The sequence below is a fragment of the Aegilops tauschii genome, chromosome 7 (assembly GCF_002575655.3).
Source record: "Aegilops tauschii subsp. strangulata cultivar AL8/78 chromosome 7, Aet v6.0, whole genome shotgun sequence".
NCBI classification, from domain to species: Eukaryota; Viridiplantae; Streptophyta; class Magnoliopsida; order Poales; family Poaceae; genus Aegilops; species Aegilops tauschii.
Window position 1 is genome coordinate 240,013,327 of NC_053041.3, and position 72,089 is coordinate 240,085,415.

The 72,089-nt window shown below is 46.0% G+C and overlaps 4 protein-coding genes across 5 annotated transcripts; 3 read left to right on the plus strand and 1 right to left on the minus strand.

Moving 5' to 3' along the window:
- Positions 1–19,388: 19,388 nt before the first annotated feature.
- On the plus strand, positions 19,389–20,533 carry LOC123495040 (uncharacterized). Its single transcript, XM_045231691.2, has 3 exons — positions 19,389–19,645; positions 19,739–19,956; positions 20,253–20,533. The coding sequence occupies exons 1-3, from the start codon at positions 19,587–19,589 to the stop codon at positions 20,516–20,518; spliced, it is 543 nt and encodes a 180-aa protein (XP_045087626.1). The 5' UTR covers positions 19,389–19,586; the 3' UTR covers positions 20,519–20,533.
- A 140-nt stretch (positions 20,534–20,673) lies between these two features.
- On the plus strand, positions 20,674–23,090 carry LOC109731956 (protein FAR1-RELATED SEQUENCE 5). The gene is made up of 4 exons (XM_020291137.4): positions 20,674–20,930; positions 21,050–21,731; positions 21,915–22,707; positions 22,798–23,090. Exons 1-3 carry the CDS (start codon positions 20,904–20,906, stop codon positions 22,382–22,384), a joined length of 1,179 nt encoding a protein of 392 aa, XP_020146726.1. The 5' UTR covers positions 20,674–20,903; the 3' UTR covers positions 22,385–22,707; positions 22,798–23,090.
- A 3,339-nt stretch (positions 23,091–26,429) lies between these two features.
- Positions 26,430–29,280, plus strand: LOC109731957 (uncharacterized). The gene is made up of 2 exons (XM_020291138.3): positions 26,430–27,123; positions 27,689–29,280. The coding sequence occupies exon 2, from the start codon at positions 27,695–27,697 to the stop codon at positions 28,799–28,801; it is 1,107 nt and encodes a 368-aa protein (XP_020146727.3). The 5' UTR covers positions 26,430–27,123; positions 27,689–27,694; the 3' UTR covers positions 28,802–29,280.
- A 16,848-nt stretch (positions 29,281–46,128) lies between these two features.
- On the minus strand, positions 46,129–48,700 carry LOC109731964 (transcription factor bHLH62). Of its 2 annotated transcripts, none has more exons than XM_020291149.4 (8): positions 47,959–48,700; positions 47,641–47,868; positions 47,475–47,540; positions 47,196–47,264; positions 47,017–47,088; positions 46,706–46,924; positions 46,509–46,599; positions 46,129–46,425 (listed from the first exon to the last, which is right to left on the minus strand). In XM_020291149.4, the coding sequence occupies exons 1-8, from the start codon at positions 48,334–48,336 to the stop codon at positions 46,388–46,390; spliced, it is 1,161 nt and encodes a 386-aa protein (XP_020146738.1). In that variant the 5' UTR covers positions 48,337–48,700; the 3' UTR covers positions 46,129–46,387. The 2 variants fall into 2 exon arrangements, with proteins under 2 accessions (XP_020146738.1, XP_020146737.1); XM_020291148.4 differs by having other exon boundaries at positions 46,509–46,602; positions 47,959–48,628.
- Positions 48,701–72,089: the final 23,389 nt, after the last annotated feature.

Here is a 72,089-nt window from a genome sequence, read left to right on the forward strand (position 1 = left end):
TTGTTGCATGCTAGAGAACAACAACTATCGCGTTGGTGATTTCCCTGATATTTGGTTCTATAACTGTGTCATATGAACCAATGAAAGCAAAGATATTCCGGAGATAATAACTATATGGGCTACTCCAAATGGTCTGACAATGGAACCAACACCTTTTATAGGCCTTCAAGTACCTGTGGTAGTCTACCATGCAATCATTATCCGACGATGACACTCTGCTTTTTCGTACATACCCTCTAAAGACCACGACCAGACTAAGAAGATGCCTAAATAAGCTGTGAGGCGGCCTATATATAAGTGTATTTCTAAGTCATCCTATTATTTGTAAACAAATTGAAGTCATTCTACTATATGCAATACAATCCACATTGTACTATCTTTTCATCTACATCTCTTACTTACTCACTACTAACATTGCTTCTAACTTGCTTTTTGCGCCATTGGCGCAACCAGGTCATCTAGTGCATATAAAACATCCTAGATGGATAATATAATAGCATGGAACAATCAAAAATTATAGATACGTTGGAGACGTATCAAATATTATCAAGCAATTTGGTGGCTTCACCCAAAGTAATTTCCATAAAAGTACCACCCGCGGCGGAATCTAAAAGATTACGAGAAACAAAATTCAATCCCGCATAAAAATTTTGTATGATCATCCAAAGATTTAACCCATGAGTTGGGCAATTCCTTAGCATCATTTTCATCCTTTCCCACGATTGTGCAACATGCTCATGTTCACGTTGCTTGAAATTCATGATCTAGGTTCTAAGGGAAATAATTTTTGCGGGCAAAAAATACTTAGTGACAAAAGCATCTGTGCACTTATTCCAAGAATTGATACTATTGCGAGGCAAAGAAGAAAACCAATTTTTTGCAGAATCATGCAAAGAGAACGGAAATAATTTCATCTTGACAATATCATTGTCCACATCTTTTTTCTTTTGCATGTCGTAATAATTCCAGGAAGGTATCAAGATGGGACGCGGCATCCTCATTAGGAGTACCGAAAATTGACCTTTCATGACAAGATTCAGCAAAGCAGTATTAATATCACAAGACTCCGCACTAGTGGCGGGAGGAGCAATCGGAGTGCCAATAAAATCATTGTTGTTGGTATTTGAGAAATCACATAACTTGGTGTTCTCTTGAGTCATGATGACTACACAACAAGATTGCACACAAAAACAGATCCGGCAAGAAAACGACGAATGGAAAACAGAGGCGAATAAAACGGCAAATTTTTGTGAAGTGGGGGAGAGGAAAACGAGAGGCAAATGCCAAATAATATAAATTGCGAGGAGATGCGATTTTTGATTAGGAACCCGGTATATGTTGAAGATCCTCCCCAGCAACGGCGCCAGAAATTCCTTTTGATGTCGCTTGAAACTACATCGGTATTTCCCCAAAGAGGAAGGGATGATGCAGCACAGCGGCGGTAGGTATTTCCCTCAGATGAGACCAAGGTTATCGAACCAGTATGAGAACCAGGCGACACAACGTAAACAACACCTGCACACAAATAACAACTTCCCGCAACCCGACGTGTAAAAAGGGTTGTCAATCCCTTCCGGGTACGGCACCTCAAGATAGGCAAACGGATGTGAGGTAAATTTGTAGTAGATTGATAGATCGAGCGCCAAATAAAATAAATAAGAAATAATTGCAGCAAGGTATTTTTGTATTTTTGGTTTAATAGATCTGAAAATAAATGCAAAATAAAATTAGATCGCAAAGGCAAATATATGAGAAAGAAGACCCGGGGGCCGTAGGTTTCACTAGTGGCTTCTCTCGATAAAAATAGCAAACAGCGGGTGAACAAATTACTGTTGGGCAATTGACAAAACTTCAAATAATCATGACGATATCCAGGCAATGATCATTACATAGGCATCACGTCCAAGATTAGTAGACCGACTCCTGCCTGCATCCACTACTATTACTCCACACATCGACCGCTATCCAGCATGCATCTAGTGTATTAAGTGTTGGGGATCGTTGCAGAATTTTAAAATTTTCTACGCATCACCAAGATCCATCTATGGAGTTTACTAGCAACGAGGGGAAAGGAGTGCATCTACATACCCTTGTAGATCGCGAGCGGAAGCGTTCAAGTGAACGGGGTTGATGGAGTCGTACTCGTCGTGATCCAAATCACCGATGACCGAGTGCCGAACGGACGGCACCTTCGCGTTCAACACACGTACGGAGCAGCGACGTCTCCTCCTTCTTGATCCAGCAAGGGGGAAGGAGAGGTTGATGGAGATCCAGCAGCACGACGGCGTGGTGGTGGCAGTAGCGGGGATCCCGGCAGGGCTTCGCCAAGCGCAAGCGGGAGAGAGAAGTGTCACGGGAGGGAGAGGGAGGCGCCAGGGGCTAGGGTACAGCAGCCCTCCCTCCCCCCCTTTAAATAGGCCCCCTGGGGGGGGCGGCCCCTGGGATCCCATCTACAGGGGGGCGGCGGCCAAGGGGGGAAACTTCCCCCCCAAGTCAGGTGGGGCGCCCCCCACCCCCAGGGTTTCCAACCCTAGGCGCAGGGGGAGGCCCATGGGGGGCGCACCAGCCCACCAGGGGCTGGTTCCCCTCCCACTTCAGCCCATGGGGCCCTCCGGGATAGGTGGCCCCACCCGGTGGACCCCCGGGACCCTTCCGGTGGTCCCGGTACAATACCGATAACCCCCGAAACTTTCCCGATGGCCGAAACTGTACTTCCTATATATAATTCTTCACCTCCGGACCATTCCGGAACTCCTCGTGACGTCCGGGATCTCATCCGGGACTCCGAACAACTTTCGGGTTTCCGCATACTAATATCTCTACAACCCTAGCGTCACCGAACCTTAAGTTTGTAGACCCTACGGGTTCGGGAGACATGCAGACATGACTGAGACGCCTCTCCGGTCAATAACCAACAGCGGGATCTGGACACCCATGTTGGCTCCCACATGTTCCACGATGATCTCATCGGATGAACCATGATGTCGAGGATTCAATCAATCCCGTATACAATTCCCTTTGTCAATCGGTACGTTACTTGTCCGAGATTCGATCGCCGGTATCCCAATACCTTGTTCAATCTCGTTACCGGCAAGTCACTTTACTCGTACCGTAATGCATGATCCCGTGATTAACTCCTTAGTCACATTGAGCTCATTATGATGATGCATTACTGAGTGGGCCCAGAGATACCTCTCCGTCATACGGAGTGACAAATCCCAGTCTCGATCCGTGCCAACCCAACAGACACTTTCGGAGATACCCGTAGTGCACCTTTATAGTCACCCAGTTACGTTGTGACGTTTGGCACACCCAAAGCACTCCTACGGCATCCGGGAGTTGCACGATCTCATGGTCTAAGGAAATGATACTTGACATTGAAAAAGCTCTAGCAAACGAACTACACGATCTTTGTGCTATGCTTAGGATTGGGTCTTGTCCATCACATCATTCTCCTAATGATGTGATCCCGTTATCAATGACATCCAATGTCCATAGTCAGGAAACCATGACTATCCGTTGATCAACGAGCTAGTCAACTAGAGGCTCACTAGGGACATGTTGTGGTCTATGTATTCACACATGTATTACGATTTCCGGATAACACAATTATAGCATGAATAATAGACAATTATCATGAACAAGGAAATATAATAATAACCATTTTATTATTGCCTCTAGGGAATATTTCCAACAGTCTCCCACTTGCACTAGAGTCAATAATCTAGTTACATTGTGATGAATCGAACACCCATAGAGTTCTGGTGTTGACCGTGTTTTGCTCTAGGGAGAGGTTTAGTCAACGGATCTGCTACATTCAGGTCCGTATGTACTTTACAAATATCTATGTATCCATTCTGAACACTTTCACGAATGGAGTTGAAGCGACGCTTGATATGCCTGGTCTTCCTGTGAAACCTGGGCTCCTTGGCAAGGGAATAGCTCCAGTGTTGTCACAGAAGGGAGTCATCGGGCCCGACGCATTGAGAATCACCCCTAGGTCGGTAATGAACTCCTTCATCCAGATTGCTTCTTGCGCTGCCTCTGAGGCTGCCATGTACTCCGCTTCACTTGTAGATCCCGCCACGACGCTTTGCTTGCAACTGCACCAGCTTACTGCCCCTCCATTCAAAATATACACGTATCCGGTTTGTGACTTCGAGTCATCCAGATCTGTGTCGAAGCTAGCGTCGACGTAACCCTTTACGACGAGCTCTTCGTCACCTCCATAAACGAGAAACATATCCTTAGTCCTCTTCAGGTACTTCAGGATATTCTTGACCGCTGTCCAGTGTTCCATGCCGGGATTACTTTGGTACCTTCCTACCAAACTTACGGCAAGGTTTACATCAGGTCTGGTACACAGCATGGCATACATAATAGACCCTATGGCCGAGGCATAGGGGATGACACTCATCTTTTCTCTATCTTCTGCCGTGGTCGGGCATTGAGCCGTGCTCAATTGCACACCTTGCAATACAGGCAAGAACCCCTTCTTGGACTGATCCATATTGAACTTCTTCAATATCTTGTCAAGGTACGTATTCTGTGAAAGACCAATGAGGCGTCTTGATCTATCTCTATAGATCTTGATGCCTAATATATAAGCAGCTTCTCCAAGGTCCTTCATTGAAAAACACTTATTCAAGTAGGCCTTTATACTTTCCAAGAATTCTATATCATTTCCCATCAATAGTATGTCATCCACATATACTAAGAGAAATGCTACAGAGCTCCCACTCACTTTCTTGTAAACACAGGCTTCTCCATAAGTCTGTGTAAACCCAAACGCTTTGATCATCTCATCAAAGCGAATGTTCCAACTCCGAGATGCTTGCACCAGCCCATAGATGGAGCGCTGGAGCTTGCATACCTTGTTAGCATTCTTAGGATCGACAAAACCTTCCGGCTGCATCATATACAATTCTTCCTTAAGAAAGCCGTTAAGGAATGCCGTTTTGACGTCCATCTGCCATATCTCATAATCATAGAATGTGGCAATTGCTAACATGATTCGGACGGACTTCAGCTTCGCTACGGGTGAGAAAGTCTCATCGTAGTCAACCCTTTGAACTTGTCGATAACCCTTAGCGACAAGTTGAGCCTTATAGATGGTCACATTACCATCCGCGTCTGTCTTCTTCTTAAAGATCCATTTATTTTCTATGGCTCGCCGATCATCGGGCAAGTCAGTCAAAGTCCATACTTTGTTTTCATACATGGATCCTATCTCGGATTTCATGGCTTCTAGCCATTTGTCGGAATCCGGGCCCGCCATCGCTTCTTCATAGTTCGAAGGTTCACCGTTGTCTAACAACATGATTTCCAGGACAGGGTTGCCGTACCACTCTGGTGCGGAACGTGTCCTTGTGGACCTTCGAAGTTCAGCAGTAACTTGATCCGAAGCTTCATGATCATCATCATTAACTTCCTCCCCAGTCGGTGTAGGCACCACAGGAACATCTTCCCGCGTTGCGCTAATTTCCGGTTCGGAAGGGGCGACTATCACCTCATCAAGTTCCACTTTCCTCCCACTTAATTCTTTCGAGAGAAACTCTTTCTCCAGAAAGGACCCGTTCTTGGCAAAAAAGATCTTGCCTTCGGATCTGAGGTAGAAGGTATACCCAATGGTTTCCTTCTGGTATCCTATGAAGACGCATTTTTCCGACTTGGGTTCGAGCTTTTCAGGTTGAAGTTTCTTGACATAAGCATCGCATCCCCAAACTTTTAGAAACGATAGCTTAGGTTTCTTCCCAAACCATAATTCATACGGTGTCGTCTCAACGGATTTCGACGGAGCCCTATTTAAAGTGAATGTCGCAGTCTCTAAAGCATAGCCCCAAAATGAGAGCGGTAGATCGGTAAGAGACATCATAGATCGCACCATATCCAATAGAGTGCGATTACGACGTTCGGACACACCATTTCGCTGAAGTGTTCCAGGCGGCGTGAGTTGTGAAACGATTTCACATTTCCTTAAGTGTGTGCCAAATTCGTGACTTAAATATTCCCCTCCACGATCTGATCGCAGGAACTTTATTTTTCTGTCACGTTGATTCTCAACCTCACTCTGAAATTCCTTGAACTTTTCAAAGGTTTCAGACTTGTGTTTCATTAGGTAGACATACCCATATCTACTTAAATCATCAATGAGAGTGAGAACATAACGATAGCCACCGCGAGCCTCAACACTCGTTGGACCGCACACATCAGTATGTATGATTTCCAATAAGTTGGTTGCTCGCTCCATTGTTCCGGAGAACGGAGTCTTGGTCATATTACCCATGAGGCATGGTTCGCACGTGTCAAATGATTCGTAATCAAGAGACTCCAAAAGTCCATCTGCATGGAGCTTCTTCATGCGTTTGACACCAATGTGACCAAGGCGGCAGTGCCACAAGTATGTGGGACTATCGTTATCAACTTTACATCTTTTGGTATTCACACTATGAATATGTGTAACATCACGTTCGAGATTCATCAAGAATAAACCATTGACCAGCGGGGCATGTCCATAAAACATATCTCTCATATAAATAGAACAACCATTATTCTCGGATTTAAATGAGTAGCCATCTCGAATTAAACGAGACCCAGGTACAATGTTCATGCTCAAAGCTGGCACTAAATAACAATTATTGAGGTTTAAAACTAATCCCGTAGGTAAATGCAGAGGTAGCGTGCCGACGGCGATCACATCGACCTTGGAACCATTCCCGACGCGCATCGTCACCTCGTCCTTCGCCAGTCTCCGCTTATTCCGCAGCTCCTGTTTTGAGTTACAAATATGAGCAACCGCACCGGTATCAAATACCCAGGAGCTACTACGAGTACTGGTAAGGTACACATCAATTACATGTATATCACATATACCTTTGGTGTTGCCGGCCTTCTTGTCCGCTAAGTATTTGGGGCAGTTCCGCTTCCAGTGACCACTTCCCTTGCAATAAAAGCACTCAGTCTCAGGCTTGGGTCCATTCTTTGACTTCTTCCCGGCAACTGGCTTACCAGGCGCGGCAACTCCCTTGCCGTCCTTCTTGAAGTTCTTCTTGCCCTTGCCTTTCTTGAACTTAGTGGTTTTATTCACCATCAACACTTGATGTTCCTTTTTGATCTCCACCTCCGTTGATTTCAGCATTGAATATACCTCAGGAATGGTCTTTTCCATCCCCTGCATATTGAAGTTCATCACAAAGCTCTTGTAGCTTGGTGGAAGCGACTGAAGGATTCTGTCAATGACTGCGTCATCCGGGAGATTAACTCCCAGCTGAGACAAGCGGTTGTGTAACCCAGACATTCTGAGTATGTGCTCACTGACAGAACTATTTTCCTCCATTTTACAACTGAAGAACTTGTCGGAGACTTCATATCTCTCGACCCGGGCATGAGCTTGGAAAACCATTTTCAGCTCTTCGAACATCTCATATGCTCCATGTTTCTCAAAACGCTTTTGGAGCCCCGGTTCTAAGCTGTAAAGCATGCCGCACTGAACGAGGGAGTAATCATCAGCATGTGATTGCCAAGCGTTCATAACGTCTTGGTTCTCTGGGATGGGTGCTTCACCTAGCGGTGCTTCTAGGACATAATCTTTCTTGGCAGCTATGAGGATGATCCTCAGGTTCCGGACCCAGTCCGTATAGTTGCTGCCATCATCTTTCAGCTTGGTTTTCTCTAGGAACGCGTTGAAGTTGAGGGCAACGTGGGCCATTTGATGTACAAGACATATTGTAAAGATTTTAGACTAAGTTCATGATAATTAAGTTCATCTAATCAAATTATTCAATGAACTCCCACTCAGATAGACATCCCTCTAGTCATCTAAGTGAAACATGATCCGAGTTAACTAGGCCGTGTCCGATCATCATGTGAGACGGACTAGTCAAGATCGGTGAACATCTCCATGTTGATCGTATCTTCTATACGACTCATGCTCGACCTTTCGGTCTTCCGTGTTCCGAGGCCATGTCTGTACATGCTAGGCTCGTCAAATCAACCTAAGTGTATTGCGTGTATTCCGAGGCCATGTCTGTACATGCTAGGCTCGTCAACACCCGTTGTATGCGAACGTTAGAATCTATCACACCCGATCATCACGTGGTGCTTCGAAACAACGAACCTTCGCAACGGTGCACAGTTAGGGAGAACACTTTCTTGAAATTATTATAAGGGATCATCTTACTTACTACCGTCGTTCTAAGCAAATAAGATGCAAAACATGATAACATCACATGTAATCAAATAGTGACATGATATGGCCAATATCATTATGCTCCTTTGATCTCCATCTTCGGGGCGCCATGATCATCTTCGTCACCGGCATGACACCATGATCTCCATCATCATGATCTCCATCATTGTGTCTTCATGAAGTTGTCACGCCAACGATTACTTCTACTTCTATGGCTAACGCGTTTAGCAATAAAGTAAAGTAATTTACATGGCGTTATTCAATGACACGCAGGTCATACAAAAAATAAAGACAACTCCTATGGCTCCTTCCGGTTTTCATACTCATCAACATGCAAGTCGTGATTCCTATTACAAGAATATGATCAATCTCATACATCACATATATCATTCATCACATCTTCTGGCCATATCACATCACAAGGCACATGCTGCAAAAACAAGTTAGACGTCCTCTAATTGTTGTTGCAAGTTTTTACGTGGCTTCTATAGGTTTCTAGCAAGAACGTTTCTTACCTACGTAAAACCACAACGTGATATGCCAATTTCTATTTACCCTTCATAAGGACCCTTTTCATCGAATCCGTTCCGACTAAAGTGGGAGAGACAGACACCCGCTAGCCACCTTATGCAACTAGTGCATGTCAGTCGGTGGAACCTGTCTCACGTAAGCGTACGTGTAAGGTCGGTCTGGGCCGCTTCATCCCACAATACCGCCAAAACAAGATAAGACTAGTAGTGGCAAGAAAAATTGACAACATCTACGCCCACAACTGCTTTGTGTTCTACTCGTGCATAGTAACTACGCATAGGCCTGGCTCATGATGCCACTGTTGAGGATCGTTGCAGAATTTTAAAATTTTCTACGCATCACCAAGATCCATCTATGGAGTTTACTAGCAACGAGGGGAAAGGAGTGCATCTACATACCCTTGTAGATCGCGAGCGGAAGCGTTCAAGTGAACGGGGTTGATGGAGTCGTACTCGTCGTGATCCAAATCACTGATGACCGAGTGCCGAACGGACGGCACCTCCGCGTTCAACACACGTACGGAGCAGCGACGTCTCCTCCTTCTTGATCCAGCAAGGGGGGAGGAGAGGTTGATGGAGATCCAGCAGCACGACGACGTGGTGGTGGCAGTAGCGGGGATCCCGGCAGGGCTTCGCCAAGCGCAAGCGGGAGAGAGAGGTGTCACGGGAGGGAGAGGGAGGCGCCAGGGGCTAGGGTACAGCAGCCCTCCCTCCCCCTTTATATAGGCCCCCTGGGGGGCGCCGGCCCCTGGGATCCCATCTACGGGGGGGCGGCGGCCAAGGGGGGGAAACTCCCCCCCCCCAAGTCAGGTGGGGCGCCCCCCACCCCCAGGGTTTCCAACCCTAGGCGCAGGGGGAGGCCCATGGGGGGCGCACCAGCCCACCAGGGGCTGGTTCCCCTCCCACTTCAGCCATGGGGCCCTCCGGGATAGGTGGCCCCACCCGGTGGACCCCCGGGACCCTTCCGGTGGTCCCGGTACAATACCGATAACCCCTGAAACTTTCCCGGTGGCCGAAACTTGACTTCCTATATATAATTCTTCACCTCCGGACCATTCCGGAACTCCTCGTGACGTCCGGGATCTCATCCGGGACTCCGAACAACTTTCGGGTTTCCGCATACTAATATCTCTACAACCCTAGCGTCACCGAACCTTAAGTGTGTAGACCCTACAGGTTCGGGAGACATGCAGACATGACCGAGATGCCTCTCCGGTCAATAACCAACAGCGGGATCTGGATACCCATGTTGGCTCCCACATGTTGGATGAACCATGATGTCGAGGATTCAATCAATCCCGTATACAATTCCCTTTGTCAATCGGTACGTTACTTGTCTGAGATTCGATCGTCGGTATCCCAATACCTTGTTCAATCTCGTTACCGGCAAGTCACTTTACTCGTACCGTAATGCATGATCCCGTGACTAACTCCTTAGTCACATTGAGCTCATTATGATGATGCATTACCGAGTGGGCCCAGAGATACCTCTCCGTCATACGGAGTGACAAATCCCAGTCTCGATCCGTGCCAACCCAACAGACACTTTCGGAGATACCCGTAGTGCACCTTTATAGTCACCCAGTTACGTTGTGACGTTTGGCACACCCAAAGCACTCCTACGGCATCCGGGAGTTGCACGATCTCATGGTCTAAGGAAATGATACTTGACATTGAAAAAGCTCTAGCAAACGAACTACATGATATTTGTGCTATGCTTAGGATTGGGTCTTGTCCATCACATCATTCTCCTAATGATGTGATCCCGTTATCAATGACATCCAATGTCCATAGTCAGGAAACCATGACTATCCGTTGATCAACGAGCTAGTCAACTAGAGGCTCACTAGGGACATGTTGTGGTCTATGTATTCACACATGTATTACGATTTCCGGATAACACAATTATAGCATGAATAATAGACAATTATCATGAACAAGGAAATATAATAATAACCATTTTATTATTGCCTCTAGGGCATATTTCCAACATTAAGTTCATGAAAAAATGAAGTAATGCAATAAGAACGATGACATGATGTAGACAAGATCTATCTATGTAGAGATAGAACACATCGTTTTATCCTTAGTAGCAACGATACATACGTGTCGGTTCCCTTTCTGTCACTGGGATCAAGCACTGTAAGATCGAACCCACTACAAAGCACCTCTTCCCATTGCAAGATAAATAGATCAAGTTGGCAAAACAAAACCCAAATATCGGAGAAGAAATACGAGGCTATAAGTAATCATGCATAAAAGAGATCAAGGAAACTCAAATACTTTCATGGATATAAAAAGATAGAGCTGGTCATAAACTCAAAGTTCGTCGATCCCAACAAACACACCACAAAATAGTTAATCATATGGATCTCCAAGAGATCATTGTATTGAGAAATCAGCGAGAGAGAGAGAGAGGAAGCCGTCTAGCTACTAACTACGGACCCGAAGGTCTACAGAGAACTACTCACGCATCATCGGAGAGGCACCAATGGAGGTGGTGAACCCCATCCGAGATGGTGTCTAGATTGGATCTGGTGGTTCTGGACACTACGGCGGCTGGATGAATATTTCGTCGACTCCCCTAGGGTTTTGGGAATATTGGGGTATTTATAGAGCAAAGAGGCGGTCCGGGGGGCACCCGAGGTGGGCACAACCCACCAGGGCGCGCCTGGGCCTCCTGGCGCGCCCTGGTGGGTTGTGCTCTCCTCGGAGCACTCCCAGGCGCAACCAGGGCCCATTATGTTCCTTCTGGTCCAAAAAAAATCTCCGTAAAGTTTCGTTGCGTTTGGACTCCGTCTGATATTGATTTCCTGCGATGGAAAAAACATGCAGAAAACAGCAACTGGCACTTGGCACTATGTCAATAGGTTAGTACCAAAAATGATATAAAATGACTATAAAATGATTATAAAACATCCAAGATTGATAATATAACAGCATAGAACAATCAAAAATTATAGATACGTTGGAGACGTATCACTCATCTAGACAAAGTGAGGAGATTGTGTCTCTCGAGAAATAAAACTAAACAAGGGACATCGTCCAATTCCCTGGCAGTTTGGACCATGGTCAGCAAACCAAAATTATAGTGGGGCCTGGGTATCATTGACACCAAAATGCTTAATACTACCTTGTCGATGAAATTCTTGGACAAGTTTTATAACCACCATGATGTCCCGTGGGTAGAGCTAATCTGGAACACTTACTACAATGATGACATCCCCCATGCAGCAGGACCTTGTGGCCCTTTCTGGTGGTGAGAGCTCATTCAACTAATGCCAGCATACCACGGGATCGCCTCTGTCAATGTTGGAAGTGGAAAGTCGACATTATTCTGGAAGGACTTGTGGTGTGGCTAAATCTTCCCATAAAAATACCCAAGGGCCTTCTCCTTCGCCACTAATGAAGATGTTTTTGTCCGCGAATTTCTTCTGACCAGCTCTTTGAACGATGTCTTCTACTTACCACTGTCTACCCAAGCCCATCAGGAAGTGACCCAACTTCAGGCCATCACGGCGGATAGCTACATCAACACGGCGACTCGTGATGCATGGTCCTATAGCTGGGGCAACAAGTACACACCCACCAAGTTTTATCAGTTATGCTTCAGAGAAGTGGTGGTGCACGATTCTTATAAGTGGATCTGGAAATCGAGCTGTACGATGAAACTGGATGTTTGCATGGTTGTTACTCTCGGATCGGCTCAACACTAGAAACATGCTTCACCGCAGACATTTTGTGGTGGGCGATGCGGGGTTGCGCTCTGACGATTGCATCTTGTGCCGCAGCCAGGAGGAAGAAACACTTGACCACATGTTCTTCGTATGCCCCTTCGCGGCTCAATGTTGGAGCACTCTACAACTCTCCTGGGGTGCGGGGGATAACCGGTTTGAATGGCTCACTGACGCTAAAGCGAACTGGGCTAGGCCCATGTTCATGGAGATTTTTGTGGTTTCAGCTTGGTCAATTTGGAAGGAAAGAAATGGCCTCGTATTCAAAAAAATGACGTTCTCTCATGGATCTTGGTTGAGAAGGTTCAAGGAAGACTTCGAGATGCTCGAGCATAGAACAAAGCCCTCCCTTAGGGGGTTCATAGCCGACTTTGTTGGGGGCCTGCCCTAGTCGCTAGTTGCTCTCTCAATAAGACTCTTGCTAATTAGCATTGCTTTCTCACCTCCTCTTATAGTGAGACACTAGGTAGCTTGTGATGATAACTATGTAAATACAATGTAACTTTGTACCCCTGATCCTTGATTAATATAGCAACAAGACTGTAGGAAACTCTCCTACAGTCATTCACAGTTCAAAAAAAACAGAATCTATCAAAAATAGAACAGTCTGTAAAGATCTGAATTAACGCAATACTTCTATATCTCTGAAAAATCTGACAAACTGGGGAAACATGGGAAATTTGTATATCAATCATGCGAAAAAAAACTCAGAATTTTATCTCGCTCCAGTAATTGCAGAAAATTTTACTACTGGACCCAAAAGTTTCTGTTTTCTTACAGAATCAAAGCAACTATCAATGAAATCATCCCAAAGACTTTACTTGACACAAACATTAATTTAAACACAAAAACACAACCATAATAGTAGCATAATTGTGTGCACACCAAAAAACATAAAATAAACAAGAAAAATAAAGATTGTTAGTTTGTGTCTCAACAAGCGCTATTGTTTTACGCTCCTAGCTAGGCGTAATGCATAGTTTCAAGTGTTGTCATCCTTAGTTCTCTCATCTTTTGATGCGTGTTTATCAGGAGGCTATTCGAAAATAATATGGAACACATCATCAAACAAGATCTTAGCATTAGTAAGTCGGCTATCCTCAAATCCTTGTTGGTTCGCTTTTACAATCCAAGAATATTGTTGATTAATGCCATTGAGAACTTGTTGAAATTATGTTTAAAGGAGAAACTTCATTTGTGGTATTTTCATCAAAAGTGTGGTTATCACGAAACAAGTACCTCATTAAACAATCTTCATTGTATAAAATTTCATCTATCACAGGATGTTCATTGCTCATATTGTAAAATTCAAATATCTCTCTAGCCTCTTGTACTATGTAATCAAATTCATTCATAAGGACAAGAGTAGCTATCATTTTAGCTTTAGGGTTGTTTATAACAGGCAACTCAGAGAACAATCTTTGCAAATTGGGATGAGTGCGAATAAATCTTCTTTTAAGTTTAAGAACAAGTGCGGAAATAGCATCAACATAACTTTTGGTTCTTTTAAGAATAGGCATATCATCACAAACCAAAGTTCCCGTACAATTCAAGAATTCCTAAATAACCCTCTTTCCTATGATGTTCCTGAGGGACTCATGGATAACGGGGTCCTCGGGACACCGGCCCAAAGCCTATGGGGCAGAATAAAGAATTAATATGAAGCCTATGGAGTAGTACGGATCCATGAAGACCGAAGGTTTATGAAGACATGGAGTGCCCTCCAAGCCAAGATTATGCCAGTCTTTTCTTTCTTTGTAGCCGATCGCATGTAACCCTAACCCTATCGGTGCCTATATAAACCGAAGGGTTTTAGTCTTAGGGGCAGAGCTACACCCATCACCTCATCGACTTAGAGTTTAGTTCATCTAATCTCGAGGTAGACCTACTCCATAACCATAACATACATCAAACACAATCAAGCATGACGTAGGGTTTTACCTCTCCGAGAGGGCCCGAACCTGGGTAAACACCGTGTTCATCGTCCATTGTTCCCCATTGATCCTAGATCCACAGTTCGGGAGCCCCTACCCGAGATCCGCCGGTTTTGACACCTACAATTCCCACTCACCGTCACAAAAGTTTTAGTGTCCAAACTTAAGGGAATTTCAATCTTAGGGATTTTACCCTCTTCACCCTTTTTGATAACAAATTCAGACATGATAGCAACTTCAAGAAAGCAAAAAAGCAAAAAGGCAAACGGAAAATGTTTTTGTGTTTTAGTGAAAACGTTTTAGAAGTGGGGGAGATGAAAACGAGAGGCAAATGGCAAATGCAAGTAAATGCAAGGAGATGAAAGTTTATGCGATGGTACTTGATAGGTGTTGGTGATGTCTCCCCGGCAACGGCGCCAGAAATTCTTCCTGCTACTTGTGACTGGCGTTGGGATTTCCTTGAAGAGGAGAGAAGGATGCAGTATAGTAGATATAAGTATTTCCCTCAGTTAAGAACCAAGGTTATTAATCTAGTAGGAGAACCACGCAATACCTCATGAACAACACCTACACATAAAATAACAAATACTTGCACCCGACGCAAACAAGGGGTTGTCAATCCCTTGGCGGTTAATTGCAAGGATCAAAACTTGTACTGTTAGATAGATAAACAAAAACACAACATAAAATAATGCTAAATAAATTACAGCAAAGTATTTCTGGAGTTTAATATATGATAAATATAGACCTGGGGGCATAGTTTTCACTACAGGCTTCTCTCTTCAACATAGCATACGATGGGTAAACAAATTACTGTTGGGCAATTGATAGAAAAGCGCATAGTCATGACGATATCCAAGGCAATGGTCATGTATATAGGCATCATGTTCAAGGCAAGTAGACCGACTCTTGCCTACATATAGTACTATTACTCCGCACATCAACCGCTATCCAGCATGCATCAAGAGTATTAAGTTCATAAAGAACGGATTAATGCGTTAAGCAAGATGACATGATATGGACAAAGTAAACCCAATTAATATGAATAAACCCCATCCTTTTATCCTTAACGGCAACAATACAAATACGTGTCATGTCCCTTTCTGTCACTGGGATTGAGAACCGCGAGATCAAACCCATCACAAAGTGAAGGAAATATGCCCTAGAGGCAATAATAAAGTTGTTATTTTATATTTCCTTATATCATGATAAATGTTTATTATTCATGCTAGAATTGTATTAACCGGAAACTTGATACATATGTGGATACATAGACAAAACACCGTGTCCCTAGTAAGCCTCTAGTAGACTAGCTCGTTAATCAAAGATGGTTAAGTTTGCTAACCATAGACATGTGTTGTCATTTGATGAACGGGATCGCATCATTAGGAGAATGATGTGATGGACAAGACCCATCCGTTAGCTTAGCATAATGATTATTAAGTTTTATTGCTATTGCTTTCTTCATGACTTATACATATTCCTTTGACTATGAGATTATGCAACTCTCGGATACCGGAGGAATACCTTGTGTGCTATCAAACGTCACAACGTAACTGGGTGATTGTAAAGATGCTCTACAGGTATCTCCGAAGGTGTTTGTTGGGTTGTCATAGATCGAGATTAGGATTTGTCACTCCGAGTATCGGAGAGGTATCTCTAGGCCCTCTCGGTAATGCACATCATGATAAGCCTTGCAAGCAATGTGACTAATGAGTTAGTTGCGGGATGATACATTACGGAATGAGTAAAGAGACTTGTCGGTAACGATATTGAACTAGGTATGAAGATACCGACGATCGAATCTTGAGCAAGTAACATACCGATGACAAAGGGAATGACGTATGTTGTCATTGCAGTTTGACCGATAAAGATCTTTGTAGAATATGTAGGAACCAATATGAGCATCCAGGTTCCGCTGTTGGTTATTGATCAGAGATGTGTCTCGATCATGTCTACATAGTTCTCGAACCCGTAGGGTCCGCACGCTTAACGTTTCGATGACGATTTTGTATTATATGAGTTATGTGATTTGGTGACCGAATGTTGTTCGGAATCCGGATGAGATCACGGACATGATGAGGAGTCTCGAAATGGTCGAGAGGTAAAGATTCATATATAGGATGATAGTATTCGGACACCGGAAGTGTTCTGGGGGTACCGGGTACGTATCGGGTCACCAGAAGGAGTTCCGGGCACACCCCCCCCCCCCCCCACGGGCAAAGATATGGGCCTTATTGGGCCAAGGGCGGGACAGACCAGCCCCTAAGGGGCTGGTGCGCCCCCATATGGGCCGGCCTAAGTGGAGAAAGGAAAAGGGGAGGAGGAAAGGAAATAGAGGGAATAGGATTCCCCCTTCCTTTCCCCTCTCCCCACTTTCCTTCCCCCTCCGGAGATAAGGAAAGGGGGAGGCCGAATTGGAGGAGGCCCCAAGTAGGATTGTCCCCTCCCCCTCCCACCTATATATATGTGGGGAGGGGGCGCCTAGAACACACAACAAACATTGTTAGCCGTGTGCGGCGCTCCCATCCACAGTTTACGCCTCCAGTCATATTCACGTAGTGCTTAGGCGAAGCCCTGCGCGGATCACTTCACCATCACCGTCACCACGCCGTCGTGCTGACGGAACTCTCCCTCGACACTTTGCTGGATCAAAAGTTTGAGGGACGTCATCGAGCTGAACGTGTGCAGAACTCGGAGGTGTCATACGTTCGGTACATGATCGGTCGAGAAGACGTTTGACTACATCAACTGCGTTAAACTAACACTTCCGCTTTCGGTCTATGAGGGTACGTGGACACACTTTCCCCTCTCGTTGCTATGCATCTCCTAGATAGATCTTGCATGAGCGTAGGAATTTTTTTGAAATTGCATGCTACGTTCCCCAACACAAAGCACCTCTCCCATTGCAAGATAAATCAATCTAGTTGGCCAAACCAAACAGATAGATCGGAGAGAAATACAAAGCTATAACAATCATGCATAAAAAAGTTCAGAGAAGATGCAAATAATATTCATAGATAATCTGATCATAAAACCATAATTCACCGGATCCCAACAAACACACCGCAAAAAAGGATTACGTCGAATAGATCTCCAAGAACATCGAGGAGAACATTGTATTGAAGATCAAAGAGAGAGAACAAGCCATCTAGCTACTAGCTATGGCCCCGTAGGTCTGTGGTAAATTACTCACACACAATCGGAAGGGCAGCAAGGTTGATGTAGAAGCCCTCCATGGTCGATTCTCCCTCCGGCAGAGTACCGGAAAAAGACTCCAGATGAGATCTCGCGAGAACAGAAACTTGCAGCGGCGAAAAAAGTATTTTGGGTGGCTCCCTGGTATACATGAAATATTTGGGGATTTATAGAGCTGGAACAAGGTCAAGAGGTGCCACGAGGTGCCCACAAGCCTGCCCCCCGGGGGGGCGTCTGGTAGGCTTGTCGCTCCCTCGCGGCTCTTCAGGTCTTCTCCCGAAGCTTCTAGGGTCCCTTCTGGTCCAGAAAAAATAAAAAAATTGCAGCGTTTGGACTCCATTTGGTACTGATTTTTTGAAAATCAAAAAACAAGCAAAAAACAGCAACTGGCACTAGGCACTATGTTAATAGGTTAGTCCCAAAAATGATATATAATTTCATAATAAACATCCAAGATTGATATTATAATAGCATGAAACAATCCAAAATTATAGATACGTTGAAGACGTATCAGTGGCCCGACTGGCCAGCCCACTGGCGCACGAGCGATGCGAGCGGGCGTCATCGGGTAATGGAGATGCATAAGTACTGTAGCATATCGAACTGGGTCGAGGCACTGCGAAAATTTTCTTTACTTTTTAAAAAATGAACAACTTTAAAAAAAAACCAAACACCTTCAGCAAATTTTCTTTTTGAAGCACAAACTATTTTTTTTCCTCTGTAGCAATCACAACTCTGCTTCTCGTAGAAGAATGTGCTTTTCCTAGTTTTTTTTAGGGAAGCATAGTTGTCCTCTTTTTTTCTTTTCACGAAGCAAGGGTTGTGCTTCTCCCGTGTTCGAGAAGCACATGTTATGCTTTCTCGCGGAAACACAATTGTGCTTCTTGTAAAAATATAGGATGTGCTTTTTCGCTTTTAGGATGAGCACATTTGTGCTTCTCGCAGAAGCACATGTTGTGCTTCTTACCAAAAAAAAGCACTATTTTTAAATTAATTCTCCAAAATCTCAGAAAAAACCAAGCAAAAACCGAAGAGCCATTAAAGCAAAAAAAAAATATACTCAAAAACATGTGCCGAAACGAAAACGACATGCTCGGTGTGGCAAGCGTGCGACATCTGGCAGAGTTGGGGCGCGGCGCATGGCGTCGTGGGAGCACTCGCACGTCAGGGGAGTGAGTAAACCCTTAAATAGTCTTTTTTTTAGGTGAATTAACCGTCCTATAGTCCTTTTTGTTGTTGAGCAAAACCGTTAAATAGTCATTCTGCCAATTGTACGCACGTTGAACGCACAAACAAACATGCGATGCATTTGGGATTCGGCCCATGCGCACCACGAGAGCGAGAGACGACAAAAGAAGTCACAGGGCCTGGTTCGCTCGCGCATAATAAGGCCTCTTTCGGCCCGTGCCGGGCAGGACCATCCCGGATCGTCTCGTGACGAGCAAAAGAGAGAGATTTGCCTAAAAAAACGCGCGCGCGAGAGAGAGAGAGGGGTGCACACACTAGCTGCCTGGCTAGGCTTAGGCACCACTAGAAGCCACAAATGGCCCAACCAGCAAGTGCGATAAGCTGTAGGTGAACCCAAGTCAAAAGTCAAAACTCCCCTCGTAGAAGACGCTCCCCTGCAGCCGTGACTGAAACTATCTGGCTTTTCCCTGAGAGCGGCGATGGTACGCACGAGCTCGCCTGCTCCTGGTACGTGTGCCAATCGAACATCGACGCGTTCGAGACCATATTAAATGTGATCGTATATGTACCCATCGTATACGGCCAGGACAACGGCGGCGGGCGGTGACGGAGCCATGCGAAATAACGACTGGAGTGGTCCTATCCCGTCGGTACATAATTCTCGGGTCGGTACATCGTGGTGGACGTCGAACCCGGGACGTCATGGAAACGGCGCTTCCGAAGGGGATAAGTGTAGGGTTTCCCTGTGGGTCGACAGGGGAGGAAAAATAAATCTGTCCATTCGAGCGCCGCACGAGGCTAGAAGCTTACAGCTATGGCGATGGCGGACGCTGCAGGCGACGGATTCGAGTTCCTATCAGATCCAATCGACAGGTATTTTTTTTGTTCCCCTCGTTATTTGTTTCTCAGTATTATCCTCTCCAATTAGAAGGCCATCTTATCAGTGGTCTCGCTTGTTTTACATAGATTCCCATTGCCGGATCTCGCCGCCGCCGAATTCTTTCTGCGCGGCGAAGCAAATCAATCTCTTGGGTGCGCCGTCGCTCAATCTAGCAATGGTGCTGTTTGGGATGGCGCAGTGATAGCACAAGAAGAATTTGAGAGCGGCTCCAAAAGGATCGCAACATCGAATTCAGAGCGTTGGACAGCAAGGGCGATGGACAAGCGGCTGACTCAGCCAACAGGTATGCATATGGGGCGCTGTATTTCGACGTGAAGCACATACTAATTTTGAATTTTGGGCGTGATTTTAGCAGTTTGAAATATAGCAAACTTGTTCATTATCCCAGTAAATATTCCATTAACATGTAAATGCATGAACTGTAACTTCTCCATTGTAGGACTCTGTCTATATCGAAGTGAAAACTGTCTGTCATCATGTACATTATTCTGAATAATGCATTCCCAAATTTTGGTTACCAAATTGCTGTCGCTATATATAGAGGGTCACCTTATATTCCTACTGTTTTGCCTGACATAGGTTTCGCTTGCCGGACCTCACCACCAGTAAATCATTGCTGGATGGCGAAGCAATGCAAACTTTGGTATGCGCAGACGCTGAATCCAGCATTGGTGATGTGGGTGATGGTGAGGCAACAATACAAGGAGATGTCAATAGCACCTGCAGTGGGATGGCCCTGTCCATGCCAACCTCAGAACAATCGACAGGCAAAGACAATCCTCAAGCACCTAGCTGGATCAAGAGGTACACAAATATGGATGTGTGTTTCTATTCCAAATATATGACAATTCTGACTGGGCTGTATACTTGTATTCCTCCTAATCATAATTAGAAGCGCCGATTCCCCTCTAAAAATACAAGTGTAATTAGAGTGTTGGTACCTTTTAGTTGGTGATTATACGCTATTCAAAACTGTTTATGAAATTACATGCCTGCATAATGGGACATGCACCTGTTGAACGTCCACCATGTGCTGGCAGGATCAGTGCCCTCGAAAAAACATTGCAAAGATATGCAGAGAAGAAGACTGACACAGTCGTGGTTCCAGCAACAGGTATCAACTTTGATTCACTTGGAGAAGCGTATGATTGCTACAATCTCTATTCCTAGGAGATTGGATTTGGAATAAGGTATGGCAAGAGCCGGCTTAATGTCGAAAGAACAAAATGCATGCAGGAGATAGTCTATGGCTGCACTGTAAGTGATGTTTCCAGTTCAGTGTAGTATAAAATGCTCATGTATTTGTGATGCCATATAGACTAAGTTTGCAAGAAAATACAAAACTGATGTAATGGAGTTGCTTGTGCCTCTCGCAGGGAATCCCGAAAAGCAGGACATGCCGATGCAGATGCCCTGCAATGATACGTTTGCTTCAATCAGATGACAGTGGGTGGTACATAAGTGAGTACAGACCAGAACACAATCATGCACCAACAGAAAAATGTGACAAAACGATGTACTGGCCCTCACACAGACATATCGATGTATACACAAGGGATGTTGTTAAACAACTCCGTGAGAAAAATATTAGCATTGGCAAGGTCTACAATATAATTGGTAGTTTCTTCGGTTCAATGACAAATGTACCTATCAGCAAAAGGGCACTGAGAGGACTCTGTAGTAAGATCAGTCGAGAGCAAGCAGACGAAGATTTAAAGAAAACCATGGATGTTTTTGCCGAATTGGGAGCAAAAGACTCTGGTCTCTGCTACCGAGTGCAGCCTGATGAGGAGAGCCGTATATGGAATTTGATATGGTTAACTGAAGCAAGGAGGGCACAGTACGATTATTTTGGAGATGCAATAACATTTGACCCAACATACCGCACAAACCTATATGATATGCCATTTGGGCTGTTTGTAGGCGTCAATAATCACTTCCAGAGTGTGATCTTTGGCGGCGTGCTAGTCAGAGATGAAACAGTTGACACTTTCAAGTGGGTATTCAGTGAATTCATTCGCATGATGGGGGGAAAACATCTGCAAACAATACTCACAGGTGAATGACCTATTACTGGAGTTTCTTTTCATTGCATAACGCAAGAAAAACAACAAACAAAATCGGTGATAACCAAGGATGACATATTTTTGCTGCTGTAGTAGTCTTGGAATCCTCTTTTTTTGTCATATAACTCTGCCAAATGCTACTGACATAAAGATGTGTCCTTGTGAATGTGTGGAGATCAATGCAGAGCGATGGAGTTAGCAATTGAGAAAGTGCTGCCAGACACCACTCACCGCTGGTGCAAATGGCACGTCCTGAAAAAGGCAAAAGAATATCTTGGTCCACATTACACAAAGCACATCAAATTCAGGGCAGAATTCCACAAAATAATCCATCACATGCTTACGGTTGATGAGTTCGAGACTGCATGGAAGCAAGTGACAGAGGCGCACGGTTTGCAAAAACATGCTTACCTCATTGGCATCTATGAAACTAGAATGAAATGGGCAAAACCATATTTCAATGGAAAGTTCTGTGCAAAGATGACAAGCACACAACGCAGCGAGAGTGCCAATCATATGCTCAAATGCTATGTTCCAGCAAGCTGCCCCATGCATCTATTTGTTCGACAATACATGAGACTTCTTTTCGATAGAGGGGCAAACGAGAACTATGAGGAGAGACGCACAAAGATAGTAAGTTGCTGACTCTATCCTCACTAATGCATTGTCTATATCTGCAGGTAGCCCCAGTATTGAAAATGAATACACCACTGGAGATGCACGCTAGCGACATCTACACCCGAACCATGGCTGAAAAATTTGGCGAAGTTATATATGAAGCGGGGCAGTACAAAGTTGAGGAAATCACTAAAGGGAAAACCTATTTCGCGAAACGATACCATCCAGAGAAACATGCCAAATGGTGCAGGGTTTTGTACAAAGTGGAAGTTGTTGACGAAGGAACTGAGCTGATATGCGAATGTGGCAATTTTGAACACACATGCTTGCTCTGTTGTCACGCTGTTAAGGTAACTAAACATCCTTTCCTATTGATAACACTGTGCCTCTTCCATTCCGAGAAATATCACAATTAAGAATGCCCACGATTCCTGTTGCAGGTCCTTCGATTTCCTTGGCATAGACCATATACCAGCAAAGCATATGCTGAAGCAGTGGACGAAGGACGCAAGAGATTTGCTGCCAGCCCACCTGTCGCATCTTCAGAAGGATAGCATTTCTGTGAATTCAATAACATACAGGCACTGAAATCTGTACACACATGCACTTGAGGTAGTCAGGCTGGGAGATGCAAATCCAGAAGCATGAGTGTGCAATGGACATCCTGAAGGGAGCAGTGGATAAGCTGACACCACTAGCTGCTGTGCAGGATGGAATGGGGCCGGAAGACAAAGAACCCATTGCAGCAATTGCACCCTTGAGCGGACGCTGAAGGGAGTGCAGTGGGGAACTTCGAAGGACTAAGTCCTCCAAAACGAAAACGAAAAGCCGGTCGACCAACCACAAGCAGGGACAAGACTCCATATGATGTTCGGGGTGCAAAAAGCAAGAAATACAAGCGGCCAGCAAATGCACAAGATGCAGAGAGATGTGCTACCAGCAAGCGCACTCGCTTCTGTAGTATATGCCGGGAGCCAGGGCACAAGAGCAGCACATGCCCACTGCGAGGAGATCTTCGTCGAAAGGAAAGGAAAGAGGCAAAATGCTCAAACTGTGGTGTCGGTGGACACAGGTGAAACACATGCAACAAGCCGAAAGTTGTTGTGCACGTGATCGAGAAAATAGCTTTGGAAACGAATTTACCTTAGTTTGTGTTTCTGCAAACTCTGTTCTTGAGGGCTCTGCAGCCAATACTTAGGAATCTGTGTAATAAAAACCATCTACCGTGCTATGTGTTGTACTTGGCACTATTGTCGTTTTAAGGACTGAATCATTTTCACCTCTCTACATGGTTCTTAATTTTCACCATTTTGTATTTTAGATTCTACTTTGTTTATCAGCAAAAATAGATTGCCTTCAAAAATGGTTTCAGTGCGTTCATCAGGAAACAGAGTAAGTTGGAATTGTACAGTTGGGCCGTAGCGGCATTACCTCATCGTGGTGCATCCAACTGACATGTGGCAACGCCAGCGTGTTGTGTGCCATGGGCGGGAGTCCATGCATTTCGAATTTCAAACTGCTTGAGCTCCCTCCTCATCTGTGCTGTAGCCACGGGGCTGTACTTAAACGACGAGATGCAGCTCTTCCGGGCAGACCGCACTCATCTGCGCTCTACGTGATACCAGAGGGAGAGAAAGGTGTCTGTGTGCGTGTGCGAGCGGAGATGTCTGAAGCTGCTTCAGCTGGGGGCTCTGTTAGTCATATCGCCTCCGGTTCTAGCTCGATTGAGCTTGCAGGCAGCAATGAGCAGAACCCGCACCATCAGTTCTGAAGATCTGAAGATCATCTCGGTGCGCGCAGTGAACCATCGGATGGGCCTGTCATGCAGGGGTTGTCTATGATTGGGGAAAGATGTTATCACTGGTGTTCATCTCCTTGCCAATCTAAAACACAAAAACTTCATATCGATATGATTCTCACTCTTGCATGCAGGCTTCAGTTTACGGAAGGGCTGACGGTGCATCAATGGGCGTTGAAGAAATCGAAGATGAGCCTGAAGTTGAATCCCGTTTTTCAGCCGTGGAGGAGGTCGGCAACTATTATCCAGAAGAACTGAGCTGCGCCGGCGGTGACAACTGGTCTGAGGCAGGCAGCTACTGTGAGTCGACAACTAGGGGTCCTGATGGATGCAGCACCACCATCACCACTGATATCCGCCCAGCAAAGCGAGCAAAGCTTGAAGACTGATGTCTTCATGACAATCCTAGGACTGCTACGTCATCCGACAGCGATTAAGCTAAGTAAGCTGTGTGAGATAAGACAAGAGGCGTAGTTGGTTGCCACGAGAGATTAGAAGTAGGTTTGTGTTTGTAAGACTGTAAATTATATTATACTTCCTCCGTCCGGAAATACTTGTCATCAAAATGGATAAAAAAAGATGTATCTAGAACTAAAATACATCTAGATACATCCTCTTTTATTCATTTTGATGACAAGTATTTCCGGACGGTGGGAGTATATCGTCGTGTGCGAGTGTTTGCCGCGTTTAGGACTGTACCTTCTTCTTATAGATAAATAAATAAAACTCCGGTCTGACCCGCCGGTTGTGATGTTGGTACAGGACGAGAACGGGCGTCATCGACACACTAGCGTCGCCGCCGTATCCCACTGAACGGCGTCTCTAGCCGTCACGTACACGCCTTAAATACGCTCGCGTCCGTGTACATGCACACGCCATGCGCCACGCATCCCGAAACGAACCAATGCACTGCGATACCGTGAGCAGGCGTGCTCGTCCGCGCCAACAAATTTTCGGCATTTCCCTTTCCTATTCAACAAAAAAAAGCACTCCGATGCTTAGGAAAAGCTGCAGGTTTAGAACCACCCCAGCCATTCTCAGTTGTCAGCACCAAGAAAAAGAAAACACCCATCCATTTTCTCCAACACAACAGGTTTTTACCGAACGGCCTAGATGTCGGGCAACTGATCAAGGTCCCAACAATGCGGGGAGTAACCACCACTATTGGGTGGCATTGGCCATGGACCTGGCTAGCTAGCCAGCCAAGGTGAATCATGAGAGGATTGCCCCCATTTGACTGTTTCTGGGGGAGCCAGCGGAAGGAGACACCCTACCAATACCAAGAACTCGGCCTCTGCATCCCTTTCAGCTTGGGATCTGCTCCTAACTCCAAAGGCAATGAGTACCCCTACAACTTAACTACCACTACTGGTACAAGGACCACTACGTCCGTCTACTACTGGTGGCGTGCACACCCGCGCGGCGCGCCCACCGGACCGCTTGCTGGGCCTCCCCGGCCGGCAGACAAGTCTAACGGCCTCCGACCACCGATTCTTCCTACAGCTCTGCTTGGCCCAGCTGCCTGTTCTCTCAGCAAGATCTGCATAGTAGCATGGTCGAAGGCTTTAGACCCCGGCTGCTTCAGCTTTAATTAATAACCATGAAAAAAAAGGTTTGGTTTGGTTTGGTTTGGTCTCTGGAGCACATGATTATCATTAGCTGGTCGTAGTCCTTAATTCAGCTTTGCAATAGGTAAGCATGATTATTAGTTAGTTCTATAGATGACATATTGGTTGTTTGGTCCCGCTGAAAGGCAAATCAATGGCGAGAATGACATGACTAGGGTTCTACAAAGACACACTACTAATCAGCTTTTCACGCCATTGGAAAAAAAAAAGAGCATCCGGATTATCAACTCCACAATACATCTCGCATGTTGGTAGGATCCACCAGACCAGAGGTGATGTGCAAGGCTGGTACAAAGACGTTTACGTCCGTCCAGAGATCACAAATCGCAATGAATAGCGGGCAATCATGGCTTGCGCCAATAACAGAAGAGGAAAAGATCTCCAGATGCGGCAGAGGCGGAGAGACATGGCACCTATCGGTCACGAGGTGATCATCATGAGTCCTGGAAAAGTCGAACCGGATGGATAATCTCTCAACTTGCGGCCGCCTCCCGGCTCCCGCTTCAAATTTGAGCCGTTCCACCAGCGCCATAAGGTCTCATCCACCATTTCTGGCTCCCGTTTTCTCCCGAGGAACCGGGACGACGACCCCCCTCCAGTCCGATCTCCCATGGATAAGACGGCCGGCATCGGCGTAGCTGGCCGTGGCCACCACAGCCACACTTTGTCTGGCCCATGGCATCGCAAGAAACCAATACTCCCTCCATCCCAAAAAACATGTTGCGGGCGTAGTTCACCGGTAATTTTACAAAAAAAACCTCATGGTTTCAAAAGCGTTTCAAACAAGTCCTCCGCCCCGTCTTCTTCCTCTGCCCGTCGCCTGCGCGTCGCCGGGGGCTGGCGCCGCCCAGCTGCGTGATTCGCCAGGGGCCGGCGAGCCCAGCTGAGCTCCTCCTCCGTCGCCAAGTACCTGCTCTCGCCGCCTTCGCCAATTACCTCCTCTGCCGCCGCAGCCCAAACCTGCGCCGCCGTGGTCTCCTCCCGCTGCCTGCGGGCTCGCCGGAATCTCCTGCCACGTCTTCCTCGAGGCCGCGCGCTTCCCTCCTGGAGCCCCCGCGCATCCTCCTGGAGCCCCCGCGTGCGTCCTCCCTCGTGCTCCCGCGTATCCTCCTGGAGCTCCCGCGCGTGCGCCGCCGCGATCCCCTACTGGCATCGCCGGAGCTTGCCTCGACAATCTGGTGGACCAGGAGCTCGCCGGTGGAGATCTGCCTGTGCTGCTGCTGCTGCTCCCTCTCCCCTGCTCGTGCTGCTCCTCCTCCTCTGACCCTGCCCGTGCTGCTTCTCCTCTTCTGATCCTGCCCGTGCTGCTATTGCTGCTACTCCTCTGCACTCTGTAGAAGGTACAGTGCTTATTCATCAGAGTACTGTTGATTTACTGTTACTGATCAGAAAATTAAAGAGAGCATGATTAATTCAGAGATCAGATGATGCCAATTCAGAGTGAAACTGTAAAATTCAGAGGATGCAAATTGTTGTAGCACTAGCAGCATTCATAAAACAGTCAAGGTTAAAACTTTGTAGCACTAGCAAATTCAAATGATGCCAATTCAGGTTTGTAGCACTAGCAGCATTCATAAATCAGTCCAGGTTAAAACTTTGTAGCACTAGCAAATTCAGATGATGTCAATTCAGGTACAGAAATTTTTATCCTCAGTATTTTTGGTAATTTCAGTTAACTGAATATTTCTATCCTCAGTATTTGCTTTGCACAAATGAGCTTTAAGTATAATCTATCTATTTTCCTTCTTGATTCAACATATGTAACATTATGCATCCTGATTGTATAAGCAAAATAAACTCCAAATCTGAAGAAAAATGATGTTGTTGATCTTTGAATACTCTTTTTGTGTGTGTATATTCTTGTTATGGTACCATGGTGTACTCATCTTTTGTCATTGATGGCAGGAACACATGAATATGGATTTGAACTTGATGCCTCAAGAGGAAGAACATGAAACCATTGATTTGAACTTGATGCCTCAAGAGGAAGACGATGAAGGTATTAATTTGAATTGGATCCCTGAAAAGGAGGAACCTCAAGTGGCAGAGAATGTGGCTATGGATTTGAACTTGATGCCTCAAGAGGAAGACGATGAAGATATGAATTGGATGCCTCAAGAAGATGAAGGGAAAGAGGATGAAGCTCAAGAGGAAGAGGATGAAGTTATGAATTGGATACTTCAAGAGAAGAGAAGAGAATTGTCAGATAAGGAGAGGCATGGTGTTTACTTTGCCTTGCTGGTAATCGAGCTCAGAGATGGGTCTGTTCAACCAGACGACAAGCTGCTAGTCTCAAACCTGTTGGACATAAGTGTACGATCTGTTGAAAGAATCTGGGAAGAGGCTAAAAAGCAAATTGCCGATGGCAAAGAAGTAGATGTCTCAAGCAAGAAGCCAGGAAGATCAGGCCGAAAGAGAAAGGAGCTGGATCTAGAGAGGACCTCAACAATCCCACTGAATAAAAGAAGAACAATTCGATCTCTGGCACGGTCTCTAGGTGTGGCCCGATCGACCCTACATAAGAGGTTCCAGTTGAATGAGCTCAACCGCATCACAAGCACCGTGAAGCCTCACCTCAAGCTAGAGAACAAGCTTGCGAGATTGAAATTTTGTATGTCCATGGTCGATGACAATTCGATCTCAACTTCTCGGGCTATGTTAAAACCAATGACGAATATGGTTCACATCGATGAGAAGTGGTTCGACATGACGAGAGTGAAGAATAGTTACTATGTACTTCCAGGAGAACCTGAACCGAAGCGCACCGTGTCAAACACTCACAGCATTGGGAAGGTAATGTTCCTAACAGCTGTTGCCAGGCCTCGATATAACAATGAGGGGGAGCTAACATTCGATGGGAAGATCGGCATTTGGGCATTCGTCGAAGAGACTGAGGCGAAGCGGACAAGTCAGAACAGAACAAAGGGAACAAAAGTGTTGACATCAGTGAAAGTAACCAGGCCTGTGTGCAAAGATTATCTAATCAATAAGGTTATCCCGGCAATTCAGGATAAGTGACCTGACGATGATGACGGAGCAACAATATTCATCCAACAGGATAACGCAAAGCCTCATGTCCTTCCCAATGATGTAGCTTTTCGAGAAGCTGTGGAACAAACTGATCTTGACATCCGATTGCTACAACAACCCCCAAATAGCCCTGAGTTAAATTGTTTGGACCACTGCTTCCATAACTCTCTCCAGTCTCTAACCGACTGCAGGTCACCTACAAACATCCAGGAACTGGTACAGGGTGTGGAAGAGGAATTCGAGAACTACGATCCCGACAAGTTGCACAGAAGCTTTATCACATTAGAAGCAGTTATGTTTGAAGTTATGAAAGACAAAGGAGGAAATCAATATAAGTTGCCCCACTTGCACAAGGATCGCGTTCGGAATGCTGGAATGGAAATAACCGGTGTATATTGCGACAGTCGGGTAGTTGTTGATACTAGGGCCCTTATAGAAGAAATGGAAATTGCAATAGGAAAAGAAAATGAAAGGAAAGAATTAGCTAGAGAAGGGGAAAGAAAGAAAATTAAAGGGAAGGGAAGGGAAGAAGTGGCCAGAGAAAGAATGTAGTCAAGAGGGGGCAAAGAGGCCCTTATGTCATGTAGTCAGGTGCTCCTTGTGTATGTCTTGTGTAATCTTGTGTCAAGAGGGGACAAAGATGCCCTTATGTCATGCCCTTGTGTATGCCTTGTCTAATCCTTGTATATAAACTCCTCGTTGGAATTTATTGGAATTTGGGTTATTTGGAATTTGAATTATTTGAATTGATTTGGATTAATTTTAGTTATTTGAATTAATTTAAAATATTTGGATTTATTTGAATAATTTGGATTAAAACTGAATTTGTGCTAACTTACTTTGCAATTTAGGACAATATGGATCTGATCAACAATAGAAAAATAGAACATGTATTGTCAATACAGGTTTGGACTTGTACTCCAAATGAAGCAAAACTCTTACAAATTTTCAGTTTCAATATGGGATAGCAGTATAACATCAAGCAATACTCTTGCAATTTTTCAGTTTCAATTTTCCTGCGAAGCAAGTGCCCTGTTTTACAGACTGTCAAAAAGTCATAGTACTCCAAATTAACTTCTGCTTAGTGCTAGAGCAGGTCTTCTAAGCTAAGATCCTAATTAACTTCTAAGTACCTACACAACATAAGATAGTAGTGGTGGTAATCCTTCTGCTAAATGCTAGAGCAGATCTTCTCAGCTAACAAAAGAATATGAGGTTTGCATGGTTTGTATGGTGGCTCCAGTAATAAAACTGTAGATATCTACTGATGATGATATCTCCTTGTTCTGTTCTGACAGTAGCTAGGTACTGTAGATATGATAGCTGAAGTTTCAGAACAAAGGAGAAGGAAAAAGTAGGAGTAGTCACTATAATTTCAGTTAACTGAAAACAGCAACTCTGCAAGTTGAGGTTTAATTTACAAGAGTATCTTGAACTTTAAAAGTGTAGTCCTAACTTGAATATTTAAAATGCTATTGGAACAGTACTAATTTCAGAGTTCATAGTTCATGACTGAATTTAGAGACAGTATAAATTTTACAGAAAACAAAATTGTTCAGAGATCGAATGCTTGCAAAACTGTTCAGTTATCTGTGCAAAATTGTTCGGTTAACTGTGCAAATACTCCAAACTCTAAACTAGCAGAACTAGTCCAAATATTCCAACCAGAAAATGAACAGAATTAATTTGGATTTTATTTGAATTTCTTGAGAGCATCTTTACTTTTGGGGTTTTGGGCTAGGGTTCTTCTTGTAAGCAAAATGTTCTTCTTGCAAGCAAAATAGGACAACAAAATTCATTGAACTATTATCAAGCTTTCTTATGATAAAAAAAACTGAAGATTTCTGTAATCTTTAGCAATCTCGATGACCCATGCCACTTAACTGAAGAAACAATACACATCAGTTACAAACTGCAACAGACCAAGAGCACATGATAGATAAATCATCATTCCACGGATGAAGATGGCAATTGATACCTGTGCTATGGAGCCGAGAACCATGGTGAGATCATTGAGCACCTCTTATCTGAAGAAGCAACACCAGCACTTATCTGAAGAACCATGGTGAGAATCATCATTCCAGGGCTTCTTCCATGCCACTTATCTGAAGAAGCAACACCAGCACTTACAGGACAAAGAAAAGAGACAGAGCACAAGGGAACAGAGACAGAACCATGGTGGTCAGCAAGCAAGCACGCACGCACCTCTCCTGCATCCATCCCAATGCACTGGGTGTCAATGGCGCCCGCGAGCTCCATCCCCCTCGTTCCCGATCCCCACTCTCCCTCTCCCCGAGCGCATCGCCCCTGCAGCCTCCCGTCGCCCGCCTCCGTTCGGCTCCCTCGCTGCGGCCTTGCCGGATGTCGGCGACCTCGAGCGCCGCCCTCCTCCCTTCCGTGTCGTGCCTCCCCGCGCTACCACCGGAGGGGCCAACTCCGGCGGCCCCGGCGCCCGCGCCAAGCTGCCGTCAGGTCCCGCGTCGCCATCCAAGACCCCGCCGGCCTCCCCTGCTTCTATTGCGCGGGAACGACGCATCGAGCGCCCGCCTACAGCCAAGCCGCCAAGGCCCTGCTCTGCCATCCGCCACTCCGTCGACCCTGCCTCCATGGCCTTGCTGCCGCTGCCATCCCTCAACTCCTTCTCCAGCGAGCCCCGTGGCCGGTCTGCATCGCCCTTGCCGGACTCCATCCTTGCTCCGCCGCCACCACGCTCGACCCCAAGACATGAGGTTGTTGGTGGTGGTCCGGATCCAGCGCCTCCGGGCTCGCCGACGCCGGTTCTGACACAGCCGGAGCAGAGCGCGGCGGTAGCTGGGGAAATCGAACATTTTTATGACGAAGGGGGGAGCTTGGGGAGGCAGGCGAGTGGCAGCTGCGGCGGTGGAGCAGGAGGCAGCTGCAGCAGGGGAGCGGGGAGCGGGGGAGCTGCGGCGGCGGGGACAGGGCAGCTGCGGCGGCGTGGAGGAGCGAAGCTACGGCGGCGGGGAGCAGCGGAGCTGGGGATTCTGTCGGAGGAGCAAGACGAGGAGCGCGGGTTCGGTCGGGAGAAACTGAAGGGCTTTTTTGCAAAACTACCCTCGCGACATGTTTTTCGGGACGGAGGGAGTACTACATAAAACAGGCCAGCAATGCGATGCAAAGCCATCGTTTCAACCCTCTTTACTACGTACGGATGGCATGGATGGACCAGAACCAGATCTCGGACGGCATAACACAAAGTGCTAATATCCATCTCCCGAATGGGAGTTAGCTGTGGCATCACAGGATTCCACCGGATTGTCTTACTTCGCATCGGGCAACGGAGCCTCGTCAGGGAGGGGCCCCGGGATCGGGTCCGACGGCGACGCCCGACCTAACCAACTAAATTCGGACTCAATCATTGCGGCTCGTAATCATCGTTTACTACTACGCGCATCGATCTATCCGCTTCTTCTTTTCTTTCTCTAGCTTCCCCGTTTCAGTTCAGATTCAGGTACGAACTGATCGGCGAAAGTTCCTTGATCGTTTGCTCTGAGTTTGAGTTGATTGCTCCGCTATGCATATAAATGGATCGATCAATCAATCGCCGGTGTCATGATGGGGCGCGCGCGTGGGTTCGATCGTTCCACTAGCCATATACTAGTACTGTATTAGTAGTGTCGATCGGCAGCACCAGATGGAGGAAGCAGGGCCATACCTTGGGATCTAGCCCCCGCTGATCGGGCTTCAGTTATCTACAGTAGCCGGCGGGCGGCGCACGGCTGATAATGGGATCGCGGAATGATGGTTTTGGATCTCCGGCCCGCTGCCGGTGCATTGCATATCGGATCGCCGCCGTCGTTTTCGGTCGCAGCCGATCGGGCGACAGCCGCGTGCGTCGTCGTCCGAGACGGACGCCGACGCGCCGGGAGCCCCTCTCCATGAAACAGATTCCATGTCGATCGGGATCCTCGCTCCCGTGTATAGCTGCCTGTGTATTCTCCAGAGAAGATTACTACTATTAAACTTACTGCGTGTGCGTGCGTGCGTCACGAGGAAGTAAGGAAGAAAGGATGCGGCCTGGTGGACACAACATCTACACAAGGCTGTAATGGTGCTGTACGTACGATGCAGGGCCCGATACAGCTGGACGAGATGTGCCTTGTGCTTGACCAAATGCAGCGAGCGCCACGAAGGATCGAAACAGCATGTGATGCTTGTGCCGATTCCCGTGGCGGTGCACGCCACGCACCGCCACCAAGGAATCAACACCGCGGCTGTAATGTACTACTCCCTCCGCCCCATAATATAAAAATGTTTTAACATTATATAGGTTAATGTGTGCTTCACTACGTCTTTCTTCACTCGTGGGATTAACACTTTTACATCTAAGTAGATTGTTGCGGCCAGTTGTTTTGTTTGGATTTTTTGTGTGTTGACTTATGATTTGATTAAGTTATGACAGTGCTTTTTGTTCTGTTTTAAGAGGAGAATGAAATTGTTTGGTGTATGATTGTGGTGTGTTTACACATTTCGGTCTTGGTGTCAGCTTGAGGTGATCATTTTAGCCTCTTGAGAGTTCTTTATTTCACATTGCAACCGTGGAATTGATGCTATAACGCTCATATGAGCCGGCCCACGAAACTCTCACTTGCTCAGTTTTGCTCATTGCTCCTCTCGCTTGCTTAGCTTTTTTTTCGCTCGCCCATTGCCAGCTTAGAAAAAAATCAGCTATATTTTTTATTAAAAAATAGCTTCAATTAAATATGTTCAAGAATTTTTAAAATAAATTACAAACTGAAAAAACCATGAAGTTAAGAAAACATCATGAATTTAAAATATATTCCTGGATTTTAAAAAACTTCTTGCGCATTAAATAAGTTTTCAAATTTAAAATATGTTCACAAACTTTATAAACGACCATGAACTCTAAAAATATACAAGAATCTAATTAATATTAATAAATCTGAAAATATGAATTTAAAAAATATTTTGTGTTTTAGTGTTCATAAATTTAAATAGGCGCTCATGAATTAAAATATGAAAGAAAATAAATAAGAGCAGGAGTGTGACGCCCCCGATTTGACCGTACACTGATCATGCACGCAAATGTGTACGATTAAGATCAGGGACTCACGGGAAGATATCACAACACAACTCTACAACATAAGTAAGTCATACAAGCATCATAATACAAGCCAGGGGCCTCGAGGGCTCGAATACAAGTGCTCGATCATAGACGAGTCAGCGGAAGCAACAATATCTGAGTACAGACATAAGTTAAACAAGTTTGCCTTAAGAAGGCTAGCACAAAAGTAGCAACGATCGAAAAGGCAAGGCCTCCTGCCTGGAACCTCCTAACTACTCCTCGAAGCCGAACTCCATGTAGAATCATCCTCGGGATCCCTAGCTCCTGGACTCCAGCATCTGGTTGCGACAACCAGGTATAGAAAGGGGAAAAGAGGGAGAAAAGCAACCGTGAGTACTCATCCAAAGTACTCGCAAGCAAGGAGCTACACTACATATGCATGAGTATATGTGTAAGGGGCCATATCAGTGGACTGAACTGCAGAATGCCAGAGTAAGAGGGGGATAGCTAATCCTGTCGAAGACTACGCTTCTGGCAGCCTCCATCTTGCAGCATGTAGAAGAGAGTAGATTGAAGTCCTCCAAGTAGCATCGCATAGCATAATCCTATCCGGCGATCCCCTCCTCGTCGCCCTGTTAGAGAGCGATCACCGGGTTGTATCTGGCACTTGGAAGGGTGTATTTTATTCAGTATCCGGTTCTAGTTGTCATAAGGTCAAGGTACAACTCCGGGTCGTCCTTTTACCGAGGGACACGGCTATTCGAATAGATAAACTTCCCTGCAGGGGTGCACCACATAACCCAACACGCTCGATCCCATTTGGCCGGACACACTTTTCTGGGTCATGCCCGACCTCGGAAGATCAACACGTCGCAGCCCCACCTAAGCACAACAGAGAGGTCAGCACGCCGGTCTAACCCTATGCGCGCAGGGGTCTGGGCCCATCGCCCTATGCACACCTGCACGTTGCGTACGCGGCCGGAAGCAGACCTAGCCTAGTGGCGTTCCAGTCCAATCCGGCGCGCGCCACTCAGTCGCTGACGTCACGAAGGCTTCGGCTGATACCACGACGCCGGGATACCCATAACTACTCCCGCGTAGATGGTTAGTGCGTATAGACCAAATTGCCAGACTCAGATCAAATACCCAGAACTCGTTAAGCGTGTTAAGTATCCGCGAACGCCCACCAGGGCCAGGCCCACCTCTCTCCTGGGTGGTCTCAACCTGCCTTGTCGCTCCGCCATAAAGTAACAGTCGGGGGCCGTCAGGAACCCAGGCCCACCTCTACCGGGGTGGAGCCACCTGTCCTTTCAGCCCCCTCATCAGAATCACTTGCGGGTACTCAACGAGCCGACCCGACTTTAGTCACCACATGTGTCATGTATTTAAAGTATAAAGTATATACCCGTGATCACCTCCCGAAGTGATCACGGCCCAGTAGTATAGCATGGCAGACGGACAAGAGTGTAGGGCCACTGATGGAACACTAGCATACTATACTAAGCAGTAGGATAGCAGGTAAGGGTAACAACTGTAGCATCAATGACAGGCTATGCATCAGTATAGGATTAACCGAAAGCAGTAACATGCTACACTACTCTAATGCAAGCAGTATAGAGAAGAATAGGCGATATCTGGTGATCAAGGGGGGGGGGCTTGCCTGGAAGCTCTGTTGTACAGGAAGAAAGGTCGTCGGTGACGTAGTCGTACTCAGCGGCATCAGCGCCGGTCTCGGGGTCTACCGGAGAAGAAGCGGGGGAAGAAACAGTAAATACGGAGCAAACAAAGCATTACAAAATATAACATGGCAATACGCGATGCTAGGTATGCCCTAACACGGTGGAAGGTGATATCGGCGAAGGGGGAAACATCCGGGAAAATATCCCCGGTGTTTCACGTTTTCGGACAGATGAATCGGAGGGGAAAAGTTACGAGTTTGCTATGCTAGGGATGTGTGGCGGATGAACGGGCTGTGTATCCGGATTCGTCTCGTCGGTCTGAGCAACTTTCATATACAACGTTTTTCCATCCAAGTTACGAATTAAAAGATATGATTTTTTTAGATTTTATCAATTTCTAGAAATAACATATTTAATTTAATTCGAAAAATGCTTATTGCGTCAGCATGACGTCACCCTGACATCAACAGTCAACCAGCCAGTTTGACTGGTCAATCTGACGCCTGGGACCCACCTGTCAATGACAGTGGGGGGTTCACAGTGTTAAGAACTAATCTAATTTAGCCAACGAACCTACTGAGCCCACCTGTCACTGGGTAATTAGGTTAAACTAATTAAATTCATTATTCTAAAACGTGGTTTGGCTAATTAAAGGGTGGGACCCGTCTGTCTATGGTACTGGGCGGTCCAGTCAGCAGTTGACCAAGTCAACATGGTCAACAGGGCCCACGGGACCCACCTGCAGCGACCCAGGGATGGCCCCAGGGCCAGCCACGTCAGCGGCGTCGGCGTTTAGCCGCCGGCGGCCACAAACGCGGCGGCGGCGCACGGGAGGTCGTGGGATTTGGCTACAGGCCACCAAAATTGACGCGGGCTGTTGCGTTCGAACGGGGAGTCGATGCCGCGTCTACTAGGACCGGTGGCGTTGCCGGAGTTCGCCGAAGCTGACGGCGGCGAGCACCGAGGCGGATGCCGGAGCTCGGGCATGGGCGGCTATGGCAAGGAGAGGCACAGCCGGGGACAGGGATAGGTGTGTTGGGGCCCTGGAGACGTGCTGAGAACGACGACGCGGTCGGACGCGAGCCACGCTTGCGGTGGCCGCGACGGAGAGCTCGACCGCGGCGGCGGGAGGGTGAGCGCGACGGGGGAGCGAGCTACGGGATGCGGTGAGCTAGGAGGGGAGGAGGAGGAGGTTCAGGGGCTCACGGCCGTTGCAGAGACGGCCCGGGGAAGACTCGATGTGCTCGGGGCGGCGCGGATTCCGGCGATGGCGACAACGGAGCAGAGGAGGGGGACGAGGTCGCCGCGGTCGCTGCAGGGGCTTCGAGTTCCAGCCCGAGGTGGCAGGAGGAGTAGGGGACGACGGCGGGGCTGTTGAGCACGTCTACGAGGTGATGGAGGGTCGGTGGCCGCGTCGACGGCGAGCAGCGGCGACGAGCTCGAGTGACCGAGGTCGGGATCGAGCGTGAGGAGAGGGGAGAGGTGAGGTGGATCTGATGGGAGGGGAGATCTGGCAGGGGGCGAGTGGGGAGGAGAACCCGAGGAGGCGCGGGTGCGGCATCCTTATCCATCCGCCGTCGATGGCGAAGAGGTTCGACGGGGGCGTGCCCCTATTTAGGCGCGGTCGGGGGAACAGCGCACGGGGAAAGAAGACGACAAAGGGGGGCGGGGAGTGGGCCTGCGACGGTGGTCAGTCGGCTGGGCTGGCTGCCAGCTGGGCCGGTTGGCCCAGTGGGGGGTTCCTTTCCTTTTTATTTTTTTGTTAGTTTTGTTTTGTTTTACTTTTCTTATTTTTGTTTTCTTTTAGTCTTTAATGTATTTTAGTTTAAATAAAATACAAAAGAAACTCCTCAATTAGTATTATCTTTTAACCCACTGCCACAAAAAGTTTGACCCCCAATTAAGATGTTTTAATATTTCATAATTTATAAAAGGCATTTAATTAATGTTTTAGCTGTTGTTTTAATTACTTCAGTGCACTTAACTATCTTATATAAATGTGGTTACTCCACCAGTATTACATATGATTTATTTTCCACATTCAGAACATTTTTGTTTTAACATTTGAAAACTTTTGTTGTTTGCCATATTTTGAATTTGAATTTTGAATCGGTTTCGAACTAACGCGAGATTAGCAACAGTAATCGAAGTGACGTGGCATATTTAGCAGAGAATTACTGTAGCTTGATTTTCCGGGCGTCACAATTCTCCTCCACTACAAGAAATCTCGTCCCGAGATTTAGGAGGTGGTGTAAGGGGGAAAGTTGTGGTTGCGAAATTCTAACGGATCTTCTCGGTCTTGGTTGCTCTTCTCGAAGAGGTCGATCCATTACGTTGATGTCTTCATTCCTCTGCTTCAGGTCATCATGATGAATTCGACGTCCTTTCTTCGGGAACTCTATCGTGCTTACGAAAGAATAAAGGGGTATTCCGGGAGAACGGACCTCCGCAAGGTCGACTATCTGGTCGATAACATCGAGGAAGGTGGCGAAAGTATCTCTCGAATTGAAATTTAAGAAAATATCTAGAGCAATATAAAGAAGGTACCATAAGAAGTTCAAGCCGATAGGCAAGCGTTCGATGCCTACCAGAAGGTGAAAGGGGTTCAGAGCAACGAGAATAAGTATTGCGTCTGATACCCGAATAGATCACTAGGAAGGTGGCCCGCGAATTAAATACGGAGCCAAGTGTGAGGAATAACCATTAGAAACAGGGTTGTATAGAAGAGTCAGGTTTCGATCCTGTGGAACTGTGGGTTATGGGCCCACCATGTGGGTTTTTTTATAGGAGCAGTGACATCTTGCACGGTCATGATAGCAAGACATGTCAGAGGGTAGCCTGTCGATTATGTCGGCAACAACGTCGATACCAAGGGCGAGGGACGAAGAGAACCATTTTTCCTGCTCGTTGAACGAGGCGGACCAATAGGCAAAGTTCTCGCCCATCGGTGGTTACCGGAATGTCATCGACAATAGTAACAGGGTCTTACTGACAGAACTGTACACCGAGGTGTTTACATAAGCAGGAGAATACTACTGCTTAGATCATATAGATCACCAGAAAGGATAAACCAAACAATGGAAAGGAAAATATGATTATCAGATTAAACAGAACAATGGAAAGGAAAATGTGTTTAAACACATATTTCAAGGGTATATCCTTCCCAAGGGCAAGCAGAGCATGATATCCATGACAGGATATAATGTAGAAAACTCTTTTAGGTACGGGAGAGAATTTTCATGACATTACCCATACAGCGATGTTTGGATAATTGAGCAGGAAACATTTAGCATTGGGCTTCAAATGTTCCTGTTGAAAATCGGAGTACCATAGACATGCTTCGAGATAGCATTGACATGGTCAACAGGTGAAGATCAGAATTTGGAAACAAAAAGGATCCATCAGGAACATCTTATAGAATAAGTCTTACAATTTCCTCATGGAAGAATAGCTAACCTTGCTAAAAAGGAAAACTTATAACAATAGGTCCTCTGGCCAGGTGTGTTAGGCATGACATCACCTTACTGGGTCATAAATAGACCAATGTTACAACTCTTGGAAATATGTTCCAACCATCATATCTGACCGAGATTCAGATCTGATTGGTGTCAGGATACCTCAGACTCAGGACGTCTGAGAAGAAAAGTGCAACACAAATTGATGGGACGACATAGTAAGATTCTCGGGAAATTACTACGAAAGCGGGTTCCGAAACAAAAGCTCATCATTAAACCAATGAAGGGAAAAAGGTGGTAGCTGATGAACTCAGCATCAATTCATCGAGACTTCCAAAAGATGGGTTTCCACAGTTATGTGAACAAGGAGATAACATTAGTCAGTGTGAATGATATAATGATGTATGCTCGAGGAAAACATACACAATAAACATTGGTTGAAAGGTGCGCCCGAAATATGGGCTGGGTTGCACGACCAACGTCGGAATGGTGATTCAATAATCAATACTCTAAGAATGAACGTCCGACCATTAACTTCAAAGGAATAGGGTTGCTAGAAGGGCAGAATCCAAACAACACCGTCCACTTGTGGGTACCCCGGTTGGAATCAACACGAGGACCCAAGAAGGAATGGTGATGGTGAGAAGTATCACCATACCAAGATTTCTTAAGAGGTGGTGAAATTCTCACAACATTGAGGACAAAAGAGATGTTAATGTTCCAAGGTAAAGAAGAACAATTGCTGGATAGCAAGGAACTTAAAGTTCATTCAAACAAGACCAAGTCTGTGTTTGAAAGGAAGGCATGGATGTGGTCGATGATAACACAGATCATCGAGGGACAAGCATGGAATTTCTCATCATGAATTCAATTGATATCTTGGAAGAAGTTAAAATGTTGACGATGATCACGACACACTTGTCGAGAGGTTTCTTGAAGATGTAATCGATCGGCAATGACATCAAGTCAAAGGAATGGTGAAGCGAAAAGTTATTGGAACCAAGGGTACGACACAAACTCCAAACCAAGCTTGTTGTTGGAGGTGAAACGATAAGATGAGGAATATCGACATAAGCTTAGCTCATCATCGAAAGTTGTGCTCCACGGTTAAGGACCAGGTAGCACAGTTAAAATTTAGCACGCTAAGGATATAGCCAATCAGGCTAGGAATGACTTAAATGATTATTAAACTCATAAGCAACGAAAATTACTTAGAGTTATTGAATCGGAGTGTGGAATTGATTCACTTATCGGTGTCCTTGAGGGGTTCTAACAACTCGGAGCCCGTGAAAAATTGGAATCAATGAGAATGTAATACTTGATGGAGAACTCATAAGAAGTTATGCAGTTCCATGATAATCTCGAGATACCAGGGGGTAATACTCGACGACAGATCAAGGTAAAGGTTGGACTAGGGTATTGCCCTGCAGAAGACAAGTGCTTAAACTTGTACGAGAAATGGTATTTAAAGGAGAACATGGTCGGAACCACGATTGCAAAAGGATCAATACACAGATATTAGACGATATCATATCAAGGAAATAGTTATTATTACAAGAAGCTTATAAGATAGGACCTACATCGTGTCCATGGGCATGAACATAAAGTTCAAGGTCGACTCCCACTTCTCCAATGCATAACCTTTCATTCACTTCTCGCATTCGATAAAGGCATTAGTGTTGCAAGTTTTACCTGGTGAAATACCAGATGAGTATGGCCCGTGAAATCTTTCGGGCTCACATGGATTAGGTAAGGCATTGGTTCAACCCATCGAGGCATCTTAGGAACATATACCATAATTTTTTGTGTGGAGTAATTAACACAAGCTCGAATGTAGAGCATGGTTCACAAAGCAGAGGATACAATTTACCAAAGGCATTATATATCCGTGGAAATCACAAGGTTATTTGAATACGAAGGACACTGTCGGATAATAATCCAACAAGAGGTCCGGTGGTTTATAACGGAGCTGATGTGAGTATCGGTACTCTATCAAAGGAAGAAGGAATGCAAGTGCATCGGATTATAGAAACAACTGACTAACTCAAAGCTTAATTGCAAAGGAATTATGAATTCCAAGACAAGGGGTCAGAAGCAACGCTCTGATCAAGGATGGATAAGTTGAGTAGGCTTAGGGGTACAATCGATGGCAATTTGATAGGTCGAGATCCAGCTCACGTTTAAAATGACGTCTGAGCCAGAAGAATGAATTCTAGGATATGATTGAGGATTGCGAGCATTCGCAACAAATTGAATCAACGGACTCAAAATGATAATGACAAGAGATGCCAATAAGATTACGAGAATTATGGGATTAACCATAATGCAAGCAAACAAGAATTTCAAGAGCAATAGGCTCCTGAGGATTTTCGGAAGATCGAATAGTATTTTGAAGACTATTGTGGAATACTTGAATCAACTGGGGATGACCGGATACTCGGTAAGTGCGAGAATTATCCGTAGGGGTATTCAGGTGACAAAGAACAGCAAGGCAGTAAGCTCAAAGGATTCTCGGAACAACAGAGAGAATTTCGGGGTATCTTGTAATAACAAGATCAATTGGGAAACATTGTATGAGTGGCGAGTATACGTGGTTATCCATAGGAGTTTATCGATGAAAGGGAATTGCAAAAGCGATGAACACAAGTTCTCGGGTTATCAGCGGAGAGTATCTTCAGGGTCTTCACGTGCAGCAGACGATCATCAGTAATAAGGGGCTCTCCAGGTGAAAGTGATAACGAGATCCTAATGTTAGATTTAGCAAAATTCATTTAACCCGAATAGAAGAGATGTGAGAGTCCCAGAGTATAGGTTGAGGAATAAAAGATCCTACTACCACCCAATGGCGACGTGGGCCCGTAAGCCACACAGCCATGTTAGTAAAACAGTTTTCACTGACTAGACTCAACTTCGGCCAAGGAGTTGGAAAGGGGGATTCCTACAGGCAGTCGGCTCTGATACCAACTTGTGACGCCCCCGATTTGACCGTACACTAATCATGCACGCAAATGTGTACGATCAAGATCAGGGACTCACGGGAAGATATCACAACACAACTCTACAACATAAGTAAGTCATACAAGCATCATAATACAAGCCAGGGGCCTCGAGGGCTCGAATACAAGTGCTCGATCATAGGACCGGTGGCGTCTACTAGGACCGGTGGCGTCGCCGGAGTTCGCCGAAGCTGACGGCGGCGAGCACCGAGGCGGATGCCGGAGCTCGGGCATGGGCGGCTACGGCGAGGAGAGGCACAGCCGGGGACAAGGATAGGTGCGTTGGGGCCCTGGAGACGTGCTGAGAACGACGACGCGGTCGGACGCGAGCCACGCTTGCGGTGGCCGCGACGGAGAGCTCGACCGCGGCGGCGGGAGGGTGAGCGCGACGGGGGAGCGAGCTACGGGATGCGGTGAGCTAGGAGGGGAGGAGGAGGAGGTTCAGGAGCTCACGGCCGTTGCAGAGACGGCCCGGGGAAGACTCGATGTGCTTGGGGCGGCGCGGATTCCGGCGATGGCGACAACGGAGTAGAGGAGGGGGACGAGGTCGCCGCGGTCGCTGCAGGGGCTTCGAGTTCCAGCCCGAGGTGGCAGGAGGAGTAGGGGACGATGGCGGGGCTGTTGAGCACGTCTACGAGGTGATGGAGGGTCGGTGGCCGCGTCGACGGCGAGCAGCGGCGACGAGCTCGAGCGACCGAGGTCGGGATCGAGCGTGAGGAGAGGGGAGAGGTGAGGTGGATCTGATGGGAGGGGGAGATCTGGCAGGGGGCGAGTGGGGAGGAGAACCCGAGGAGGCGCGGGTGCGGCATCCTTATCCATCCGCCGTCGACGGCGAAGAGGTTCGACGGGGGCGTGCCCCTGTTTAGGCGCGGTCGGGGGAACAGCGCACGGGGAAAGAAGACGACAAAGGGGGGCGGGGAGTGGGCCTGCGACGGTGGTCAGTCGGCTGGGCTGGCTGCCAGCTGGGCCGGTTGGCCCAGTAGGGGGTTCCTTTCCTTTTTATTTTTTGTTAGTTTTGTTTTGTTTTACTTTTCTTATTTTCGTTTTCTTTTAGTCTTTAATGTATTTTAGTTTAAATAAAATACAAAAGAAACTCCTAAATTAGTATTATCTTTTAACCCACTGCCACAAAAAGTTTGACCCCCAATTAAGATGTTTTAATATTTCATAATTTATAAAAGGCATTTAATTAATGTTTTAGCTGTTGTTTTAATTACTTCAGTGCACTTAACTATCTTATATAAATGTGGTTACTCCACCAGTATTATATATGATTTATTTGCCACATTCAGAACATTTTTGTTTTAACATTTAAAAACTTTTGTTGTTTGCCATATTTTGAATTTGAATTTTGAATCGGTTTCGAACTAACGCGAGATTAGCAACAGTAATCGAAGTGACGTGGCATATTTAGCAGAGAATTACTGTAGCTTGATTGTCCGGGCGTCACAAGAAGAAATAAAACTAAATTGCACACAACCATACAGACAGATCCCTCGGCGACCCCGCAACCTCCAAAGCACCAGAATGCTTCAAATCATGGAAGCTTGGTATCTCTATAGACTACTGCTACACTGTAGTACCTGGTAATTACTGTATCGTGGTAGTCTATCTTGCGTGGCTCGTCTTGATAGAACTTCGTGCGAATACATGGTGACTTATCATGGCTCAGCCGTCTTCTTGTGCAAGCATGGTCTTAACTTTCTTGGGTTGTTACATTTGTTAAAGCCATTGCTTGGATTTGCTCGGGCTTGTTTTTCAGTGTGAAACCCCATGACCTGGCCTTTGGTGATTGGATCCAGCAACAACGTCGCTTGAGCGTCATTTCTTACCGAAGGCGTTGCTACAACAGAATCCTTCTTTCTGTTGTAATGGTGTCAAAAGATGGTTTGTGCGGATATGATTGCTGTTGTAGATTGTTGTGCACTGCTAAATGTTTTTCTTTTATTTTATTCCACCAATGCATAGCTTTGGTCTTATTTCATGTTGCTGGTTGTTGATGTGATTTGTGTGTGCGTGCTCGTTGGTGTTGGTTTTGTACATTCTAGGTGTGTAGAGGCATGGTGTGTGCTTATTTAATGTATCCTTGATGCTGTATTTTAACAATTTTGCTAAGTATCAGTCGACTTAGACTTTGTTATGTCTCAATCGATACTATATTTCTTTGATCTTGCATGAATATTCGTATAAGAAAATCATTTTTAGTTTTTCTTTTTTCTTCTTACGTACTATATCACTTGATTGAAATTTGGTTAAATCTCAGTCAACTAACACCTAGCCACACCCTATTTTAAGCCAATGTCAATCTTTTATATCGAATATATTACCTTCATCCCAAAAAGTTTTTGTTAGACAAGCATTTTGAGACGGGAGTAGGTGACTTGTAAAGATTCGATACTTGAGTATGTCGTAGTACATTAGCTTAGATCAATCTAGTCCTGTTTGTTCCGCAAAAGAAAAATCTTCTCTTGTTTGACATTTATGCTATAAATTGTTAAAACTGGACGCGAGGTGAAAGGGTGTGTATTGCTCTCATATCTTATTTATCTCCGTGAGTGGTTAAAAGCAGTGTTGCTACTAGATTATAAAGGGTTGTGGCTAGGTCTGAGTCGATTGAGACTTAACCAAGTATCAGTTAAGTGAGTAATATCTCAATACTTGAAAAGAATGTAAGGTTCCCATTTCACTTTTTTTCCCCACCACCCTTTCGTCCAACCTTCCATGTATATTTACTTACCAAACTTCTAGTCAAATAAGGTAATTCACGATCATAATTTGATGAACATTTATTTACAGAATCGCATTATTATTGATAGATAAATCAGAAACTAACATACCAGAATATTTATATCCCGTTCCAACGCACGGGCATTGTTCTAGTATAAGAAGAAAGAAAGAAAAACTGAAAAGAAAAAATGTGCACGAATCTCCATCCCCATGAAAAATCAAATGAATATAGCGTCGGTCGACCGAGACATAACGAAGTCTTAGTCGACTGAGACTTAGACTGATTACAAAGAGGGAGAAAGACGTAACCTAGAAGGAGAGCACGGCACTCCGCATTGCCGGCCATATCCGTGGCACGAGGTTTATCACCATGAAACCGGCTGCCGCATCGGAAGCGGGCTAGCAGCGCCATAAGAGAGGAGAAGAAATGGGCAGGCACGGCATTCATCGCTCCTGCTTTGGCTCGCTGCATGCTCGGCGACGATAAGAAAGTTGGGCGCCTCCCACAGCGACGTCTAACCTTCGGGATGTCGAGCGAGCCCCGCGACAGCGACCACGGCACCTCCGCCTCCGATCGAGGATGAATACGCGCGCGCTTTCGACGACGAGGCGTGTGAAACGCAGTGACCTAGTAGCCACGACGCCCACTGTACTGTACTGTGGTAGTAACCCCGGTGGTGGTACGTACGTGTGTATACAGTTGGTTGTATCCGGTTGGTGTAAAGCGACGGGCCCTGTCCGTCCTTCCTCCCTTTTGCTGTCAGTCCGGCTACCATTACCATGGTGGTGCTATCATTTTGTTTGCATTTCGTCGCAACAGCCTGTCGCGCGTACATTCTCCGGGCTGGGCTGGGGTCGACGCCACGGCGACGGCGACGGAGTGCACAGCTCGTTGGTTAGTACAGTAGATGGCACCTTCCCGCCCTTGTGAAACTGTAACGCCCGCATGCAGCTACGGTAGTACAGTAGTATCTCTGAAGAAACTAGGCACGGCCCGAAGCCGGCACTCAGTTTTTGGAGCTGGGTAAGTATGGCAGGGCTGAGCGACGGGTGGCTGCAGCAAGAACACGCGACGCAGCGTGAGATCCAGCGGGGAGAGGAGACGAGACGGATCGTAGAGGGGACTAAAAGCGACGTGTAACCTACCCAACTTTGGTGCAGCGCGGCGTGCGTTTCGCTCTAACCGCCGGGCTGACAGCGAGCATACGTAGCGTAAGGTAGCACCGGCCCCGGCCAGCAGAGCACGCAACAAACGGCTTAAGGTGGAGAGAAGCTAAGCTCCAAGGAAATTCTGTATACTGACGGGGTTTTTCATCGCCACAGATATTAAAACTTTGAAGAGCAGCAGTATTAGGATTGGCAGGAGAGGTGCCTGTATAATATCTGCACCGTGTCTCATACACACACACTGTAACTGATCGTTCTGCTATATTAATTTACTTAATATCGATAATTATACTAATCAGTGCCAGCGATATTAGAGGAATCACATCACACCGCCCTAGAGGCAGAATATGACACAAGAAACTCGCCCCTTAGTAGTAGAGCCTAATTACAGAGACTGTTAGCTTCAGAGCTGAGAGCCATAGCTTCACGCGCCACTGCTTCCGTCTTCTTGATTCTTCCTATGTACAGACTGTCGATCCTTTTTTTTCCTTCAGCGACGCCGGCTAGAACTCCATTTTCATCTGACCTGCCTGCAGATCACCTGCTTTCAAATCCGTTCAGTGACGATGTCATCATCGACGGTAGCGACGATTTCGAAAGAAAAATCGCGGGCTTTTAACTAACCGTGGAAGCTCTCTGCGGAAACCCCGTTATCCTGGCTCTGCCTGTTGTCCACATGAAAAACGCTCTGGAGATCATCCTCCCAGAAGTTCCTCTGCTGAGAGACGCACAACGAAACTGTATCAGGATTATAAGGTCTCTAACGATTCTACGTCAAGCGACGCGAACAACCACGGAATTCTGAAGGCAAGAGTTATCACCTGCTGCAGGTTCGTGCTGGCCGTGGCCGTCCCATCCTGGAAGGCGTACTGCGCCGCGTTGGTGGCCTGAGACAGAGCCAGGTCCAGCTGATTCAGGGTGCACTGGCTCTCCATGCTGTTGGGCAGGAAGGACTGGAAGACGTCTCCTTGGTCGCTGAACGGGAAGGCCGAGCTGGAGCTCTCCAGCGAGAACACCGAGCTCGCCGATGGGCCGTACATCTGCATTCGACACGGACAAGGTGAGTAAGTAACTATCGACTCGTTACGGCGCGATGAGGGTGATGAACAGCAGGGATGTGTTTCGAGCTCACGTCTTTGTGCAGGAGCGTGGGCAGGTTGCTGAAGTCGAGCGGGTTCACGGTTGCGAGCTTCATGGAGAGGAACTGGAGCAACAGAAACAGAGGAGGAGTTGATCAGGATTCATTCAGTGGCACGTTACCACTCTACTACATGGCATCGGATGGTTTCAGCTGGCCCACGCTCTTCTTACCTCGACTTGCCGCTGAAGCGACTGCACGTAGTTTATGATCTCATCAAGCATCAGTGCCTTGCCAATCACCTAAAGGTCACACACAAAATTTGGCCAATTTCATTGTTAACCTTGTACACAAAGACTGTCTTCCATTATATATATATATATATATATATATATATATATATATATATATATATATATATATATATATATATATAATGTGCATCAAAATTATCATGTGCTTTCTTTTAATTTCCTGATTTCTCATTTTGAATGAAATGACAAATTATTTACCTTGTTGCATCCTGGAACGAGGTCCTGGAGAAATTTCATCCGCTGACTGATCCTCTCTCTTCTCACCTGTGAACGTCCAAGGAAATTCCGTTAAGGGGGAGGTGGACAAACCGAAGCAACAACATACTACTAGAAGGAGAAGCAGCATGATCATTCAGGATTGTACCCGCTCTGCCAGGCTGTGGCTGTCAGTGGCCTGGCCTCTCCTTGCCCGGACATGGACGTAGTCCTTGGGGGGCTCCACCGGCTTGGCATTCTTCCCCTTGCCGCCCTTCCTCTGCTCGCCGTCCTCCACCGAGCTGTCGCTGCCGGCCTGCTCCGCCTTGGGCTTCACCTTCTTCTCGGCGTTGCCCGTCCTGCACCTCTTGCCGTCCGACTCCTTCTGCTCCCCGACCTGAAAGGCAGAACACAATTGACGCGGCTCGGTCAGCGTCCATGGCGGGCGAGTCCCCCAATTGGCGAAGAAAGACAGAGCCAAGCTCACCTGGCAAGAGGTGCTGAGGGAAGGCTCCTTGGCTTTGCCTTTGCCCGCGGGCGCCTTCCTCTTCTTGGCATTGGCGTCCTTCATCGCCGAGGCAGGGTCTGACACGGAAGACGCCTCCCGCGAGCCGCCGAACTCACCGTTGCCCGCGCCGGGCGCCGGCGGCGGCATCCCGAAGAGCCCTGGCGTGAAGTGCTGCCCGTTGAAGCTGGACAGCCGCGCCGCCCGCTCCGCGAACCCCGGGTCGCCGCAGAACTTCTCCAGGCAGTCCCCGCCCGCCGCCACGGCGCCGTCCAGCACACCGAAGTCGAGCATCGGCGACGAGGTGAGGAGGCTGGAAATGTAGTCGCCGCTACCGCCGCCGCCGGCCCTGCCGTCCATTGCCGCCGCAAGAAATGGAGCCGTCCAAGAACCGCCGCCCAAGCCGAGGCGCGTCGTTCCTTTACGCGCCAAATCGAGAGCAGCCGGAGACGCGGCACTTATAGGAGAATGGCGAGGAGGTGGAGGAGGAGGAGGAGGAGGCTTGGGGGCGAAGGAGGAGGAGGAATGGATGCTCGAGGAGGGGCAATTGGGGTGGAGGGAGGGTCAAAGTGGCGGTGATGCCCCGCGGCAGCTGGAAGTGGAAGAGGGCTTTAATGGAATCCTGTTTCGGTTTTGGGATGGGGAGGAGGATGCCTTTCCGCTGCCGGGGCCCTTTTTAAGCTCATCACCCCGCCGGCTCCGTAATGACCGGTGGCGGTAATTCTGTTCCTGGTTGGCCCGGCGGCGGTCTCGCTCTAGTGCTCGGTCGACGGAGGGCTGGCTTTGGCTCGGCCCGACCGCGGCTCAGCATAGGATTTTTCACATGGATTTTCGCTGGATTTCGTGGGAAACACGTGGAATTTCAAATTTGGTGTCCACTCCCGTCGTGTGATGCAGAGTAACTTACAAGGAACTACCAGTGCCAAATATTAAATTTTGTTTTTTTACGACAGAAATAAATATTTTCAAGGGTCAGAAAAATAAAATTAAAGCGGGGTATGGCTGGTCTCATCTCGATTTAGAAAAGTATAAACTGCCGAGTATTTTTTAGAGGAGTACATTTGCTCCTTTAGAAAATGTCTTTTCTAACCGATACCCTAAAACTTAACGCACTAAAACTTACATTTGCCTCATACATTTCGTTAAACAGTTGTTATGCGCCTTCGTGGCGAGCGGCGACGATGGTGACTACGCTGGAGTCACGAGTCCTCATCCGCTGCCGAATGCATCACACATATCGCACATTGCCCGCCTCATCGTGTTGTTGCTCGCTGCCGCACGCGCTGCTCGTGTTCCCTTGGTGGACGTCGAACCGCCCGATTGGTAGGAGCTGGGGAGCAGCATTGGGTACCTGGAGGCGCCATCCGCTCCATCCTCATGCCACGCTTTCTCTGGTGGCCGGACCTTGAATCTGTCGCAGCCGCCGCCGTCAAGGCCAACTTCGAGGGCAGCTCTAGCATGTACGGCAGGTGGCTGTGGATGCCATCGTGCGGCTGAAGAGCCGATGGGAGTGCCTCCTCCATCGCGTCATCATCGGCTTTGACTACGGGAGGAGTGTCGCCGGGCTAGGGACGACGAGGAGGAGCGCCTCTGTGGCCGGAGAAGATGGAAAGGACGACAAAAAAATAAAGGTTGCCAGCATTTGGCAGCGAGAGGTCGGTCGGGCTGTGGGGTGTCGGCGGTGGCCGGCGGAGGCAATCAGGGCGGTAGCGGAGTAGATGCGGCCAAGCGAGGCAGAGCGGTGGGCAAGAATGAAGGCAAACAAAATTACTTCACGGGTGGGAGGCACCGGAGGATAAATTATCCTACTCTAACCGCTATAAGGGATCGGTTAGCTGGTTAGCTGCTGATTAGAGGAAGAAAACAAAATTTATCCTTCTATAATCGATTGTAGGGGATTCCCTAAAAAACCGATTATAGGGGGTCAGTTAGAGTTCCTCTAACTAAGTCACATCTAAATTCCACACCATTTGATTTTATGTGAAGATTTCGGCGGTTTTTTCCTTTTTTTCTGGTTTGATTAATCAAATGGTATATAAGTTAGATGAGACTTTGTTAATTCTCATATGGATGATAATTAGCAAATCCAATTAAAATATACTCCTGAGTAAATCTAAATAAGATCACGAGAGGCGAAGAAATCCAGAGGGGAGGCCCATGGACTCAGCGAGGCCCCACCACACTGCCCCCTAGGCCGTGTGGGCTCTCTAGCCTCTAGGGCACCTCTCCGTCATCTCTCGAATCACATGTCTCTATATAAACCTCCTGATGCTAAACATAATTAAGAATGAACTTTTACGCCACCGCCTCTGCCCGTTCGAAGCAATCCAATTTGAGGTTCTTTGTCGGTACTATGTCCAAGGGGGGAATTCATGTGTGAGTGTTACTCCTTGGACTATGGCTACATAACATTAGTTGTGTGGGATCTCTCTCTCCCTCTCTCTCTCTCTCTCTCATGCTCTTTAATACAAAGATCACATGATCTGCATCACATCATTGTGATTGATCTAATGTAATTTTTTCTGTAATAAATTGTCACTTTATGATCATATTATATGGGTTTCTAGTTTTTTGTTCTTTGTTGCATGATTTCCAGTCTATTAGTCTTGCACTCGTCATGTTTATATGTGAAGGAAATATGCCCTAGAGGCAATAATAAAGTATTATTTATTTCCTTGTATCATGATAAATGTTTATTATTCATGCTAGAATTGTATTAACCGGAAACATAATACATGTGTGAATATATAGACAAACAGAGTGTCACTAGTATGCCTCTACTTGACTAGCTCGTTAATCAAAGATGGTTATGTTTCCTAGCCATAGACATAAGTTGTCATTTGATTAACGAGATCACCTCATTAGGAGAATGACGTGATTGACTTGACCCATTCCGTTAGCTTAGCACTCGATCGTTTAGTATGTTGCTATTGCTTTCTTCATGACTTATACATGTTCCTATGACTATGAGATTATGCAACTCCCGTTTACCGGAGGAACACTTTGTGTGCTACCAAACGTCACAACGTAAATGGGTGATTATAAAGGTGCTCTACAGGTGTCTCCAAAGGTACTTGTTGGGTTGGCGTATTTCGAGATTAGGATTTGTCACTCCAATTGTCGGAGAGGTATCTCTGGGCCCACTCGGTAATGCACATCACTATAAGCCTTGCAAGCATTGTAACTAATGAGTTAGTTGCGGGATGATGTGTTACGGAACGAGTAAAGAGACTTGCCGGTAACGAGATTGAACTAGGTATCGAGATACCGACGATCAAATCTCGGGCAAGTAACATACCGGTGACAAAGGGAACAACGTATGTTGTTATGCGGTCTGACCGATAAAGATCTTCGTAGAATATGTGGGAGCCAATATGGGCATCCAGGTCCCGCTATTGGTTATTGACCGGAGACGTGTCTCGGTCATGTCTACATAGTTCTCGAACCCGTAGGGTCCGCACGCTTAACGTTACGATGACAGTTTTATTGAGTTTTGATGTACCGAAGGAGTTCGGAGTCCCGGATGAGATCGGGGATATGACGAGGAGTCTCGAAATGGTCGAGACATAAAAATCGATATATTGGACGACTATATTCGGACTTCGGAAAGGTTCCGAGTGATTCGGGTATTTTTCGGAGTACCGGAGAGTTACGGGAATTCGTATTGGGCCTTAATGGGCCATACGGGAAAGGAGAGAAAGGCCTCAAAAGGTGGCCGCACCCCTCCCCATGGTCTGGTCCGAATTGGACTAGGGAAGGGGGGTGCACCCTTCCTTCTTTCTCCTTCCCCCTTCCCTTCTCCTACTCCCACAAGGAAAGGAGGAGTCCTACTCCCGGTGGGAGTAGGACTCCCCCCTATGGTGCGCCTCTCCTCTTGGCCGGCTGCCTCCCCCTTGCTCCTTTATATACGGGGGCAGGGGGGCACCCCAGAGACACAACAATTGATCCTTGAGATCTCTTAGCCGTGTGCGGTGCCCCCCTCCACCATATTACACCTGGATAATACCGTTGCGGAGCTTAGGCGAAGCCCTGCGTCGGTGGAACATCATCATCGTCACCACACCGTCGTGCTGACGAAACTCTCCCTCAACACTCGGCTGGATCGGAGTTCGAGGGACGTCATCGAGATGAACGTGTGTAGAACTCGGAGGTGCCGTACGTTCGGTACTTGATCGGTCGGATCGTGAAGACGTACGAGTACATCAACCACGTTGTGATAACGCTTCCGCTGTCGGTCTACGAGGGTACGTGGACAACACTCTCCCCTCTCGTTGCTATGCATCACCATGATCTTGTGTGTGCGTAGGAATTTTTTTTGAAATTACTACGTTCCCCAACAATATGAATGATCTCCGAGAGGGAGTGGTGTATGTTGGTTGAGTTTAACCTTGCAAGTAATCCCCAATGACAAAAAAAACTATAGTGTTTTACTTCATGAAGGATAAAATGATAATTTTCCAAGTTGTATCGGTGATGAAGAAAAGGTAAAAAGAATATATTATTAACATTATCTCACCTTAATTGATGCAATTCTTAATTTTTACTTAATACTTTAAGATGCACGATAGATTTCAGTCTTGAAGTAGAGTGTTAGCAATATATGCAATTGGATAATGGTCTATAGATATAAGGGAATCTCCAAGCCGACCCGCGAATTTTCTCCCGCATCTGTCTGTGGACAGGGGGACCAGTCCGTGGACACGGATGCGGGAGGCGACAGTCCAATGCTACCCGCATACATTTCAAGCCGGGTTTCAACAAACTGGATAAAATCCACCAAACCCGACGGAATTCATCGAAGTTCGGATAGAAAGTAGCACAAATCATCCATACATAGCATACAAATAAGTCTAGTACAAAAGTAGTTCAAATTCAACGAGATTAACCGGATGTTCGACAAGTTTTTCAGGAACGGATCATGTCATTCCATACATATTGCCCCTCCAACTTCATCAACCAGTGTATATACCTAAATGGTCATCCCTCTATCATGCATTACATCATGGCACCGTGTACGGGCTACACAATGTCTAGAGCAATGAGTGAATGAATGATTCAATCGATAAGTTGAGCAAGAAGAAGCAAAGCTTACAACCTCCTTTGTTGTTGCGCGCAATGGTCGCCTTGCCTCCAGCATATTAATCGCGCCACAAAACTTGGTGACGGTGGTGTGGATGGCGCGCGTATCATCGATATGATAATGACTTCCCTTGCATTGTTGGAGGATGTGCATGTCGTAGGGTGCAATGTGCTTTCGTGCGTGAAATGAATCATGCATGCGCTGCCATCAGAGCCCCCTTCTGTGTCTACCTACGAAATCCGCGGATACGACCAACCACGCATCGCACAACAACTCATCCTCCATGGTCGAGTACCCCGCCATCCTTTGTACTCTAAAATATGACAAGGCGTTCAAAGATTAGCTCAATGACATTTGACTGAACACCTGTGGGGCATGGTGTCCACCATGAACGTCATCGACAGGGGAGGAGGAGTGTACCTGGATATGGACGGGTCCCGGTTGGACAATGCCATCATAAAAGCCAAGCGGGCGCATCGGTGCTGGTTGCAGAGATCCGACAATGCCTGTGTGGCGGCCGGAGAGGTACAGTGGTGGCGTCGGAGGAGGAGGGTTAGGATGCAAAGCAGGGGGCGGATTGGAAGAAAATGAGACGGGGAGGGGGATATTGTGGGTCGGGTGTGGCGGAGTCCTACGTGGCTGCTGTCCAGACTCCCGCAAAGCCACCCCCACTTTGCTTCCAATTTGTGGGAAAAAGTGCGTCCAGACCAATCGGCGGACCGATACATGCCCGTGTTGGATGGTAGAACACGTCTGGACAAAGTTGTCTGGATGTATACGGACGGTTTGAGGGTCAGCGTTGGAGATGCCCTAAGGACGTAATGTCTAGATGCAATCATGATGATACATCTCCAACGTATCTATAATTTTTTATTGTTCCATGCTATATTATATTCTGTTTTGGATGATTAATGGGCTTTATTATACACTTTTATATTATTTTTGGGACTAACCTATTAACCTGGGGCCTAGTCCGAATTGCTGTTTTTTTTGCCTATTTCAGTGTTTCGCAGAAAAACAATATCAAACGGAGTCCAAACGGAATGAAACCTTTGGGAACGTGATTTTCGGAACAAACATGATCCAGAGGCCTTGGAGTGGACGTCAAGCAACCAACGAGACGGCCACGAGGCAGGGGGCGCCCCCCAGGCGCGCCCTCCACCCTCGTGGGCCCCTCGTGGCTCCCGACCTACTTCTTCCTCCTATATATACCTACGTACCCCCAAACCATCAAGGAGCACCACAAAAACCTAATTCCACTGCCGCAACCTTCTGTACCCGTGAGATCCCATCTTGGGGCCTTTTCCGGCGTCCTGCCGGAGGGGGCATCGATCACGGAGGGCTTCTACATCAACACCATAGCCTCTCCGATGATGTGTGAGTAGTTTACCTCAGACCTTCGGGTCCATAGTTATTAGCTAGATGGCTTCTTTTCTCTCTTTGGATCTCAATACAAAGTTCTCCTCGATTCTCTTGGAGATCTATTTGATGTAACTCTTCTTTTTTGCGGTGTGTTTGTCGAGATCCGATGAATTGTGGGTTTATGATCAAGATTATCTATGAACAATATTTGAATCTTCTCTGAATTCTTTTATGTATGATTGGTTATCTTTGCAAGTCTCTTCGAATTATCGTTTGGTTTGGCCTACTAGATTGATCTTTCTTGCAATGGGAGAAGTGCTTAGCTTTGTGTTCAATCTTGCGGTGCTCGATCCCAGTGAAAGTAGGGGAAACGACACGTATTGTATTGTTGCCATCGAGGATAAAAAGATGGGGTTTATATCATATTGCATGAGTTTATCCCTCTACATCATGTCATCTTGCTTAAAGCGTTACTCTGTTCTTATGAACTTAATACTCTAGATGCATGCTGGATAGCGGTCGATGTGTGGAGTAATAGTAGTAGATGTAGGCAGGAGTCGGTCTATTTGTCACGGACGTGATGCCTATATACATGATCATACCTAGATATTCTCATAACTATGCTCAATTCTATCAATCGCTCGACAGTAATTCGTTTACCCACTGTAATACTTATGCTATCTTGAGAGAAGCCACTAGTGAAACCTATGGCCCCCGGGTCTATTTTCCATCATATTAATCTCCCAACAACAAGCTATTTCTGGCGCCGTTTATTTTGCTTTCTTTACTTTTAGTCTTTACCATAAAATACCAAAAATATTATCTTATCATCTCTATCAGATCTCACTCTCGTAAGTGACCGTGAAGGGATTGACAACCCCTTTATCGCGTTGGTTGCGAGGTTCTTATTTGTTTGCGTAGGTGCGTGGGACTCGAGCATGGTCTCCTACTGGATTGATACCTTGGTTCTCAAAAACTGAGGGAAATACTTATGCTACTTTACTGCATCACCCTTTCCTCTTTAAGGGAAAACCAACGCAGTGCTCAAGAGGTAGCACATGACATGTATGATCAAACATGAAAACTGTAATTTAATCGATAGACAGCTTGAAAGAGCGTTTAATCCACTAGAGGGGGTGAGTGGAAGATTTTTATCAAATTCTTCGAAGGATTAGCCAACTAAACAATAAACAAGAAATACCTGTATAATAAGAACTACTCTAAGCATGTGTTTAGTACTGGGACAAAGTCATCAGAACAAAACATAGCATGTATATTAAGTAACAAAACAAGTAAAGTAGACGAATAAACAGACAAGTACACTTAAGAGTAGCTAGACAAGAGACATACCTAACATAATAGAAAGCAACGCAATAGCAATCTTTTTAGAGAAATTATTCAATGGAGAGAGGGTGCAAAGTCTTCACAACATTCAATTAAATAAAGTAAAGGGCGAAGAATATGGAACTAGTTGCTCGACGAAGACATGAGATCTGTGGCACCAGTCCATGTTGTCGTCACAACACTATGTCTAGTTGGAGGAATGGGATTTAACTGAGAAGATCAAGTCTTGTGGCTATTCTTCTTGAGCTAAGATCACTTAGAGCTCGCCCAATCACTCGTGGTAGATCTTCAAGGTAGATCTCCGAAACCTTCACATATTTGTTCATCGTAGATCCACACTGATGCTCTGAAATGACGTGTAACTGTCTGGAATATCACAGTCTTCAAGAGTAACAAGTCTTCGGTTCACTCGAACAGATTCTTTAGTGATGCCCAATCACTTTGTCTTTGGGTACTTAGGGTTTTTCCTCACTAATATTCATTCAAGTGCTTCAGAAGGATGGGTTGGTTTTATGACACTTGTCACAAATTACCATGGATCAGCCAACTAACTTATGATGGTACGAATGGCTATTTATAGCCAGGGTCGCATCCCGAGGCCTCCAAGTGATCATTGAACGGGACGGGCCACCGCCAGTTGTCGCTAGCGAGGCAACAATCAGAAATACAAACTCTCATTTTTCCTCATGGTAGGAGAACCAAACTGTCAGTTTCCTAATTCTTCGGCGAGGACTTAGACTACAACGTACTCAAGAATATCAATTCAGACATTGAACAACAAGGACCGTGTTGCAAGAGTTTTTCAAAGTCTTTACTCGAAGAAATAGGTTGGATTGAGCACACTTTGGAAATACAGTCTCCGTATCACTTGGACCCCTCTTAATAGTATAGTATTCCCTACGACTCAATGATGAATAAAAAGAACCATAAAAGACTAAGTCTTCACAATCCAGTTCTTCGGCTAATTCTTCGCTGCAGGTGCGCCTAATTCTCCAATATTTCCTTCACATTTTTAGGGCTCATTTATGTTAGTAAAACCAAATTTTCAGAGATTTTCACCTATGTATACTCACAAACGGATTAGTCCCTTAACCACTTTTGTTGTCAATACTCCAAAACCACAAAGAGTGCACTACATGCAATTACACAATTGTAATTTGTTAATCACACCTTATCTATTTTGGAGAGGTGTCACTAGTGAAATTATGAATCTGATCAACTATTCCTCATAAATACAGCCCCATTCACATGTTTCTTTGTTTGTTAATATTCTCAATTTAATTTCCTATGCATATGAAAATCAATTCCAACCATTAAATACATTAATCCATGTAACTAGCAAAGCTAGTGAGATTCACAATCTTATTTGTCAAGTTGGAGACCAAGATGGGTTCTTTGTCTGAGAGCGGGATGATCATTGGCTTGTAGGGAACTCCACGGATTTGATACCTTGGTTCTCAAACACTGATGGAGGATTCTTTTGATACTGCAAACCCTTCCTCTTCAAGGCCCAACAAATTTCATCTAATAGGCACATCACTATTAGCCGAGGATATTAGGAAGCAATCAAATTGCCTAGTAAATTAATGGAAACCCATCACAATCCGTTGAATGGAACACACAAGAGACCTCTGACACATCTGCGAAGAGAGCTTCGTCAAGATAGCACACGTGCGTCATTGTCATCACTTATCCCCAAGCGGGCATCATCACCATCCCTTCTCCCCGAGCAAGCGACTCCGACTTCACTATAGATGACCGTCGACCCAGCCTACACCGTAGAGGCCGAGCAGAGATACATGAAGATACATATTGAAACACAAACCACCCGCAACGAGGGTAGCGCAAATCTGACTCCGACAAGAGCTACGAAGGAGAACTATACAAGGTTGGCGCCACGAAAGACCACCGAACAAATGATGTTGCCCTTCGTCGTCGCCACCAGGACCCCGCCGTCGCAGTTCAAACTTCGCAACAACAAACAAACCGAGGCAATCCCACGAGCACACTGAAGAAGAGCTGGCTTCCACAACCATAGTGTATAAGACATCACTTTCCCTCGTCCTCGTTGCCACAGAAGCCCCACCGCTAACATTGTCGTCTTCCCCAGATCCCACTTGCCAATGCCCAGCTACAAAGACGAAGCCCCCAAGAGGGGATATGACGCCAAAGTGCCGCCATCGTACGATCACATGGATCTAGGGTTTCCCCCAAAACTGCAGCGACAACTAGACCCATGCTGGAGGAGTGAGGCAGCCATGCAACGATGCCTCCAAGGTCAACGACCCCCGCAGATGTCGTCATCACTGGTCATAGGCCCAGGGCTGAAACACGGTCTTCACTCAAACTTCCAACACATCCTCAGCCGCACGTCTACCACCATCAAGCCCGCCAAGAACACCAACCACCGCCACCCATGAACTAGCCCGCCAGCGAAGAAACACAAAGTATCCATCGCAGTTAGCCGCACCTCACGGAGACCATTGGCTGCCATTCACCAACATCAGCCGCCAGGCCATATATAACCAGGACCGTCGTGCCCTGTCAAAAATCATGCCATCAAGGTAACAGCGGAGCGCTACCCGAGGCCAAGAACTACCGTGGTTCCCAACCATAGCCCTTGACCAGCCATACCTCCACTTGCCATCATGCGCAACCGCGCTTCCCGAAGCCACCCCAGGACACAGAGCTGTGTCGAAGGATGGAGAAACTAGATTCGCCGCACCCACACGTCCTTGCTCCGACGCCATGGAGCCGCACCTCCACGCCGCTACGGACCATCGACCTGCGTCGCCATGCGCCACCATTCGCCGGATCCGCATCGGAGAGACGCTTGAGACCTCCACGCCCGCGACCCCTCACGCCGGCCCACACCATTCGGAACGCTTCGTAAGAGGGAGAAGAAGTCCCCGCCGCCGCCAACGCAACATGGACTTCGCCTGGCAGCCCCCACCCCACCCCGCGCGCGGGGCGGCGAGGGTGATGGCGTGAGGTGGAGGTAGTGACCGACGGTTGCGGTTTGCTCCTGGGCAGGGGAACGACATAGGAGGGAGAGGGGGTTTCCTTTCTTTCATGTACAATGTATTGTTGCAATCTTCAAGACAGATGTAGGCGTAACCTACACACGAGAGAATCAGCCATAATTTGCAAATCTAAACACGCATGTTGTTAGGCACTGGGCACTGGCATTTATATACACATGCTAATAGGTACTCGCATTAGTAGGCGCTACGCCATGCTGCTAGCACGCAGCTCCTTAAGTGTACTGGTACATGTTTGTCAAAAAAAAGTGTGCTATAATACCTCTCCAGTAGATTGTGGGTGGATATTTTAGAACCTTGTGCCCAGTTGTTTAGCCGAAAATAGCATTCCAGAAAAGACCATCAATTTAATTCTCGTCGAAATCGATCCACCGGAGCGATCATCCCCGTGGATAATTCATTCATCGGATTAATCTGCCTAACATTTTGTCACCTTTTCATCCCCTTCTAATATGAGCTGAAGCAACCGAGCTAACTTTCCGTGCATGCGTAGTGTTGATGTTACTTCTCCAACACGAATGCTAACTTTCCGTACCTTTTTATTCAGAAAAAATGCTTGTGCCCAATCTTAAGAGACTGAGTTTGCAAAGCCCATGTAATTTAAATAGTCTATCAAACTCCAATCCAATAACTCACAAATTTTGTTGGCTCTTCCAAATTTAAATAGTCTATAGTGCACAAACCCCTCTAATACACTCAAATGGTTAGGTTCCTTGTGGTGAAACCAATCCGTTAGAGTTCAAATCCTAGACTTGACATTGACAGTCGTATTTTTCTATATTTATTTCAGGCTGCAAATACAAATTGAATTGTACATGATTGGACTATTTAATAATACCATTATTGTATTAGATTGCATGAACAGTTGATGACACAATGATTGGAGTAGTTCATTTTACTGCAATATTTGTAACCACGACTGGTATCACATGTTTGTTTCCTTGATTATAATTAATAAAGTTTATCTATCTATTCATTATTATATATTTAAATCAAAATACAAAATAAAAATGATTGATGCACTATAAATCCTTACGAAGAGGCAAAACATCAGACCATTGATTTAGAAAACTAACGCATCACAAGTAGACATTGATATCCTAAGTTTTCTTCTGAAAGGAGATTAAAGCCCCGGCCTCAGGTATGCAACCATCTTTATTAATTATTCCACGAAAGTCTGACACGAACATACATCAAGCCACCCGAAGTCTAAACTCACATCTACAAACTTGATAATGAGGAGTGCTTTCACTCCCCATATCTATAACCGATGTCGTCGCCGATCCATCCATATAATGTGTTGGAACCAAAAACTGGTGCAGCAGACCTAAAGCGTACATCATATGCACACGTTTTAGAAGCCGCCATCATCATCGAACCGCTGCCCATCTTCAGGAGAGACATCCGCATCATCCTTGCTAGTGCGGCCATCCGTCGACACCACCACGGCGCCCAACGACTCCACCACCCTGCGCTTATCCATCCCGACGTGGAGACTCTCGAAGATCTGTCGTGCGTAGTACTTGCCGACCAGGCATGACATAGCGTAGCACCTGTCGGCCAGGCATGACTTGGCATCTCCAACGAAGCTCCGTTCAAGACGAAGCTGCTCCACCTCTTGCCTCTGTCTTCCAGCGCTACTCCACAAACGATGCCCCCAAGAGAGAAACGACACCGTAGTGCTGCCAAGTTGAACATAATAACCTACATATACCATTATAAATGAAACCACATGTCCTTAACATTATATTATACCGATGGATCTCTTGTTACCCATGCAACTTACCAAGATTGTGTCAGTCAACCATCAAATGCCATGAACCGCGTCGGTTTCTCTGACCTACTCCCTGCTCCAACAAATATAATTTTGTCGTCTATGTCATCTGTAGATGTCGTTAAACAGAGGACATACTTTTCTGGGTCATGTTTTTCTCTACCAAGGTCAAGCAGCTGGCCTCAAAGATGTATGGCCGATGCATGCACAATGAAATATGTCTAGCAACATGAATCTAGTCGTGGAGAGATATGATATGCAACAAGAACATCTTGGAACAACAAACAAATCAAACAACACCAAATATTTGGTGGGGACCTTGTCACAATATGAGCACTCTAGGACCACGTGATCGAGAGCGAAATTGGATCCTATGAATCACTCCCATCATTAAAAGCATAGTTTCAGGAGGAAGTGTGCTAAAATATTGATGTGTTCACATTCTTGATGGAAATTGTCCATTTTTTGCGAATATGCATAGAGCGTATCATTTCATTAACAGAGAGTGAAAAGAGTAGAAGGGGGGTGGTTAACCATACTACGTGCACACTAATACGTCTCCAAGGCATCTATAATGTATGAAGTATTTATGCTGTTATATTATCATTCTTGGATGTTTTACAATCATTTTATAGCAACTTTATATCATTTGTTGGGACTAACCTATTGACATAGTGCCCACTGTCAGTTGCTATTTTTTACTTCGCATGAAATCAATACCGAGTCCAAACACATCAAAACTTTTTGGAGATTTTTTTGGACCAGAAGACATCCAGTGGGCCAAAGAAGTGCCAGAGGGGAGCTCCGAGGGGGGCACAACCCATCAGGGCGCGTCTGGAGGCCCAGGCGCGCCCAGGTGGGTTGTGCCCACCTCGGTGGCCTCCTGCACCGTCTCTTAGCCCTATAAATTCCCAAATATTCCAAAAACCCGAGGGGAGTCCATAGATCAGAAGTTTCGCCGCCGCAAGCCTCTGTAGCCACGAAAAAACAATCTAGACCCCGTTCCGGCACCCTGCCGGAGGGGGAATCATCACCGGTGGCCATCTTCATCATCCCGGCGACCACCATGATGAGGAGGGAGTAGTCCACCCTCGGGGTTGAGGGTTTGTACCATTAGATATGTGTTTAATCTCTCTCTCTCTCTCTCATATTCTTGAGTTGGCACGATCTTGATGTATCGCGGGCTTTGTTAATATAGTTGGATCATATGGTGTTTTCCCCTCTCTATCTTGTGGTGATGAATTGATTTTTCCCTTTGAGATTTCGTTTTTATTGGATTGAATACTTTTATGGATTTGAGAACACTTGATGTATGTCTTGCTATGAATACCCTTGGTGACAATGGGGTGTCATATTGATTCACTTGATATGTGTTTTGGCACTCAACTCGCAGATTCCCGAGGTGACATTGGGGTAATCTATGCATAGGGGTTGATGCACGTTCTCGTCTTTGTTTCTTCGATAGAAATCTTGGGGCATGATAACCCACAAGTATAGGGGATCACAACAGTTTTCGAGGGTAGAGTATTTAACCCAAATTTATTGATTCGACACAAGGGGAGCCAAATAATATTCTGAAGTATTAGCAGCTGAGTTGTCAATTCAACCACACCTGGAAGACTTAATATCTGCAGCAAAGTATTTAGTAGCAAAGTAGTATGGAAGTAACGGTAACTGTGGCAAAGGTAACAGTAGCAGTTTTGTAGTAATTGTAACAGTGGCAACGGAAAGTAACTAAGCAAAGATCAATATGTGAAAAGCTCGTAGGCATTGGATCAGTGATGGATAATTATGTCGGATGCGATTCTTCATGCAACAGTTATAACATAGGGTGACACAGAACTAGCTCCAGTTCATCAATGTAATGTAGGCATGTATTCCGAATATAGTCATACGTGCTTATGGAAAAGAACTTGCATGACATCGTTTGTCCTACCCTCCCGTGGTAGCGGGGTCCTATTGGAAACTAAGGGATATTAAGGCCTCCTTTTAATAGAGTACCGGACCAAAGCATTAACACTTAGTGAATACATGAACTCCTCAAACTCCCGATTATTGTCACTTCGGGGTTACCGGATCATAACACATAGCAGGTGACTATTGACTTGTAAGATAGGATCAAGAACTCACATATATTCATGAAAACATAATAGGTTCAGATATGAAATCATGACAGTCGGGCCCTAGTGACAAGCATTAAGCATAGCAAAGTCATAGCAACATCAATCTCAGAACATAATGGATACTAGGGATCAAACCCTAACAAAACTAACTCGACTACATGATAAATCTCATCCAACCCATCACCGTCCAGCAAGCCTACGATGGAATTACTCACGCACGGCGGTGAGCATCATGAAATTGGTGTTGGAGGAAGATTGATGATGACGATGGCGACGGATTCCCCTCTCCGGAGCCCCGAACGGACTCCAGATCAGCCCTCCTGAGAGAGATTAGGGTTTGGCGGCAGCTTTGTATCGTAAAACACGATGAATCCTTCTCTCTGATTTTTTTCTCCCCGAACGTGAATATATAGAGTTGGAGTTGAGGTCGGTGGAGCCTCAGGGGGCCACGAGGCAGGGGGCGCGCCCTCCACCCTCGTGGACAGGGTGTGGGCCCCCTGGTGTTGATTCTTTCGCGGGTATTTTTTATATATTCCAAAAATATTCTCCGTGAAGTTTCAGGTCATTCTGAGAACTTTTATTTCTGCACAAAAATAACACCATGGCAATTCTACTGAAAACAACATCAGTCCGGGTTAGTTCCATTCAAATCATGCAAGTTAGAGTCCAAAACAAGGGCAAAAGTGTTTGGAAAAGTAGATACGTTGGATACGTATCAACTCCCCAAGCTTAAACCTTTGCTTGTCCTTAAGCAATTCAGTTGACAAACTGAAAGTGATAAAGAAAAACTTTTACAAACTCTGTTTGCTCTTGTTGTTGTAAATATGTAAAGCCAGCATTCAAGTTTTTAGCAAAGATTATGAACTAACCATATTCACAATAACATTTAGGTCTCATGTTTACTCATATCAATAGCATAATCAACTAGCGAGCAATAATAATAAATCTCGGATGACAACACTTTCTCAAAACAATCATAATATGATATAACAAGATGGTATCTCGCTAGCTCTTTCTGAGACCGCAAAACATAAATGCAGAGCACCTCTGAAGATCAAGGACTGACTAGACATTGTAATTCATGGTAAAAGAGATCCAGTCACAGTCCTACTCAATGTAAACTAATAGTAATTCATGCAAATGACAGCAGTGCTCTCCAACTGGTGCTTTTTAATAAGAGGATGATGACTCAACATAAAAGTAAATAGATAGGCCCTTCGCAGAGGGAAGCAGGGATTTGTAAAGGTGCCAGAGATTGAGTTTTGAAATAGAGATAAATAATATTTTGAGTGGCATACTTTCATTGTCAACATAACAACCGAGAGATCTCGATATCTTCCATGGTACACACATTATAGGCGGTTCCCAAACAGAATGGTAAAGTTTATACTCCCCCACCACCAACAAGCATCAATCCATGGCTTGCCCGAAACAACGGGTGGCTCCAACTAACAACAGTCCCTGGGGGAGTTTTGTTTGCAATTATTTTGATTTGGTTTAGGCATGGGACTGGGCATCCCGGTTACCGGCCATTTTCTCATGAGTGAGGAGCAGAGTCCACTCCTCGTGAGAATAACCCACCTAGCATGGAAGATACAGACAACCCTAGTTGATACATGAGCTATTCGAGCACACGAAACAGAATTTCATTTGAAGGTTTAGAGTTTGGCACATACAAATTTACTTGGAACGACAGGTAGATACCGCATATACGAAGGTATGGTGGACTCATATGGAATAACTTTGGGGTTTATGGAAGTGGATGCACAAGCAGTATTCCCGCTTAGTACAAGTGAAGGCTAGAAAAAGACTGGGAAGCGACCAACTAGAGAGCGACAACAGTCTTGAACATGCATTAAAATTAATCAACACTGAGTGTAAGCATGAGTAGGATATAATTCACCATGAACATAAATATCGTGGATGCTATGTTGATTTTGTTTCAACTACATGCGTGAACATGTGCCAAGTCAAGCCACTCGAATCGTTCAAATGAGGATACCACCCTATCATAGCAGCAACTATAATCTCTAATTGTCATTGCAAACATGTTTCATTCATAATAGGCTGAATCAGGAACGATGAACTAATCATATTTACAAAAACAAGATAGGTCAAGTTCATACCAGCTTCTCTCATCTCAATCGGTCCGTCATATATCGTCATTATTGCCTTTCACTTGCACGACTGAACGGTGCAGATAATAATAATAGTGCACGTGCATTGGACTAAGTTGGAATCTGCAAGCATTTAATACATAGGAGAAGACAAGGTAACATGGGCTCTTTGTTAAATCAACAATAATGCATATAAGAGCCACTTCAACATGTTCATCATGGTCTTCTCCTCTCGACCCCCAAAGAAAGGAAATAAAACTATTTACACGGGAAAGCTCCCAACAAGCAAAAGAAGAACGAGAAATCTTTTTGGGTTTTCTTTTAATTATTACTACTACAGGCATGGAAAGTAAACTAGCTAAAAACTACAACTATTTTTTTTGTTTTTCTTAAGGTTTTTCAAACACACAAGAAGAAGGCTTGAAACAGAAAATAAACTAGCATGGATATTACAATGAAAAAGTATGAGCACGGACAACTAGCATGAGTGTGTGAACATGGATGTAATATCGGTGAGAAATACGTACTCCCCCAAGCTTAGGCTTTTGGCCTAAGTTGGTCTATGCCCACGGATGGCCTGGCGGATATCCAAAGTTGTAGTTGGGGTCGTACTGAGATCCAGTGGCTACTGCCTGACGAGCTGCAGCCTGGAGGCGAGCTGCCTCCGTCCTCCTCTCATACTCGTTCGCCTCCTCTCTGGTTATAACATATCTCACTTTTTCCTGAAAGTCAAAGAAAGTAGGGGCAGGGAGAGCAACATGGACAGTGCGACGTCTGTCGAAGATTAGTCGGTACTGGAGGAACTGTTCATTCCTCTCAACAAACTGGTGATGAACCATAGCATTATAATCTAGATAAGCAGGAGGCAATTCCATGTCATTTGCATGTATGGCTACATCAAGATAATTAGCTACACGAGTTGCATAAATTCCACCAAACAAGTCTCCACTTAAACCGTTAAAATGCAACCTCCGTGCAACAATGGCCCCCAAATTATATTGTTTATCTCCTAATACCGCACTCTTGAGGACACAAAGATCCGGAACGCACATGTGACAAGCTTCATCTTTACCGTTAATGCATTTACCTATAAAGAGAGCGAAATAATGTATGGAAGGAAAATGAATGCTCCCTATGGTACCTTGTGTGATTTCCCTAGATTCCCCTACAGTGATACTAGCAAGAAAGTCTTTATATTCAGATTTGCGAGGTTCACTAACATTGCCTCACTGCGGGAGTTTACAAGCAATATTAAAATCTTCTAAATCCATGGTATATGATTTATCATAAAGATCAAATAAAACAGTGTGAGAATTGCGTGAGGATGTAAATTTAAACCTTATCACAAAGGAATCAGTTAGGTAACGGTATTGTGGGCACTTATCTGACACGAAGCCCTCGAGATCAGCATTACGCACATACGCGTCAAATTCATCCTTGATACCTGCTCCGACCATAAACTCCTCTGACGGCCACTCACAAGGCCGCACTTGAGCTTCCACTACAAAAAAATACACTTCCGTGATGATACGTGTTTGTCACAGTAGGTCGCATTTTCTGTCATGCATGTACATCCATGACAAAATTATGACAGAATCAAGATAGTCATACCTATGCTGTCGTAGAAGTGTTCCATGACATTGCCAAAATTATCATCACGGAAGTGTCCACTTCCATGACGATAAATCGCGCGTAACAGAAGTCCTTTCGTCAAGGGTGACCGACACATGGCATCCACCGTAACGGAACGCCGTTAAGCTATCGGTCGGGTTTTGGATCCGATAACCCATTAACAGCCCCGACCAATGGGGATTTTCCATGTGTAAAATCATCATTGGCTGGAGGAAACACGTGTCGGCTCACCGTTGGGACAGTTGTCATCCGCTCATTGGACCGAAGGCGCCTATGATACGGCAACACGTGGCACGGCCCAACAGAGGCCCATTCCTGTGAAAAGGCCGGCCCGTTTGACTTGGTCAAAAGGTGGCGGGCCGGCCCACGGAAAGCCTGTTAACGGCCTGTTCGCATATAGCCCATTTACAACCCGCTAACCCAGGGCCCGTTACGCCCTATCTGAATTAGGCCCAGTAGCGTCATCTGGGCCGTCCAATATGAGTCAGCCCATTTTAACTTTCGGCCCATGTGTGGCCCATGACTTCTTTCGGCCCATATGAGGACCTTTGTAACTCTTGGCCCATTAATGGCCCGTGGTGAAACTGGCCCGTAATGAACAGTCTATCACTTCATACCCATTAACGGCCCGTTATTCCATTGGGCCGTTTCCAGCCCAAGTTATCTTTTGGCCTTCTCAGGGCCCATTGATTCTTGGGCTCATTTGCAGCATTCGGTTACATACGGCCCGTTACTGTCATTTTCTGCTTGTGGGCCAAATTCAGCCCGTCGTTACAGTCGGCCCGTTTGTGGACCGTTAATACGTTGGGCTGTTTTCATGTCAAAAAAACCCGTTGGGCTGTTTTCATAGAGTTATCAAATACGGCCTATTAACGGCCCGTTATGGTCCACGAATAGTACGGCCCATGATTGGTGAAATGATGATACGCCCCGTAGAAGGCCCATGGATCCGACGGCCCGTATGAGGCCCATGGATAGTACGGCCCGTAGAAGGCCCATGGATCGTATGGCCCGTAGAAGGCCCATGGACCCTACGGCCCGTAGAAGGCCCATGGACCCTAAGGCCCGTATAGAAGGCCGATGGATCCTACGGCCGGACGAAGGCCCATGGATCATACGGCCTGCAGGAGGCCCATGGTTACAACAGTCCGTGTGTTGCCATGATTATTTTGGCCTAGTTAATAAAAATAGGCTATTGTGGCCACTAGAAAAAAAACAGGAAAAGAACTGCAGTGACTACAAGCAAACAACTAAACAAGACAATAAGGAAATAAATAAGCAAGCAATTAACACTAGCCTATTACTGCTATTACACATATTACATCCACTGGGCATCAAAGTTCGCCACCAGTGCAAATATAGGGAACAAAGCAGCACATTACATACACTGGCCGTCAAAATTGGCCACCAGTGCAAATAAACGCGGCAGCAAAACAAGAGCATAACTGAAACAACTTCAGAAGAGCTCAAGAAATGTTATCCTGGGTATCCACCATGCTGGCAATAAGCTTAGCAAGCTGATTAGCTTTGTCCTGTTTGGCGCTAAAATCCTCCAACGCTTGCTGTTGCACCAGATACTATGCATCTGAATGCTCCAGGGACTTCCGCAGTCCTTCCGCTTCTTGTCGCAGCACAGCTGATCGATGTCTTTCAGCTTGTAGTTCAGACTCAAGAAACCGAACTGATTCAGACAGTGAGTTTGAATAGCTTGTGCAAGCGGTAGTGGCCAGTAACTCGAACACTAAACCAAGACAGGACTTTGGGGTTGTCTCGCTGTCTTCAAGATAGTCTTCCTTAGCTGTTTTATCAGCTTTGTTGGAGACCAACAAGGATGTGTCACTATCCTGAACCTTATCTGCATTACTTCCTTTACCATTTCTTAATAAGGCACTCTTCCCCAATATTCTATCAGCATTCTAAAAGAAGAAACAAGCAGACACATAACAAGTTTAGCATGTACTAGTATATGAAACTCATTTCGGTGAACCAGTTCATTAGTAAGGTGGACAGGATTAAACTACCAAGTCTTCTATTGCCAAGTACTAGTACATAATAAAAGCATCAAACAAACATATATCTATGTCCTATGGTCACTGCATTGTCTTGCCAAATCAAAATAGAGACACGGTTCAAATCATATCAGTTCAAGACAAAGCAACAATGAAAGAATACAAAGCGTGGGAAACTACACGGCACAACAAGATTTCAGATGGGTACCACGGGTCTACATGTACAACAACACTATTGGCTCTGTTGTGATGCTAGTAATGTGCATGATATGAAAGTCAATTGTATACACAATTGAAATTGAAATCAACAGAGCTATTGATAAGAGCAAACCTGTTAAAGAAACATGCGTGAACATACCTGCTGTGCCATTGGAGTTTCGATTGGATCCTTCAATTTAAAAATAAGTTTGTATGAGTAAATACAGTGATACAAGAGCAAAGCAATCATAGTTAAAAAAGGCGCGCCTAAGCGAGCGCTTAAGCGCGCCTATGCATAACTGCGCATAAGCATGCGCTTTGGTCAGTAAAGCGCAAGGCGGTGGCAAAACGCACAATTAACGCCTAACACTTTTTTGAACTATGGTAGCAATGGAATCTTAAATTAGAACAGTTGTTCTTCAGGTTTAGGCACTTGTTCTACATGAACAGAGTACAGTAAGACGCAAGAATATAATACTTACAAATAGAAAATGAGCTCATAGACCTTACCACATTGTTGGTTCGGGACCAGTACAGAACAAGGCGTTCCTAGTCATCGTCCAGTAAATGTGTCTCAGGAGAACGTAAGGAAATTTGATGAGTTTCTTTGCCGGTGAAGTACGTTTTCTTCAGGTAATTCCGATACTGCCACCAAGCATTTTTGAAGATAGCAGAGGTATTAGCACAGGTTACCTCATCCTGAGTTTCCAAATCGGTCCTTCTCTATAGAGAAAAATGGGAAAATTTGTTGTATTATAACCATCATGGAGGTAGGATGTATGGGACGAAGCAAAGTAATTGCCATGAATAACATTACTTACACATAACTCCTGGACAAACACCTGCAACTGGCATTTTCCTTCATCTTCAGTATAATATTTCCAAGATGGGAAGATACGCACATACGATTTAACAACATCAAATGTGATAGATGCTAAACTACGACTAGCTGGTTGTGCTTCCTCCACAGGAATAGGCGTACTAACTGGTGGAGTTGGGGTTCGCCGTGATAGTACTGGCCCTTTGGGCACTGGAGCTGCCTTACTAACTGCTCTTGTTTGGGAGCTTTGTGGTGGAGATGGTGCTGTGTCAACAGGAACTGGGTTACTATCGGCTGGGGTTGGGGTTAGATTGGGTGAAGCTGGTTCTCTGTCCATCGCAGTAGGGGTACAATCTGCGAGAGTTTGGGTTATGTGTGGTAGGGCTGGTTCTTGTGCATGTACAACCGGGGTGCTATATCCACCAAGAGGTAGCACTGTTTTATTTGAAGACCGTGTTTTTAGTCCGCTAGATACTGGCATCACCCGCTCCAATTCAAATGGCTGATAAACAGGAAACATAGTTGAATGTACAGACATTGTATGAGAGACAGATGCAATAGATAGTGTGGAAAAAAGAGGGCATGAAATAGTTGACATGTATATTGTTTAACTAAAACGGATAGCATGACATAATTTCACATATATGATGTCTATCTAAACTGGATAGCATAGCATAACATAATTCAAAGATATGATGAATAACTAAATAGGATCGCATGACATAATTCACCTACATGTTATCTAAGTAATCAGGATCGCATCATTTAATTCACATATGTGATTTATATGCTAAACAGAGGGCATTCGGTATGATGTCTGAACTAAGAACATGGTGTTGAATATTGTGTATATGATGTCTAAACTATGCAATACAAGACACCGTATGCATGATATGAGCAGTATAACCGTTCCAAGTTAGAGCATACACCTCAGTGGGGGAATAGGACTGGTCATCTGTCTCTGAATCCATCTCCGAGGAGCTATCGGGACCCAACAAGAGATCTGCTTCGACAGGTAGCACTGTCTGCTCTGAAGGCCTTGTTTTCACTCCAGATTTTTCCATCTCCCACCCAAATGGCTGATTCACAGGAAGAGTAGTTTAATGTACAAACATTGTCGACAAATGGAAATGTAATGAAGAAAAGGATGAGCAAGATATCATTCAAATATATGATGCCTGGTTAAACAGGATGGCATTGCACATTTCACATATATTATGGCTGGCTAAAAGACATGAGACTGCATAATTCCTATATATGATATAGAAACTAAACAGGTGGCATTACAGAACATGTCTAAACTAAGCAGATGACATATATGATGTCAAAAGTAGGCACTGCAAGGCAAGATATGCATGATATGACTAACATCATCATGCCAAGGTAGAGCAAACACCTTGGGGGGTAAATAGGAGTGGCCAGCGGCGTCTGAATCTGCCTCAGAACAGATATCTTCCTCTGGATTACAATCTGGAGAGGGGTGGGGAGGGTTTGCCATTGAACCCACCATGGAGCGATGTATGCATGACATTGTATTGCCGCGCAAAACTCTTCTCTTTTTCTCTACATGTTCAGCATGACTGTGTACAATATCTGACATGCATACGAAAAAAATATGGTGAGATTATGTAAGGAGAGCATGCAGAAATTTAGAGTGATGGTAACAACCAGTGGATCGACGTTTTTCCGTTGAACCAAAATACCCCTAATGGATCGACGTGAATGTATAGTAATAAGTGATGCAACAAGTGTACAACCTCTTTGCCGTAGCCGTGTCGACCTCAGCATCATTGGGTTGGTCGCTGAAGCAGTTGAGGCAGAGGTGGCTATCGGAGGTATGGAGGAAGATCTGAGGAATCTGTAGATGGCGTCTAGGGCACTGCTCTATTGTGATGGATCGTTCTGTCGTTGGAGCAACTCCGGTGAGCCGTAAGATGTCAAGGCTGAAGCAGCACAAGACAGACATCGTCAATCTCAAGTGGGATTCTAATAGCATCTCCAATAGATTATGTAAAATGGATGTAAAATTAACATCACCAAAAACAACCTGACTACAACAGATGAGGTAAAAACTGTTGACTCTGAACTTAACTGTCGAAACTGAAATTTACTGTGGAATCTGAATGCTACTGTCGAAACTGAACGCAATGGTAGCAGAGAGGCACTTGACATGTAGTTTAGGGAGGGCCTGCAGTTCATCTTCAACCTACACCCCCCCTGAGCCGCTAGCCACCACCGGCCGAACCGCCGGCCCCAGCGCCGCCTCGCCGCCCGGAAACAACTTGCCACCGCCGCCCCGGCCAGCCCTCTAGGCCCCCCGCCCCCCACCCTGAACCCTAAGATAGATAGTGGGGTACCTCTCCGGTGAGCCCCCGTCCTCGCTGCGGGTGGTTCTTCCTTAACTCCGGCGAGCCCCCCCAACCCCTAAAAATCGACTGACCCAAAAGTCGATTCAGTCGACTGAAGTGTGGCTTAATCGGAGCAGAGCAGCAGCGCGAGCGAGGGGGAGAGCAGCAGCAGCAGCTGGGCGAGTGAGCGATCGAGCGAGAGCCGGAGCAGCAGCAGCGCGAGCAAGCGAGCGAGAGCCGGAGCAGCAGCAGCAGCAGATCCGGC

Coding starts and splice junctions, on each gene's coding strand:
- LOC123495040 (XM_045231691.2), top strand. CDS start 19,587: ATGGCGATGGCGGACGCTGCAGGCGACGGATTCGAGTTCCTATCAGAT. Junction 19,646..19,738: donor CTATCAGATCCAATCGACAG/GTATTTTTTTTG, acceptor TGTTTTACATAG/ATTCCCATTGCCGGATCTCG. Junction 19,957..20,252: donor GCGGCTGACTCAGCCAACAG/GTATGCATATGG, acceptor TGCCTGACATAG/GTTTCGCTTGCCGGACCTCA.
- LOC109731956 (XM_020291137.4), top strand. CDS start 20,904: ATGCAGGAGATAGTCTATGGCTGCACT. Junction 20,931..21,049: donor AGATAGTCTATGGCTGCACT/GTAAGTGATGTT, acceptor TGCCTCTCGCAG/GGAATCCCGAAAAGCAGGAC. Junction 21,732..21,914: donor TCTGCAAACAATACTCACAG/GTGAATGACCTA, acceptor GAATGTGTGGAG/ATCAATGCAGAGCGATGGAG.
- LOC109731957 (XM_020291138.3), top strand. CDS start 27,695: ATGAATATGGATTTGAACTTGATGCCTCAAGAGGAAGAACATGAAACC.
- LOC109731964 (XM_020291148.4), bottom strand. CDS start 48,336: ATGGACGGCAGGGCCGGCGGCGGCGGTAGCGGCGACTACATTTCCAGC. Junction 47,265..47,474: donor TCGTTCCAGGATGCAACAAG/GTAAATAATTTG, acceptor TGTGACCTTTAG/GTGATTGGCAAGGCACTGAT. Junction 46,426..46,508: donor TTCCGCAGAGAGCTTCCACG/GTTAGTTAAAAG, acceptor ATTTGAAAGCAG/GTGATCTGCAGGCAGGTCAG.